The sequence below is a fragment of the Amblyomma mixtum genome, chromosome 10 (genome assembly GCF_055824585.1).
Source record: "Amblyomma mixtum isolate Tamu chromosome 10, ASM5582458v1, whole genome shotgun sequence".
NCBI lineage: Eukaryota > Metazoa > Arthropoda > Arachnida > Ixodida > Ixodidae > Amblyomma > Amblyomma mixtum.
In genome coordinates this window covers 110,808,622-110,880,425 of record NC_143021.1, presented here as the reverse complement: position 1 = coordinate 110,880,425, position 71,804 = coordinate 110,808,622, and the positions used below count along the sequence as shown (strand labels likewise).

General features: G+C 49.3%; 1 protein-coding gene across 1 annotated transcript; it reads left to right on the top strand.

Annotated features, from left to right (window-relative positions):
- The first annotated feature begins 40,561 nt into the window (after positions 1-40,561).
- LOC149326668 (acetylcholinesterase-like) lies at positions 40,562-64,046 on the top strand. The gene is made up of 4 exons (XM_089565081.1): positions 40,562-40,671; positions 47,459-47,733; positions 54,372-55,588; positions 60,901-64,046. Exons 2-4 carry the CDS (start codon positions 47,467-47,469, stop codon positions 61,040-61,042), a joined length of 1,626 nt encoding a protein of 541 aa, XP_089421207.1. The 5' UTR covers positions 40,562-40,671; positions 47,459-47,466; the 3' UTR covers positions 61,043-64,046.
- The last annotated feature ends 7,758 nt before the right edge of the window (positions 64,047-71,804 follow it).

Below are 71,804 nucleotides of genomic sequence, written 5' to 3'. Positions count from 1 at the left end.
GATGAGAGGGACCGTGAGAAAACCGCCTTCATTACACCAGACGGGCTGTATGAATTTCGCGTCCTCCCATTCGGGCTCTGCTGTGCTCCTGCCACGTTCCAAAGAATGATGGACACCGTTCTCACCGGTTTGAAGTGGCAGACCTGTCTTGTTTATCTTGACGATGTCATCATTTTTTCCGCAACGTTCACGGAACATCTGCACCGCCTCAGGACTGTCCTCAAAGCCGTTCGATCCGCCAACCTCTCCCTCAAACCAGAAAAATGCCACTTTGGGTTCACCGAATTGAAGTTCCTCGGGCACGTCATTAGTGCTGACGGAATCCGCGCTGACCCAGAGAAGCTTGCTGCCGTTGCTGCCTTTCCGGTCCCCTTCCACAAAAAAGCAGTCCGACGTTTTCTGGGCCTGTGCTCCTATTATCGCCGCTTCATTAGAAACTTCACCCAGCTCGCCAGCCCTCTGACGCTCCTAACCCGTGATGACACGTCATTTTCCTGGGGCAAGAACAACAGACTGCCTTCGACGAGTTACGACGCCTACTCCAATCACCGCCCATCCTGGCACATTTCGACGAAGATGCCGATACGGAGGTGCACACGGATGCGAGCAACGTCGGTCTTGGCGCCGTTCTAGTTCAGCGGCAAAACGGTGTCGACAAAGTAATTGCCTACGCCAGCCGCGCACTGTCGCGTGCTGAGTTGAACTACTCTACCACGGAAAAAGAATGTTTAGCGGTAGTCTGGGCCGCCGCCAAGTTCCGCCCATACCTCTATGGCAGACCGTTTCGTATCGTCACCGACCACCACTCGCTGTGCTGGCTGAAAAATTTAAAGGACCCTTGCGGCCGCCTAGCACGTTGGGCATTACGCCTGCAGGAATTCGATTTCACCGTCACCTACAAGTCAGGCCGGAAACACACCGACGCTGATACCTTGTCACGCGCTCCCGTCGAACCTCCTCCGCAAGACACCACCGACGATGATAGCTTCCTTGGAGCGGTCAGCACATCTGAGCTCGTTTCCAGACAGCGTGCCGACGCCGAGCTCCGTCTGCTCATCGAACATCTCGAAGGTGGGTGCCCTGAAATACCACGAAACCTAGCTCGTGGACTATCGTCGTTCTGCCTGCGGAGAGGGGTGCTTTATAAAAAGAACTCTACTTCAAGTCCGACTACTTACCTGCTCGTCATACCGTCTGATCTGCGGGATGAAGTCCTCCTTGCCTGCCATGATGAACCGACTTCCGGCCACCTTGGAGTTACCCGCACCTTATCCCGAATCCGGCAGAACTATTACTGGCCCAACCTAACTTCAAGTGTCAAGCATTATGTCCGGACATGCCGGCAATGCCAGCGGCGGAAAAAACCCGCGCTCAAACCTCCTGGACTGCTTCAGTGCATCGAGCCGCCACAAATACCATTCGACAAAGTCGGCATGGACCTTCTGGGTCCATTTCCTCTCTCGTCGTCCGGCCACAAGTGGATCGTAGTCGCCACAGACTACTTGACCCGCTACGCTGAAACGAAGGCCCTTGCGCGAGGTACTGCCGCCGAAGTTGCCCACTTCTTTATGCACGACATCGTGCTTAGACACGGCGCCCCATCGGCCATCATTACTGACCGAGGCAAGGCGTTTACAGCCCGACTCCTACGTGACATCTTAGCGCTTAGCCATACTGCTCATCGACCAACAACAGCTTATCATCCCCAAACCAATGGTCTAACGGAACGGCTCAACAAAACATTGGCGGACATGATCTCGATGTACGTCGACGTTGAACACAAAACCTGGGATGAGGTCTTGCCGTACGTCACCTTCGCATATAATACCGCGACGCAGGAAACCACCCAGTTCACCCCGTTCCGTCTCGTGTATGGCAGAGAGGTCCGCATGATGCTAGACGCCATGCTGCCGTACGGCGACGCAGAGCTTCCCCCTGAAGCTGGCCACTTCGTGGAGCAAGCAGAGCAGGCCCGTCAGCTGGCCCGCTTGCACATCAAGGACCAGCAATCCGCCGATGCCCGACACTATAACCTTCGGCACAGGGACGTGCACTACGAGCCGGGCGACCACGTGTGGGTGTGGACTCCAGTGCGCCACAAGGGATTGTGCGAAAAGCTTTTAAATAGGTATTTTGGCCCGTACAGAGTCCTGCGCCGCCTGAACAGCGTCAACTACGAGGTTGTCCCCCATGGAACTGTGGTCGCCGGCCCTCAGCGTCAACGGCCTGAAATCGTTCATGTAGTGCGCTTAAAGCCGTACTTTTCGCGTGACTGAGCGCTGTGTTCACGCTGTTTCGTACCTTTTCCCCTTACCCCACGTGTGAACTTGACTCTCCCTGCATGTCATCTAGCGCGCACTGTATAGTTCACCTCACCCCCAGTCTTTTTTTTTTGTTCCTCCTCCCCTCACTGTACATACCCCATTCCACATCGAGACGATGTTTGCTTTCGCGGGGGGGAATAATGCCACGCGCCTAACGCGCCGCGCGGCCTCCGCGCTGAGTCGAAGACGACGACGAAGCGGCGGTCGGCTCTCGTGGCGCGCTGTTCTGTTCTGTGTCGTGGAAGCTGGCTCCATAATTAAAAGAAGGCTCCCGGTCTTGGGTTCTTCCCGACGTCTACCTTCACGGCTCCTCTGGTCGTGACAATATTTGGCAGGACCCGCTCAGCCAGGCAGGAACGGGACAGCGTGCCGCCAGCATGCAGTTGAGCAGCCACGAAATCCAGTCTGCACGTGCTTGGCAGGCGTGCTGGGGCTCTCGTCGTCTTCTGCGGCCGAACCACGATGGCACGCTATATGCCCCCCCTTCCTTCTAGCGATGAAGCCAGGAGCGAATTGTGGATGGCAAAAAGCGGGTACTGTTGGCGCAAATCGTACGCGGCGAGGACTGGCACGGTCGGGAGAGGATGCAGCGGCACAGCTTGCGATGACGTCGGAGTCAACGTGAGCAGGTTTAAGGCGGTCAACTGAGATCGTGTCCTCCCGACCGTTGATGAGCAGGAGAAATTAAGCGCTCACTCCGGAGCTCTTGGTACGGACCATCGTGGCCGTAAGGACGGGTAGAGCGTCGTTGCGTACAAAGACGTGAGTGCACCGCTGAAGGTCGAGGGGTACGTGAACACGACGAGAACGCTGGCGTGGTGGAACGACAGTGCTCATAGCGCTACGTAGACGCTAGGCGTAATCTGAGACGTCAGCAGGCGTGGGCGGAATTCGCCAGTGCCAAACGTTAGCTCTGCTGCACAGGTAGTCACTGCGAAGTACGGTGCGAATACCAAGCAGGACGAGAGTTAGGCGCTCAATCCATGGCGAATGAAAAGCGGATGCCATAAGTGAAGCTTTCAACTGCCGGTGAAAACGCTCAGTGACACCGTTGGAGATCGGGTGGTAAGAGGTCGCCTTAACGTGATTGACGCCGAGGAGCCAAGATAGGTTGGAAAATAATGTGAAGTCAAATTGACGACCACGATAAGTCGTAATGGTGCAAGGGACACCGTAGCGGCTGATCCAGAGTGTGATGAGTGCTCTTGCGATCGACTCCACCGTTATGTCCAGAAGGGGCATCGCTTCAGGCCATCTCGTGAACCTGTCGATGCAGGTTAACAGGTAGCGGTGGTTTCGGCAGGGAGCTTCGAAGGGGGCCGACAATGTCGACGTGCAGGTGGCTGAAGCGGGTGTCCGGAGGCGGGAACGTGCTAAGCGGAGTCGCAGTGGGTCGATGTACTTTGCTTTGCTGACAGCTCTGGCACGTGCGCGACCAGCGGCGAACGTCGACATTGATGCGACGCCAGACATAACGAGCCGTGACGAGGCGCTGTGTTGCGCAGATGCCAGGATGGGCCAAAGAATGGATGGTATCAAAGGCGGTTCGTCGGTATGGTGGAGGCACGTAGGGCCGAGGGCGACCGGTCGACGTATCACAAGCGAGGGGAATTAGTCAGGGAGCAAGACGTCCTCCAGCACCATTGAGGTGTCGCGCGAGCGAAATCATTGCATCTCGGCATCGATCGGCTCTTTGAGCAGCAGCCATAGCCGTGAAGTCGGTGACTGGGCGCCGTCCATGGTCCGTCGCATTGACTTCAGCACGACAAAGAGCGTCGGCAACTATGTTGGACTTGCCGCTGACGTGACGAATATCGCAGGTAAATTCGGAAATGTAGGCGCGCGGGGAGTGTCTCGGAGTCTCACATCAACGAAACTTCCACTTACCGAGAAACGGCCAATACGCTCCGTGAGTCGCGGAAACTTTACCCTGCACCGCACGCGGACCTTACCAGACAGCAGGCCAGAAACCTACGTAGAGCCCAAACTGGGACAGTCATGACCCCCATTCTTATGTCTAGAATTACCACACAACCCATCGATCCCAACTGCATGCTTACATTGCGGTAACATGGCAACAGACAAACACATCCTATTGGACTGTAAGGAAAATCCACCTACAAAAGACCTTCTACCAGCTCCCTCCCGGGAGGCCTGGCTTAAGCTCTCGAGGGAGCCTGACAAGAATACGCAATCCAAGCTTGCGGACTGGGTGGGAAAGGTAGCTTTCTGTTGGGGAGCCATTCATCCCACCCCATTGATCTTTTATTTATTTATTTATTTATTTCAAATACCCTCATGGCCCTGCGGGCATTATTGAGGGGAGTGGAACAAGCACAGATAACAAAAAAATTAATACAATCACGGGTTACAGGACTACATATTGTTCACTGCACTGAGTTATTACAAATTTCAACAATTCATGGAAGCCTAGACGGAGAAGAAAAAAAACGAGAAAAGAGAACAAAACCCAACAAAAACAAAACTACAAATCAAGAACACAGAGTTCATGTCGCACTACTAACCGAAGGGCACACATGTCATGAGCAAGAAAAGCAGGCACTCAACTTTTTCTTAAAATGCTCGAGATCGTCGGTGAGTGCCACATCTGCTGGCAAATGATTCCACTCGGATGATGTAGTTGGAATGAAAGAATTTTGGTGAGCAGTAGTGTGACAAGGTGGAACGCCCACTTTGCGTAGATGGTCAATGCGCGATGAAACATACGTGGGTGGAATGAGCAAAGCGTTTTTCAAAACATGATTGAAATTGTAGATCTTAAAAAAAATGGCTGAGGCTTAGCTAAGGTTAAGCCTTGTCAGATGCGAAGCATATTGATGGCTAGGCTTGGTAATACATGGCTATCCTTGGTTGAATACTTGGTCATTTTAATACAACCACTAGAAGCCTTCGTCGTGGGGGAAGACAACGGCATGGCTACAGCGGAACGCCGACTAACCCCGAGACGCGCGTTGGGTGAGCGCCTGGATTGCCACGGAAGCCGCGTCCGCCTGCCCGGTGGAGCGAGCGTTTCACCTACACCGAGTGTGAACGCGCGTTCGAAATGCGCGGGAATGCCGCTCGAGGACATTCCGGCGTCTGTGCGATGGCATCGTTCTCCCTCTCCCAGCGCGTGACGGCGATCTGTCGTGACGTCATCGTGTCTCGTGGTTGGTCGCGTACAGCTCCGAGCGACGGCGCGAGGGGGGGACCTGTTTCTCATCTGTCATGACGTCACCGTGTCACGTGGTGTGACGTCATCGTGTCACGTGGTTGGACGCGTACAGCACGGTGACGGCGTGGGGCATAGCTCTAGCAATGTGTTTCGCATAAAAAGACAGAGTCGTGAAATTTTTCGGCGCAGTGAAAGTAATGGTAGTGACAATGTGCTCTTCATTTGTGTGACACTTGATGTACGGCCATAGTCGTGAAGGATAAAACTAGCGGCACGGTTCTGAACAGCTTCCAAAACAGATATAAGTGACTTAGCATGAGGATCCCATATCGACGCGGCGTATTCAAGCTTCGAACGAACCAGTGTTTTATACAGAAGGAGTTTGACTGAAGTGGGTGCATTAGAAAAGTTTCTTTTTATCTAACCAAGCATGCGGTTAGCGTTTCCGGTAATGCAGGTGATATGCTGGTTCCAGGATAAGTTTGATGTGAGATGTACACCGAGGTATTTATACGAGGTAACCGGAGCTAACGAAGCACTGTTGATGCTGTAAGAGGCTGGCGGCGAGACGCCTTGACGTGAAAAGCGCATGGCTTTGCATTTTGATGTGTTTAAAACCATTTTTTTTTTTGCATGTAAGAGCAGTAGCACCTGCTGTCAACATCGTTGCAGACCGTGTGGTGGACATTATGGGCACGCTATTGTTACCTGTTGTGCCGGCGTCTCGCCGCTCACCTATGCGCCGCGTTCAGTGGGCGCGTTTAGCGTCGACACCTCTCCCAGATCATCTGCGTGACTTTGTCTGGAAATTTGGCTGGGCAGTGCTCCCTACTTGTCGATCCATAACTACAGCGCAAACGACAGGACAGAGATGAAGAAGGGACACCACACAGCGCTGTGTGGTGTCCCTTCTTCATCTCTGTCCTGTCGTTTGCGCTGTAGTTATGGATCATCAAAAACACCAACTCGCCCAACAAATGCTTTTGTCCCTACTTGTGATCGGTTAGAGCGGTGGGGTGTGTTACGCTCCAGTATCTGTCCGAATTGCCCGCTCCCGGAATCTAATCGCCACGCTACAGTCACCTGTGTTGTAGCGCGTGTCTTTTGGCGCGCGGTTCATGCGGGATTTCGCGGGCAGGGCATTTCGTGCTTCGTCTCCCGCGGCCGCTTACCCAGCGGCCGTTTTGCTCGCCTGTTAATAGTTGGAGGTCTTTTTAGTTTATGGCGCAGTCGATGCGCCGCGGTCGCTAGTGGCTTTCGACGCCGCGCTGTGTGGCTAATTCTCGGCCGTCTCCGACGGGAGCTGATCAGTTTTTTGTCCGAGGAACTCTTTTTCTTGGGTGAGGAAGAGTTTCTCCGACAATGGTCATGCCAATTTATTTCTGTTAATAATGGTCGACTTGTCTTGGTTTTTAGGCCAAACTGGCGCTAAGGTCAACTTTTCAATGTTTCAATGTCTAATTATCGACTTTTCGCTGTTCTGTCAATCGGTATATATGCATTCCTATTTTACATTGCCCATTCCTGTTAGTTACTTAGAAATGTTTATGGTGCCTCTTTAATTGGCTTACCTTACATGCTTAGTGTCATGTGTTTTTGTAAATGTGAATGTATCTTGTAACCTTGGCATGTGTACATATGTAAATAAATTTTTTCTAAACACAACCATTTTCCATTTAATGCACCAGTCAGTAATACAGTCAAGATCAGCTTGCAATAAGTTGACATCATTAGTGCTTTTAATTTCACGGTACAGTATGCAATCATCTGCAAAAAGTTTGATCTGCAAAAAGTTCATCTGCCTAGATCAATAAAGTTTCTCCAATCGGCAAGAACGTTCGGTGCGCTATCTGGTATGACGTCATCTAGCCGCCCGGCGTGGGTACGTATATATAGAGGCAGTCATGGCCTGCAACTCGCTAATTAATGACGCAGTAATTCTCTGTCAGCTCGGTGGACACCCGAACCGCACCGTACAGGAAGGGAGGAAGTGGGAGTGAAAGTAGAAAGAGAAAGAGGGGCCGTAATGAAGAAGATAAAAATCGTATTTGAGGAAATTTAAGGAACCTTTACCTCCCGATTCTTGGCCGATCCCTTGCAGTCTGGGTATGTGCCATTCTGTCAAAGGCTACAACAACAACAATTTACGCAGTAACTGTGAACCCACGTCCAGGGACGATGATGAAGAAGGAACGCCCAGAGAAACACAGCGGCGAGAGACTGACTTTACAGTTCGACTCAGAGAGTTCCACGCCATTGCCCGTTCGGCTACGCCTTGCTCGTCGGTAAATTGGTTTTTGAGGTAAGGAAATCTATCTGCCTCGCATATCTCGGTGGACATCTGAACCTCGCCATAACAGGAAGGGAGGAAGATGGGAGTGAACGAAGACACCGTATTCACTAGACGCGCCTTTGTTCATTCCAAACCATCGAGCTGGCATGGCAGAGTGGTTAGCGTGCTCGTCTCGCACTCCGGAGACCCTGGTTCGATTCCCCAATTCGACCACTTTCCTACTCCGTGTTATTTATTTATGTGGTATGACTAGAAAATAGGCTAATTAGAGCTGGGTTGTTTAAGAGTCACTTGACATTCGTACACAAGCTGCGCAGCAGCGTTTCGCACTGCGCGCCAATGCTGCTAATGCCGGCTTCGAAGGCCAGAAGCGACGGACCTAGTGGCGCCGTCTGTCGTAGACAGAGCAAACTGCTCTTGCCGCTGCCGTGCGGCGCGCCGACGGCGCTGCAATCTGGCAGAGCGTGGCTGAAGCAACGGCGCGCCACCTGCTCGGCGCAACGGCTGTTCAAGGTCATCAGCCCCTACCGACCGGGGCTACGCGACGAGGTGAAACCTGCAGTATTGCTAACGCAATAAAACCCGTGTCGAGGTTTGGAATAGAACCATGGCCTGTGACATTTGAAGTGGAGACGCTACCACTCCGTCACGAAGGCTCAGGGTTACAGAATGAATAAAGGCGCATCTAGTGAATGCATGGGTTTCATAAATGAAATAAAAAAATGAAAAGAAACAAAAATTAAGAAAAAATACAAAAAATGAAATATGAAAAATTAGAAAATAAATAAAGAACACTGCGCCAAGAAAGGCTTTCGCCTTGCAGCACTTTAGAGAGCCAAAGTGCCCTCTGAATTTTTTTCTCATTGCTACCTGTGTGTGCGCGTCGAGTGGCCGCTCTTCAGCTTTCCCGAACACGATGTTCCTGAGTTCGTCCAGTTACTACATCCCTGTGCCGCAGCAACCAGGGAGTAATGCAGGAATTCCGTTAGACACCCAGAACAGCAGCTTTGAAAGCTATGTCAGTTTTTTGCGTGGCCGTGTGTACGAGCTGCCGCGGTTGCCGCGACATTGGCGTCTGGCCGAGAGGCTCTACCCACTGGACCTCTACAACGACCACGAATTCTTTGCCCGATATCGCTTTTCCAAACAAGCTGTGTGCTGGCTATTCTGCAAGAGCTGCAGATACATGAGATTTTGTAGCGTGAGCTACATTGGACAGCCTCACCGTTTCGCGTGCTCTCTTGCTCGACCATATTGCGCATGCGCGAGAAGCAAGTGACGTCACTACGCACAGCTGGCGTGCCTTGCCGCGTGCACTCGCCTCTGCCGGCTACTGCCCATGAGCGAGGAGATTGCGCCACGTGTATAAACGTGGATTTGGTTGGTAAACATTTATTAAAACAGTCAAGGGGCTGAAGGCCCAGATCTATGGGTCGGCCAGGACTCCTTGGAATCTGGCAGCCTCTAGAGCGAGACCGATGAGCGCTCGTTGGTCGTCTAGGGTAGAGCTGCGTAGACGAGCCTCCCAGGTATGTTGTGTGGGTGCCTTAGTGACTGCGACATTGCAACTAGCGTGGAAAGCACAAGGACAGCGACAAAAGGAACCGACGGGACAGCACGCTAGCACACATGGGTGTTGGCATGTGTTTTCGTGGACAAGTCCAGACCATATGAAGTAGGTCTGCTGGGATATTGAAGTGTTTACACATCGGCATATACCATTCAGGAAATATATTACGGAATCTTTTGGGATTGGAGAAAGTGTCCGTTTGGAGTTGGCGCCATATGACGCTCTGTCTTTGTAAGTTCTTGGTGCGGACCTGGATAGAGTTGGCGAGAAAGACGATAGTGCTGGAGCAGATCACGTGAAGTGATTTGGTGTCCTTCCTGACCAGGGCGGGAATGTTGGGGGCGGGGTGATAAGCTGCTCGGAAAGTGAGCCCTCGAGCTAGCTCATGTGCTCCCTCATTACCCTTCAGACCCATGTGGGCTGGAGCCGATATCAGGAGGGTCAGGTGTTTAGGAGGATTTGATATGAGTACGCGAAACGCTTCGACTGAAATACGGCCATGAGTAAAATTAAGAATGGCGCGCTGTGAGTCCCTTATGACTACTTCAGCTTTAGAAGTGGAGAGCGCGAGAGCAATAGCTACTTCCTCCGCTGTAGTGATATGTGAAGTGCGTACGGAGCAGGAGGCATGAAGAGTCATGTTCTCATCTGTGCCAACCGCTGTTACAGCAGTCCGAGTAGGATGGTCTGCCGCGTCCGTGTAAAGCACGTCAAGTCGGCCAGCATATCGCTGCAGGAGTGACGCGGCCCGAGCTTCTCTGCGATCTTGATGATGAGTTGGATGCATGTTGCGGGGGAGAGGGAGAGTCTTGATGTTGGCCCTGATGGCAGGTGGGAGATTGACCGCCGAGGATGGCGGACGGAAGGAAGCGATGCGAAGTTGTTCGAGGATAGAGCGACCTGCGGAAGTTAGGGAGAGGCGTGGGCGCTGGGCCAGGAGGGCCGCCTCAATGAGCTCGTCAACCGTGTTGGAGACACCAAGGGCGAGGAGCTTGTCGTTGGGAGTAGAGAGAGGAAGACCAAGGGCTGTTTTGACGCCGCTGCGGATAAGGCAATCCAGGAGGTGCTTCTCCGTGAGCGTGAGACGTAAATATGGAGCAGTGTAAGCAATACATGATCATCATCATCATCAGCCTGACTACACCCACTGCAAGGCAAAGGCCTCTCCCATGTCTCTCCAATTAAACCTGTCCTTTCCCAGTGGCAGCCACTTTATTCCCGCAAACTACTTAATCTCATCCGCCCACCTAACTTTCTGCCGTCCCTTGAAACGTTTGCTTTCTCTTGGAATCCACTCGGTTACCCTTTTAAGGACCAGCGGTTATCTTGCCTTCGCATTACATGCCCTGCCCAAGCCCATTTCTTCCTCTTGATTTCAACTAAGATGTCATTAACCCGCGTTTTTTCCCTCACCCACTCCGCCCTCTTCCGATCTCTTAGCGTTACACCTATCATTTTCCTGTCCATAGCTCGCTGCGTTGTTCTTTCTTTGTTAGCCTCCACGTTTCTGCCCCATAGATGAGTACCGGTAGGATACAGCTGTTGTATACTTTTCTCTTCAGGGATATTGGTCAGCTACCATTCATGATCTGAGAGAACCTGCCATATGCGCTCCACCCCATTCTTATTCTTCTAGTTATTTCCCTCTCATGATCCGGATCTGCGGTCACTACCTGCCCTAAGTAGACATATTCTCTTACTGCTTCCAGCACCTCGCTATCAATTGCGAACTGCTGTTCCCTTGCTGGGCTGTTGAACATTACTTCGGTTTTCTGCATGTTAATTCTTAGCCCCACCGTTCTGCTCTGCATGTCTAACTGATTGATCATGCTTTGCAGTTCTTGTCCTGAGTGGCTTACCAAGGCGATGTCATCAGCGAATCGCAAGTTACTCAGGTATTCTCCATTAACTCTTATCCCCAACTGTTCCCATTCCAGTCCCCGGAATACCTCCTGTAAGCAGGCAGTGAAGAGCATTGGCGCGATTGTGTCTCCCTGCCTGACACCTTTCCGTATTGGAATTTTTTTGCTGGCTTTATGGAGAACAACAGTAGCTGTGCAGTCGTTATAAATATCTTCCAATATTTTCACATAACACTCTTCCACACCCTGACTCCGCAATGCCAGCATGACAGCTGAGATTTCCACTGAGTCAAATGCTTTATCGTAATCAATGAAAACTATATATAGGGGTTGGTTATATTCTGCGCATTTCTCTATCACCTGATTGATAGTGTGAATGTGGTCTATTGTCGAGTATCCTTTACGAAAGCCTGCCTGATCATTTGGTTGACTAAAGTCCAAGGTTGTCCTGACTCCATTAGCGATTACCTTAGTAAATACCTTGTAGGCTACGGACAATAAGCTGATCGGTCTGTAATTCTTCAAGTCCTTGACGTCTCCTTTCTTATGAATTAAGATAATGTTAGCGTTCTTCCAAGCTTCTGGTACTCTCGAGGTCACAAGGCATTGCGTATACAGGGTGGCTAGTTTTTGTAGCAAAATCTTGCCTCCGTCCTTCAACACATCTGCTGTTACCTGATCCTCACCAGCTGCTTTCCCTCCTTGCATTGCTCCTAAGGCTTTCTTTACTTCCTCCTTCGTAAGCAATACGACTTACTACAAATGCTTGAAAGAGATGAAGGAGATTGGCCTCCTTCATGCCTGCCCGCTTGTTGGAAACGCGCCGTATGAGACGGGCTGTCTGCTGTGTGTATCGATGCAAGCGTTGTATTGTGTTGGTATTGGCTCCGTTGGCTTGGAGGTGGAGGCCAAGAATTCGAATGGTGTCGACCGTAGGCACAGGAAGGTTGTTAATAGTGAGGGGGATATTTGGAGATGTGGGGGTTTCGGGGTGGCGGGATAACGCACAAAGAAGAGCTCAGATTTTGCTGCTGAGCACTTAAGTCCTTTGTCCGATAAGTAGTCTTCAACTGTGTTGATCGCAGCCTGGGGAGTCTCTTCAATGTGTCCGTCACTGCCGCCAGTCATCCAGAGGGTGACTTCATCCGCGTAAATGCTATGATGAAGGACTTCGTGGCGGGCGAGTCGAGCCGGAAGGCCCATCATAGTGATGTTGAAAAGCAGCGGAGAGAGGACGGAGCCCTGCGGCGTGCTCTTGTTGCCCAGGGAGATATCCTCGAGGGAGTGGGGACCGGCAACGAGCGTGGCAGCGCGATCCGTAAGGAAAGCACGGATATAGTTGTACAGAGTTTCGCCCACCTGCAGATTCTGGAGGTTGGACAGGATAGCAATGTGTTGAACGTTGTCGAAAGCTTTAGCGACGTCGAGGCCCAGGATGACCTGAGTGTCTCGAGTCTTGTGGTCCAGAAGTTCATGCTTGAGCTGGAGCATAACATCACACGTGGATAGATGGGGCCGAAAGCCGATCATGCTTGGCGGGAAGAGATCACGATCCTCTATATGTCGAGAGCCGCGCCAATATAACGAGCTCCATGGCCTTACCCACGCAAGACGTGAGTGAGATCGGACGGAGGTTGTTGAGGCTTGGGGGCTTACCTGGCTTGGGGATAAGAATGATTTTTGCATGTTTCCATTCCTTTGGGAGAACGCCGGACTCCAAGCATTGCTGCATGTAGGCTGTTAGTGCATGAATAGAGCGATCGTCGAGGTTACGGAGAATCTTGTTATTGATGCGGTCTGGGCCGGCAGCCGAGCCCGGACGTAACTTAGCTAGTGCAGCCCGGACCTCTGCCACTGTGATCGGGGCGCTGAGGGAAGGGTTGTCGAGACTTGCATAGTCTGGGAGCAGAGTAGAGGGCTGCGGATTCATGTATTTGTCCCTCAGCTGGGCGAGTAACTCATCTGGAGAGCCTGGAAACTGATGTAGGAGGCGTTCCAGTTGTTGGGCGTTCTCTGAACGAGTGCTAGAGGGGTCTATGAGGTGACGCAGGAAGCGCCACGCATCTGCTCTTGCAATGTTGCTATCTAGTTCGTTACATGAAGCACCCCAATTTTGGCGATCCAGGGCGAGGACGTAGCGTTTAATCTCTGTTCAGCGCAGCTAGCTGTTTACGTGCATAACGGTCAAGCTTATGCCTGCGCATTTGGAAAGTGAGCTGCTGCTTGCGACGCCAGAGGGCGAGCAGGTGTGGGTCGTAGGGGGTCAGAGGATCTTCCGGGTAGACTGATTCCGTGGCGGCTTGTACGTCTTGAAATAGCTCAGAGGTCCAGAGACCAATATCGTCAATCTTGTGAGGCGCAGAGCGGCCCTCTCGGAAGCGATGCCAGTTAGTGAAGAGTTGGGGGCGAGCAGGGCGACCTGCCTGGCCACCTACGAGAACGAACTCTAGTAGATCGTGATCACTGCCCAGATTTACGTGCGTGTTTGTCCAGGAGGCATCGAGGCCTTCGCTGATGATGGAAAGATCTGGAGTAGTGTCGCGCTGAATGCTGTTGCCGCGACGAGTAGGAAACGAAGGATCATTAAGAATAACGAGACGGTGATCATGGATAGCTTGCCACAGTGTCTTGCCCTTAAGCATATAGCCCCAGGCCGTGTGGTGAGCGTTAAAGTCCCCGACGATGGCAATGGGATTGGAACCGGCCAAGCGTGAGACTTCCGCAGTGAGAGAATGAAAAGCAGGACGCCTCGCCCGGGGGGAATTGTACACGTTCAAGAGGAAGAGGTAGTGCACTGCACGGGCTCGGGCCAGCCCGAAAGCCCGGGCCGGGCCGGGACATGAGTTATTCTGCCGGGCCTGGGCCGGGCCCGGGCCGGGCTCGGGCTTAAAGCTGCGGGCCCGAGCCAGGCTTCATTCAATATTGCAGAGTGAAGTGCAGAACTGCAGCATTGAAGCAGCGACACGTATGAGCTACGAGTTATAGTACGCGCTGAGAAAAAAACTAAGCTTTATTCATTCACTTATTTATTTCTTTATTTCCACGCCGCGGTGCAGTACGAGTAAAATTCAACCGGCCTTAATTGGTCATTGATCATTCGCGTTCCCAAAACATACCTATACACTATTAGAAATGGATTAGGGAAGAACATATTATTTTAGGACGCTTATGGTCTTCAAGCACATACCATGAAATACTCAAGCCTTTTAGTTTTTCGTTTCTGCTGAAAGGTGACCAGTTCGGCTATGAGCTCAACCTGTGAGATCGCGTTCAGTAAAAAAATGTCATCCTACTGCTTGCTAGGCAGCTTTAATATTTATACTTCGCAGGCGGCAGAATATAACTGATTACAATCATGGGGGAACGCAGAGTAGACTAGTACGCGTGTATGCAGCCCTTTTTATTTGGCTCTCAGAACTTCCGAGTTTATGTTTGCCCACCTACACGAGATCAGTCTCCAAAAGACGGGCCTGGCGAGAACTACTATTCATCACCTCCTTCTGGGTTAAAAAGAACCAACTTTCTTTAGGCCAAACTGTGGTTTCAGAACCTTTGTCGGCCAGTTCCTTATCGGTGTAGTACCAGTCTACTTGCTCAGTTACTGTGAAACGGGCAGGGCCGGGCCCGGGCTGGGCTTCGCTCCGGGATTCACGGGCCGGGCCGGGCTCACTAGAGCGATAATTTAGCGGGCCCGGGCTTCAAGCCGCGGGCCTGGGCCGGGCTCGGGCTTCAGGTCGCGGGCCCGGGCCGGGCTCGGGCCTCAAATTCAGGCCCGTGCAGTGCTCTAGGAAGAGGTATAAACGTGGAGGGATACACAGCTACTGCGCGGTACGTGTTCTATGGAGGAAAAACGCCAGCGGCAATGAACACAATGAACGCCGATGGTCTACGGCTTCAGCGCCGCGTTTCACATCTCTCTCTCATCACCCCGTGTACCTGTAAGCGCGATTCAGGCGTCTACTGGACCAGGGAGCCATTATGCGCACTTCCTTTCCTTAAAAATTATCGGGGTGTGAAACGTCATCAACGCCAATTCCAACGAACACAACGAAACGCCGGCGGCCTATGGCTTCACCAACGAGGAGAACAAGAAGAGAAACCATACGAAATAAACACTTCATAATTGATACTACATATTGCCTCGTCTTTAATTTGGTCATAGTTACACGTACCGGACTTTCAAGGTTTAACAGAGGGGAAACCAAGATATACCAATACGTCACGCTACGTATATCGTGGCATAGCAGAGCTAAGCCACTGCCAATTTTTTGCACACGCTCTGGTTTTACGGAAGTGGCGCGATCCAGGCTGTGGTGAGGAACTTGGTGAAAAATTCAGGGGGGTGTTACGACCCATCTTGAGACCCGAGATGAAACGGAGGTGGATTCAACAGTAGCGGCCATTTCGACGGGACGTTTGACCTCAAGATGACCCCACGGCTCGGTGCCAACGACCTTCTAGAAGGTTCTAGAGGGACCGACGACCGGGGAAGATAGGTTGCCCCTCGACTGAAAGAAGCCCGGAACGAATCAGAGGAAGCCGGCCCAGCTGCGTCTGCGACGTCAACAGGCCACACCTGTGTTCGATGGACGCGAGCGGCCGACACAATGCTATAGTGATGCGGACTTAGCACCTTCCTCGCCAGTTCCCACGTGCGGGCTCTCAACAGGTGTCTTAGCCAGCTGCGTCTGCGACGTCAACAGGCCACACCTGTGTTCGATGGACGCGAGCAATCAACTCAAGGCTACCGTGATGCGGACTTACCATCTTCCTCACCAGTTCCCCGCTTGCGGGCTCTCAACAGGTGTCTTAGTCGGCAGCGACGTGTGGTGGCGATCTTTTGTGTCACGATGAATTTCCGCCTAGTGAAAGGGCTCAACGGGTCTTCGTTGGCTGTGCTAATGCCGATCTTTTGTGTCGCGATGAATTGTCGCCTGGTGAAAGGGCAGAGCCTTGGGCTATATAACCTGCAACCAAAGTGAGCACGAACGCTCTGGACTTTCGGTAATAGGTTCATCCAGTGTGGCTCTGAACCTTGGGTAATAGGTTCATCCATTGGCTCTGGGCCCTGGGAAAAAGGCTCATCCAGTCATTCAACGTCATGAACTCTTAAATTTTGATTCCTTGTTCTTCTTTTTGTAAATAAGTGTCTTAGTTTCTTGCCATTAAATCTGCTTGTTTTTGTAATCTCCAACTTCGAAGCTTCAGACTTTCCTCAGCCCGACGACTCAACACGCTACCAAATGGAGCCCGGGTTCGAGCTTTCCTGTGCGCCACAACAACTGGTGGCAGCGATGGGATTCTGCTACCTTGAGTCATAACAACTGGTGAACAGCGGTTTGATCCGAAGCCTTGGGATTCGAGGCCTGGAAGTCCCGACAACTAGTGGATTAGCGATGGGAATCTGAAGCCACAAGCGACAACAACGGTCGGCCAGCGAGAGTGCAGCTGTCTCGGGTCATGATCACGTGTGTGGGTGAGTGCTTGGCTTTTCCTTTGATGTGGACCAGGTTCTAAAAGAGGGTTAAAATTTAGAACTGGTAGACACCTGTGCTTAAATCCTAGAGGTTGGTATTTTTGCATAGTTGTTTTGGAAATAGCTGAGACTCATGGCTATCATGGACCTACGGGAACTGCAGGAGCCGGACCTGTTGCTGTTATGTGAGGAATTGCGGATTGAGACAAGGGGTTTGGCACGAAAACCCGTGATAATTCAGGCCATTACTGATTTGGGGGCAGATGATGAGGAGCTCATTGAAGCGTGGAGTCTCATCGAACAAAAAAAGGAAGAGCAGCTCAGACAGCAAAAAGAGCAGCAAAAAGAGCAGCTCAGACAAGACAGCAGGAAGAGAGAGAAAGAGAGGAAAAGTGGCGTCAGCGCGAACGTGAGAATGAAGCAAAATTACTGAAGCTAAAGGCTGAGCTCAGTAATTTAGAAATGGAGTTGAGCAAGAGGTCGGGCGGTGGCCCCCAACAAGCGGTACCTCTTCTCAGCAAGGAGACAGGGCTCAAGATGTCTAATCACATGCAGCCATATGAGGTATCAAGGGATATCGGTCTGTATCTTGCAAATTTTGAACGAACCTGCGAGGACCTCGCCTACAGTCAAGAAACTTGGTATCAAAGGTTACTGACGGTTCTGCCCTGCGAGGCAGCGGAGGTTGTCGCGCGGCTCAGCAGGGATGACGCGCACAACTACGAGAAGGTCAAGGCTTGCCTTCTACGAAAGTATAGACTTAGCGCCGAGGCGTTCAGGCAAATATTTCGGGGAGCTGAGAAGTCGAGGGACGAGAGCTATCCCGATTTCTTATACAATTTGAAAGTGAACTTGGTTGAGTGGCTAAAGAGTACGGAGTCATATAGTGACCGGTACGCTGTAGTTGGGAGAATTTTGTTGGAACAGTTTTACAACTGCCTCCCTGAAGAGGAGATAAATTGGCTAAGGGACCGGGACAACGTAGCGTCGGCGACGAAAGCTGCCGAACTCGTTGAGGTGTACGCTTCGCGCCGGCAGTTTAGCAACACCACTAGAGTTGATAGGCCCCGTAATTTCGGAAGGAGTGCGAATTAGCGTCCCGAGAGGCAATTTGCGAGTTCCACAGTCGAGAAGAAAGAAAGGAAGGTTCCTTACGAGAAACCTCAAAAACAGGACGACAGTGCGAAGGGTGCAAAAGTGGCCAAAGCACAGAAAGAAAAAGCCGCGTTTGAGGCTAGGAGGCCGCTCATTTGTTACAGATGCAATGAGCCGGGTCACATAGCAGTGAACTGCCGAAAAGAAAAGGTGGCGTTCTCGTATGTCAGTGACTGCGATGAAAACATGAAGCTGCTGAAACCTTACATGCATGACCTGGTAGTGAACGGGAAGCCATGCAAGGAAGATGAGATGGGAGAAACGCTTACTGTTAGCCCTGAGGCAGTTGGCGCGTTGGCAGATAAGGCAGAGGTCATGCGCCAGAAAGAATGCAGTGAGGTTCGGTGTGAAAGAAATGACAGAGCCAGAGAAGAGACACCGCTGGTGCAGCTGGCGAGCACTGGTAGTCAGGAAGTTGAGGCGGTACTAAGGGGCGCAAAGAGTGAACGGGAATTGCCTGACGGCAACAGTGAAGCGCCAGGCAGGAGCGCAGCGCTCGCCGGAAAGTGCCGTACAGACGAGATTGTTTCTGTTGCCCGGAATGAGGAGGATGCTGCTCCGATAGTAAAACAGAAGGAAAATGAGCTTTGCAGCTCAGACGAAACTACCGGAGTAGACGATTCGTCAGTTAATCCGTCGCCTAGCACTCAGAGTAAAGCACGAGTAGCGTCGCTACCCAAGAAACATCGCGAACGCGACAAGCGACTGAGAAAGGCTAGGGCAGGTGTTAATGCTGATGCGAGGGCCGGCAAATTAACGCGGGACAGCACCGCGAGAACTGTTGAGGGAAAGGGAAAACCCACAGTGTCATTTTCCCGAAGGCGGATGGGCACGATGAAAGCCCAGGTGACTGCCCTTGCGGGCCGAAAGAGCGACAGACGGCGTGGTCGTTGGACACGAGACGCATGCTTTGCGTTACGAAGAATAGGGCTCGACAGCCACACAAAAGGTCGCCGCAGAGAGCGCGTGAGTCGGAGGGGGTCGCGGCAGCCAGGGACAAAGAAATAGAGGAGGCACCCTTTCCGCAGTAGGTTGCGCGGAGGCGGAACCAATCAACCCCGCAGTTTTCTTGAAGCACCTGCTTGTGGACCGGCCATCCGACCACGACCGCGCAGGGCGCGGCTGAAGAATGTCCAATTCGGGGAATAAGTGTTTGCCTTTTTTTTGTGCATTGACTCACTGTAAAAAACGAGACAGGGGTGAAGGCAAACGAGTTTCCAGTTTTTAGTGGTAAAGCTGAGTGGTCTTTGTAAAGTTTGTGATTTTCACTCAGTTATGCAGCTTTTGGAGCTGTTTACTTTTTTTAAGTACATGCAGGAAGGGACGCGGACTTCTTAGCTGTTCTTTCTAAGCGGTCCGGAATGCTCTTTAAAGACCAAAATTGCTACTAATAGTTTTTTCGTGCGTTTTTGAAAGTGAAGGTGTACAGTAGCAGGTTCGGTTTTTCTCAGCTTGCGTGGGTCCTGGGAGGTTTCAGTGTGAGCTTTTCTACAACGACTATGCTACCGAAATTGAATCCCTCTTTTGGAACTGGTTTGCTCGGAGGGAAGTTGAGTGCTTGCTTGCGCATGTGGTTGAGGTTTCAGAGACGCCTCAAATATTTTGGCCGACGTAATAGAAGACCACGTTGCGAGCGGCAGAGGGCTTCTGACATACTGCAGCGAGCAATTAGCCCAAGTCGTCTCTGCGTGCAGCAGCGATGACTGCTACTCGCCGAGACTCGTCTGGCGGGGGAGGTAGCTGTTACGACCCATCTTGAGACCCGAGATGAAACGGAGGTGGATTCAACAGTAGCGGCCATTTCGACACGACGTTTGACCCCAAGATGACCCCACGGCTCGGTGCCAACGACCTTCTAGAAGGTTCTAGAGGGACCGACGACCGGGGAAGATAGGTTGCCCCTCGACTGAAAGAAGCCCGGAACGAATCAGAGGAAGCCGGCCCAGCTGCGTCTGCGACGTCAACAGGCCACACCTGTGTTCGATGGACGCGAGCGGCCGACACAATGCTATAGTGATGCGGACTTAGCATCTTCCTCGCCAGTTCCCACGTGCGGGCTCTCAGCAGGTGTCTTAGCCAGCTGCGTCTGCGACGTCAACAGGCCACACCTGTGTTCGATGGACGCGAGCAATCAACTCAAGGCTACCGTGATGCGGACTTAGCATCTTCCTCGCCAGTTCCCACGTGCGGGCTCTCAACAGGTGTCTTAGTTGGCAGTGACGTGTGGTGGCGATCTTTTGTGTCACGATGAATTGCCGCCTAGTGAAAGGGCTCAACGGGTCTTCGTTGGCTGTGCTAGTGCCGATCTTTTGTGTCCCGATGAATTGTCGCCTGGTGAAAGGGAAAACCCACAGCCTTGGGCTATATAACCTGCGACCAAAGTGAGCACGAACGCTCTGGACCTTCGGTAATAGGTTCATCAAGTGTGGCTCTGAACCTTGGGTAATAGGTTCATCCAGTCATTCGACGTCATGAACTCTGAAATTTTGATTCCTTGTTCTTCTTTTTGTAAATAAGTGTCTTAGTTTCTTGCCATTAAATCTGCTTGTTTTTGTAATCTCCAACTTCGAAGCTTCAGACTTTCCTCAGCCCGACGACTCAAAACGCTACCAAATGGAGCCCGGATTCGAGCTTTCCTGTGCGCGACAACAACTGGTGGCAGCGGTGGGATTCTGCTACCTCTAGTCATAACAGGGGCACTTTGTTCACCAAAAATGCGGTTCACCAGAAGGCTCGGCTCAGCGTAGCAAGCTCAGCGGAGACCAGCTACCAAGTAACAAGAGTGCATGAATTGCTCTATGCGTTGTTTTCTATTTTGGTGCCTGAATGTATTTATACGCGCAGCGTGCCAAATAAATGTCAGTTGCTAGTTCAGCGCTGTGTTGTCCTTTTCCTCCTTTCCTCTGCTCTCTTTTTTTGGCCTTCGGCCTTGCGCTGTTTCAATCATATCAAGTAACAAGAGGTTTTACGAGGTTGACTACGAGGGTCGGAGCCGAGCTTCGCGTATGCCGTATGTCGCGGCCGAGTGACGTCACGCGCAGCGTGCGACGCAGGTAAACCTACACTAGAACATATCACATGGACCTGCCCTAAGGCAGGCTTAGAGCCAAGAATAAACAACCCGAGTGTGATGCAGTGGGAGCACTTGCTGGCCAGCGAGGACGAGGAAGCGCAACGATTCCTTGTGCGCCGATCCACGATGGCAGCAGTCAAGTGCGGCATCCTGGACCAAGGATCGACCACGGCGCCCAGTGACCCATAAGGGTCAAGAACACCAATTTATTGACAATTAAGTTTTTTCCATCCATGCATCCGACGCAGCCGCGCGCTACTGCGCATGTGCGCCGGCCGGCCGCCTTCTCACCGCCGCTTCCACTGCGCGCTCGCCTGCTCGCCACCGTTTGACCTTTAGTTGCAGCGCGTGTTGCCCGCGACCCCCCTCTCCGCATTCCTGCGGGCAGTTTTAACCGCGCCGATTTCCGTCTGCTCCTCCGCCTTTGTACAGGCAGTGTGTGGATGGCCAAACGCCTCCACCGTTATCGTGGTGCTCCCAGTGCATTGTGCGCGAACTGCGACAGCCATGACGTCAAACCAAGCGTAACTGAAGCTTTTAGCTTGTATATCCAGGCTCAACCCCACATAAGCCACTGCCACGGCCGCTAGATACAAAGCGCAAAGCTCGCTTTGCGCTTTGCATCAAGCGGCCGTGCCACTGCCTATCTTTTTGGTAGTTTTTGCCCAGCTTTCGCCGGTCGCAAACCAGAGAATGGGTCGGAGCCAAAGGTTGAAAAACAAAACAAACTTTATACAGCAATGAGACGATACAGAGGATTTCACAATCACTAGTAAATGCACATAAAAAGTGATTAAGAAAACAATGCAACTAGTACAAAGTTAAACTCAAGAGACAAAAGAGCTACTACTGGGGCTAGTTGGAAATACATACTTGAAGGAATTGGCGCTTCGTCCTGTGTGTTCGTCCTTTTCCCGTGGTTTTTAGCGCTCACCAATTCCTTCAAGTGAACTCGAGAGAGATTACAATACACAGGAATAATTGCACCTAAAGTGCACTAACACAGTGCCAGTCCTGCCTACTTCTTCGTTTGTCCTTGTCTTTTCGCGCTGCATTCTTTAACCATGATAAACAAACACAATTGGTTCACCGGGCACTGAGACAGTCCGACAACCAGGGGTTCACGACGATGCCGTCCCGCAGACTGGCTGGCGCGCGCTGCCTCGTTTAACCGCGATTCGGCGAGTAGTGCGGTTCCGGGAGTCGAGCGGGCGCGCTTCACTGAAGCTTAAACAGCGGCTCGGACTCACCGACAGATTAATTGGTTGGTTGCGACTGAGAGAAGGATGAAAAGGAAAGTGCACGGGCCTGCCGACTAGCTCAAGCCGAGCCCCCACCTCTGCCACGTGCAGATAGAAGAGAGTTGAAAGATAAGAGGAAAGAGAAAAAAAGATAGAAAAGACGCGCGCCACAACACCCGCGTCCACCGGAGCGGACGCTGGCTGAAAAAAAAAACAGATAAGCGGCCGTAGCCGCCCTGATTCAAGCTCACTCACCGACAGTTGTTGTTGTCGCGACTGAGAGAAGGATGAAAAGGAAAGTGCGCGGGCCTGCCGACTGGCTCAGGCCGAGCCACCACCACTGCCACGTGCAGATAGAGGAGAGTTGAACGATAAGAAAAGGAAGAAAAGGAAAGAAAACGCGCGTCGCAACAACCGCGTCCGCTGGAGCGGACGCTGGCTGAAAAAAAAAAACAGATAAGCGGCCGTAGCCCTCACCGACAGCGGTCAACGCCATTCGTATATAGGCCAGCTCCGCGTCTGTGTTCTTCGCGCCAAGGCAGGCGCGCACATACACAATATCGGCTGTGCAATCTCCTTCCCCTTCTCGCGTCGAGCTCGCGTCCCCATTGGTCAAAAGCCCTGACAGGCTTCGAGTAGCATGTTGGAAAATTTCTAGCGCGCACAGGACAGGGACAAAGAAGAGAACACCACAGTAGCTTCCAGGGCTTTCTGGGCTGGCGCCGCCCGCCGACGTATGAGTGAGAAGGGGGAGGGCATTAGCACACACAAGGCTGCGCCCTCTCCGTTGGCTTCGAGCAGAAATGTCTCCGACACTGCAGAACATTCGACGTCATGGCTGACGCAATCCCTCGGCGCGTCGCGTCGGCGAGCGGTGGTGGAAGGGGGAGATCAATTTTGAGGCATGAAGTGACGAATCGCATTTTTACAAACGTTTCAGCGTTAAAAAAAATGTGCGGCTGCCGCCGCTGCCCATCTCCCTCTTTACAGATGGAACCTTCTTTTACCAGTTGTAGCAGAATACATATATTTAGGAATGCCTTTCTTTGGCAGCTTGCTCAGAAGGCTCAATCATATCTCCTGGCGTGGAAGGCTACATCTGAATCTGGTGCAGGTTAATCTGAAAGTAACTTTACATATTCGAAATGCCCTTCCCATCTTCGAGTCTACTTACAGCGCCTGGGACATCGCAACGAAGTAAAACAGAGATCGGGATCTCATACAAGTTAAGTAATGCAGCGTCAGCGTCGTGTCCCTCTCTCTGCTTCGTCCCCGTTTGCGCTGTTTTTTATCCTGAGATCATGCACCAACCAGCCCAAATTTCCACCCTTTTGAAGTAATGCATATTTTTTATAGGTGAGGATTCTGGAAAAGATTCCACGTCATTTCTAAATATCTGGGGCAGCCTCTCCACGATGAAATTTTCGGCTCTTGTCGTAGCTTTATAATGTCTTCAATTCTTGCACAGGCAGAGATAAAGAAGGACATCTAAAACAGCCAACCCTGGTGCAATCTAGAAGAGTGCGGTGAGGGGCTAGTTGGTACGACATTATGAGAACAAAAAGTAACTACGCAAAAGGACGGGACTAGAGTCCCGTCCCGTCCTTTTGCGCAGTTACTTTTTGTTCTCATAATCCTGGTGCACCGATCAACCTTCAACATCTGTGAATACAGCATCCGGATTTGGGCATGTGCCATTGTATGAGGATAACAAGAACAACAGCAGGATTAGCATATTTATGTGCCCTTTCATCCCCAAGGATGATATGTCAATGGAATGGCTCACCGGAGTAGACTGCCACTGGGCCTCTTCATCTTAAAGGTGCACTGAAGAGGAATCTGAACTTGTCTTTTTGCCGCGGGAACTCGATCTACACGTTCCGAGCATTCTTAGAAACTGCGACTTATTGCCCTGTATGGCCGATTTCCCAAATTAAATCGAATTAACGGCCGGCTCCCGCCCTTTTTTTTGAATTCTGCCTCGTACGGTGGGCGGAGTCGACCAACGCGTGGAGTGCCTTTCACCCAGTCCCGTGGCGGCTTGCCGATCTGTCATCGGCGGAGTAATACGTAGTAGTCCGTAGTCGCAAATAGTCCGCGCGTATTTTTATTTCTGCGGGCTTATTTTGCGGCTATATTATCTGCGAATGAAACTATTTATTCATGAAAACCTAAAAAACAAAATAAAGCGAAAGCAAAGCCTCCACGGAGCTGGCTGAAAGGAACTTCACGCGTTGGTCGACTCCGCCCATCGTACGAGGCAGAATTCAAAAAAAAAGGGCGGGAGCCGGACGTTAATTCGATTTAATTAGGGAAATCGGCCATACAGGGCAATAAGTTGCAGTTTCTAAGAATGCTAGGAACGTGTAGATCGAGTTCCCGCGGCAAAAAGACAAGTTCAGAATCCTCTTCAGTGCACCTTTAAAGCACAGACTTGAGAAATTTTGCGATAGAGTATTTTTTGGTTTTAAGCTTTGCTTCATGTTGTCCCCAGTATTGTGCGATTGAACGGTACAGATGTTCTATGTGAACTCGTGTATGCCGCTAACCTTTTCGTCGTCAACGCTCTACCATGGAGATGTCGCCAGTGCTCTAATAATTCTTCATTCACTCCCGTAGTATAACTCCCGGAGGGGCAGACATCTATGTAGTTGGGAGTAAAAAATGTATCAGAGCGGACTAACGCACGTGTCATGCCTCCCTGTCAGAAGTCAACTGCTTGAATACAATACACTTAAAATGCCTGAGTTTATTGGAGCGGCATTCTGAAGATAGGTGCTAATCGGCACACAATACGTTTTCGCAGGCGTTCTTGAAAGTATACCTTGTTTCTCGCCCTGTAAAATTTTCTCCTGGGTCAAAGAATATCCTTAAACCATATGGCATACCAGAAAACTTGAAACAAAAAAAATTGACCCGGGAGAAATTTATATACAAAATTTATGGCAACTCGGGACTGCGGTGTTTAACAAAGCTTGTTTCGCAACAAACAGAAAAGCAAAGGAGAGCATTGGGATATACCTACTTAAGCGTTCTCCTTTTTTAGAGTTTTGCAAGCAAAAATCAGTACGGTACATGGTGTTAGATGTTTCGCTATTTATTCGCCTGTGTGCATGACAGATACTCGGCGAATCAGCGCGGAGATGCAGAACTTCCTCAACGCGCTTTTTCTTCCTCGTTACTTTGGCGTCTGCAGGAAGCATGTAGCAATTCTCACTTCGCAGGCCAAGCCACCTTGAAGGGTTGATCGGGGTCCCGAGGGTGAAATCGCTTCATCCGAGTGACATATGCGACCTTGGATTTGTTAGATCGGACACCTCCTGCGAGCTTTGACTGCTTAGAACTCAGTTAAATTTCTTTGGCGGACTCTTACTGATAAGCCATTGTAGAACTAATATCCAAATTTGAATTAAAGGTATGCCGATCCGCGGGCGAAATGCCTGAACCCAGAATACTTTTGCCAAGCGATGAACCTAGGCGACGGAATCGTCCGCCTGGCCCCAATGGCAGCCATTACTCGCCGCAGGACTGAAATGAGTCCAAAACCGCGCAGCTCGTTTTATCACTTCCTGTTATTCGAATGAAACCGGTGTCAAAGCCCCCAAAGTGCCTGCCATCTCTCAACGCTCGAGCCACGCTGTGTCATCTCCCGCCTGAACGTATCCCATACATTTTGCCACAACGCAGAGCCCACTACTAAACGCCCCACTAAGAATGTCCTCCCTGCGGCCTCGTTACCGCAAACACGATAGCACGCATAAGCAGCTGCGCGTTAGCTTTTACAAACCAGTCTTGCTATAACGCACTAATACAGCCCCGCTGCGCTGGCTCAGTGGTTATGGCGCTCGGCTGCTGACCCGAAGATGCGGGTTCGATCCCGGCCGCGGCGGTTGAATTTCTTTGGAGGAGAAATTCTAGAGGCCCGTGTGCTGTGCGATGTCAGTGCACGTTAAAGAACCCCAGGTGGTCGAAATTTCCGGAGCCGGCGTCTCTCGTATTTCCGGCGTCTCTCATAGCCTGAGTTGCTTTGGGAGGTTAAACCCCAATAAACCAAACCAAGCACTAATACTCTGGAATAGTCACTGATGACAGCGTTTCATGCACGGGTCGTGAAGATTTTGCGAGAAACTGAAACCACAAGCTCATTTTCTGTAATTCTGACCCCGTTTACTTTCCTGTATCAAGTTTCATTTTATTTTTTTTATTTTTGGTTTTTGTTATTTGCCAACGCCAAATTTTCCGTAAGTCTCCTGTTATAACTTGCGAGTATGCTTTTGTAGGCTAGTTGGTGCCTAAGCATTCTGTTTTTTTTTTTACGCAAAAGACACGACACAAAAAAAACGAGGTAGACAGGACAAGCGCTTACTAACACTCAATAAACACCTCAGTTGTTAGTAAGCGCTTGTCCTGTCTACCTCGTTTCTTTTGTATCGTGTCTTTTGCGCAAAAAAAAAAAACCAAAAGAGAGAGAGAGCGAGGGAAAGGCAGGGATGTTAACCAGAAAGGATTCCGGTTGGCTACCCTACCCAAAAGTCTCCTGTTATGTCTGGTGCCTTTTCTGCTTTGTTGTTCTCAGGACACAGCACCTGTGTCCTGTTCTTTCTGATGTGGTTGCATGCTTTAGCGCTGCTATTTTTCTTAGGTTGAAAATGCATCACCTAGCCCAAAAAGATGTTTTGACGAAGTATTTTTCTCATCCGCCGTTTCCTTTCTGAAACCAATCTTTCCGTCCTTTTGTAGCCTCTTCGGACCATCAGGGATTGAGTGAATGGAATGGAAATACTGCTTTCTGCGCTGTTGTGCTCAGCGTGGACCGCTTATGTGTAGCGTCGAGTAGAGAAGCAGCGCCGCTTTCGCCACGAAGAAAGCGGTGCATAATGCGTTGAACCCTGCGCTCAGTGAAGACTTGATTGAGAAGTAAAACTCGATTCGGAAACAACAAAAGACAATTGTGTATAATATTAGGCAGATATAAAAAGAAAGAAAATGGAATACACAGATTCTCCGAGAGACAATTTAACAGCGCCAGAATGGGCCGTTTTTCACCTCTATTGTACGCTTCAAAATCTCGTAGCAAAAATGGTTATAGGAAAACAAGGCTTGTCATATGGCCAGTTCCCAACGTTCACCACTAAGTTGCTTTGATGGGCATCAGAAAACAGAATGAGGCTAACGATTTGAAAGTTGCGCGGCGTCAACTCGGGAATGGACGGAAACACATGTGAGCGAATAGCAAGGTAACAAAGCAACTGCGATCGAATCCGTCTTCTCAGGGCACCGTGTTTCAGAGTATCCTGCAGGGACCTCTGGTTCAAACGGCGTCAGAGTGGTGTACACTGACTCTGCCGATCCGGTGAGTGTTTCCTATGTCAACAAAAATAGCGCAAGAACAGAACAAGGACAAGCAAGGACACACACGAGCGCTAAGCACGCAAGCGTTGTAGCGCTTGTGTGTGTCCTTGCGTGTCCTTGTTCTGTTCCTGCGCTATTTTTGTTGACATGTGTTACCAACAAGCCCAAGCTGCCACCTTAATAGTGTTTCCTAGTTTGCTGAGGTTTGTCATTCGGTATGGAGTGGCCGCCCCACTAAGAGTAAAGGTGGCCTAGGCTCGGCCCTACCTACTCTGAATGGCCGATATAGGCCCTGCTGGAGACACCTGAACTGCCGTCACAGGCACGCAATGGGTGGGAGCGGGAAACGATCTTCCCAGACCAAGACGCCTAACAACGAGACCTGGCCGGGTGACATTCCCAGGACCAAGGTCTTAAAAAAAGCCCGCCTCAACAGCAACTACGACAAGCGACGGCAGGAAACAAAAACGACTTACCTACACGGTGCGAAATTAGGCAGAACGAACATAAGTTCTCTAAACCAAACCAACGAGAGCATGAAACGACCTCCGCTGCCTCATCTCCCGATCGAAGACTGCAAAGTAGTCATTATACCGAGAGACAGCCTCAACTTGGGAGCGTGGTGTGGAACAAGATTTCCAATGCGGTCAGCAAAGCAGCGAAACTAAGACCGAATGAGCGCAATTAATTCCACTCCCTAACGCCAAAGGAACAGAACCTGACTGTGGTAAGCAAGCCAGATTTGGAAACGGCCAACAGATTGCAAGCGACGACTTCATTAACTTTGGATTGCAAGCAATATGCAGTTACCTCATATATTGACATACCAGACAACTCATTCAAGGGGGTCATCACCGGAATCGACGACGGATCAACAGTAGAAGAGCTCATCGGAAAGCTGAGCTCACCTAACATATGAATCGTATGCGCCAGAATGATGGGAAAATTCATGACTCCTGTGATCGCTTTTGAAAGGCTACGGGTACTAAATTAAGTTTAATAGTGCGGCTGCGAGTGTCGCTGCACAATTAGTATAGACCGCGACAGCAAGTCTGCGTAGCCTCCCTCGTTCTCGGCCATAGGGTAGACGTGTGTCCACACCCTGGACAAGCGCAGTGCGTGAACTACGACAAAACTGAAGCTTGCGACGAGCACAAGTGCCAACTGCATCGCATCAATGGCGGCGCTGAAGACCCAACTGCAGCCCCGATGCTCTGAACTCCAGCCAAGCCGTATTACAATCATCACATCAAAACTCGAAACAGCTGCACCAGAACAAACAACAAGAGGACTTAAACATGAGCGTCCACTCCTGGCCTGCAGTCGAAGAGCCTGCACCCCCCTTCCACCTGCCGGAAAAAGAGAACAACGATGACTCTAGCAGCAACCACTGCTTCAGGTGTCAGTCGTGGCACACGAGGAGGGGGCCCAAACAGGGGGACAAGCCAAGGCCAGTTGCGCAGCCGGAGCCAGGGTGGACTCAGTGACCGTGGCCGAGCGAACGGGAGAGTCAGCGATGCTAGCAACAGCAGCAGGAGCCCTTGGAACCAACCCTATGCGTCGCAGGCCCAAGCATTGGCAACCAAGCTAGGTGGGCAGGGCAGCTTTGCACTCACCCTCCGCTTACACCTGTTCTGTTTCTACCCCCCCCCCCCCTAACTCTCTTTGTGTGTTCCCGTCACACCTGTCTCCACTTAGGCCATGCCCAGATGCAGTGCGTCGTTCTGCGAAAGTGGTCTTCAGGCACGCGCTCCCGTGCAACCTCATAACAGGTGGAAACGAACACGAGGGACGTATTCAACTCCTGGATTCCTGGTACCACCACTTCTGCATAGCTGCCATGACTTGTCTTCCAGAGTTCCCCTTAAACGTCACCCAAGGCACCCAAGTATTGACCCTGCTACTTTGTGTGTGCATCTGTCAGGGTAACAATGACTCAAACGCCAGCTGCCACCTGTGGAGACGAGCGTCTGCCAAGCGCCTGCCATTCAACCGGTCCTCGCTCTTTTGTCAACCGCGGGGTGACGCCGCGGCAGGTGTTCGCCTTTGGGGCATTTCCTTGGAACAAGATATGAAATTCACCTGGCTGGAAACGACTAGCCCGTCAACATGCTCTTCTGGACATTTCCGAGTATCCAAGGGCCTCAGCGGATGAAGCGAGTTGACGACACTTTAGGTGTTCGCCCTTGACGTTTCCTTGGAACAAAGCAATGGAATCCACCTGGCCGGAAACGACTAGCCCGTCAACACGCTTTCTGGACATTTCCAAGTATCCAGGGGCCTCAGCCGAGGAAGACGACGAAGCGGGGAACGACCTTGGAGCACCCGGACGAAGTCCCTACGATTGGTTGAAAAAGGCGGGAAGATAACGGGAGGGTCTATTTAAAGCGCTCGAGCCGTTCATCGAGAAGCGATTCCCGGAGCGACTCCCTGAGCGATACGCTCAACGTTTCCCTGAGACTTCTCAGCTTTTACCTTGTTTGTCATTTTTGTAAATAATCATGTAAAAATGTACATACAGTTTTTCCTTCACTTCCCCTACTCCCCGTCTCCGGCCCACGCTCCTTCCTCCTTCGGCACGGCGGTGGTGCTCCTGGACCCGATGCCTGGTGGGACACGCTACTAGTACGGCAAAACTTATCAACTGGTTGGCAGCGGTGGGATCTTCCACGCTTGGTCCTGGCTTCAGCAGTGGTGAGCGCTTGACTTTCTTTAAGAATCATCCAGGCTTGATAACTCTGGAAATTTATCACTACCTGTAGATTGTTTTTCTGCACGTGCTCGCTTAAGCATTTCACGTAGCAGCTTATTTTTGAAAGTCCTCGTTCGAGAATTGCCATGGATTTGAGCAAGCTAAAGAAGCCAGAGTTGATGTTGCTGTGTGAAAAGCTGTGTATTGATGCCAGGAAAAGTCACAGAAAGCCGCAGCTGATTGAGGCTATTAAGGAATGTGGTGCTAAGGAGGAGGGAGACAAAATTTTGGAGACCTGGGAAGTCATTCAAGAGGGAATCAGGAACGCTAAGGAGGAGGCCGACAGGGTTGAAAAAGAACGCCTTTACCGCAAGGAAGCCGCTAAGGAGGAGGCCGACAGGGTTGAAAAGGAACGCAAGGAGAAGGCCGACAGGGTTGAAAAAGAATGGCAGGAGCAATGCCGTAAGAGACGCGCTGAGCTCGAGGAACTACGTGAACGAGAGCAGCAGGAGCTCACACGTAAGACTCAGTTTCTCAGACGGCGAAGGGCGCGAGATCGGTTGCGGACTTTTCAGAGAGGCGAGAGCTTCAGAACTTTCCTCGCGCATTTTGAACACATATGTACGGAGGAGGAGCTAGATCAGGGCGAATGGTCAATGATGTTGCTGGCCATCCTTCCTTGCGATGTCAGCGCCGTATTAGCGCGACTGTCCGATGAGGATGCCAGCAACTACGACAAAGCGAAAAGTGCCCTCTTCCGATACTTCGGAATTCGTGTACAGACCGAGTCTAAAAGCCGAAGTGATAGCAGCGGGCAGCGCTCCCATCAGTGCGTCAGTGACCAGCCAAAGAGCCTCGCTTGGTCAGCTACGCACAACGTAGTTGCTCAGAAGAACAGTGACAGGGCAGGGTCAATCCCAGAAAGAACTGCCAGTTCAGCAGAAACAGCGGCACAATCTGTTGATTTAAAGGCAGAGGTACCGCGCCAGGAAGGCTGCAATGAGGTTTTACGTCAGCGAAATGACGAAACCAGAGGAGGTCCTTCGCTGGTGCAGGTAGAGAACAGTGGCAGTCGGGAAGTTGACGCGATCATCTGCGGCACAGAGCGTCGTTGTCAGTCACCTGACAGCGACTGTGGCGCTCCAAGCAAGAGCGCAGCGTTAGCTGAAAAGCGGGATGCCGCAGAGATTGCCCTTGCAACCCAGAAAGGTGTAGGCGCAGCGCCGAGATGTAGTCCTCCAGAAAGCAGTCGCGCGCTGAAAGCGACAGATGAGAGTTCTACTGTAAGCGAGGAATGCGCCTCATCGCTGCCTGGAAACAAAGATCAGTTCAGCGATAAGGGAACGACAGCCGCTCGCGACCGACCACCTGAAAACGAGTTATGCTCCAATGAAACTAGTGTGTCTTTGCCCATTGCCCGCGTCGCGATCGAGAGCCCGCTCGAGGTGCGTGTGACCGAGGCAGCCGTCTCCCAAAACCTGCCTAGGCAGCATCCCTCGATTTTCTCAAATCGCTTGGATATGCTGCCCAAAGAAAAAGGCCTTTGTTTTGGAGATAACGCTGCGCAGGTCCTTACCATTTCGAAGGCTCGTGAGGTCGCAGCGCCAGCAGAGCACGTAGTTGAAGAGGGCAAACCTGAACCTCTAAGCCTGATAAATTCTCACGGTGATGAGCTAGAGCAGGCTTTATTGCAAACTGTCATGAGGCGAACGCCGGTGACTTAACCCGTGACGGCTCCGCGTTACCAAATGTCGAGCCAGCCCAGGACTTACTCACTTGTAGCACAGGGGTAAAGAGTACCGACAGTAGTGCAGGCTATAGTGAGTCTTCCGAAGCAGGCGCAAGTGATGAGCTGGGGCTAGGTGAGGAACTAAAAACGAATCTAGTGTTGCCCCACTCAGATGGCTTTCTTTAACTCCTTCGTGTGGACAGCGAAACGTTCACCGCTGAGCAAGAGAAAGACCAATCTCTACGCAACTTGAGTCACCAAAGTGACATAGGTGTGTCACGGAAGAACATACTTTTCCAGCTCCATTCTGGCTTGCTGTACCGCCAGTATAAGGATAGGAAAGGTATCCAACACGACCAACTTACTGTCCGCGTCGCGATCGAGAGCCCGCTCGAGCTGCGTCTCACCGAGGCAGCCGTCTCCCAAAACCTGCCTATGCAGCATCCCTCGATTTTCGCAAATCGTTTGGATATGCTGCAGAAAGAAAAGGGCCTTAGTTTTGGAGATAACGCTGCGCAGGTCCTCACCAGTTCGAAGGCTCCAGAATTCGCAGCGCCAGCAGAGCACGCGGGTGAAGAGGGCAAACGTGGCCCTGTAACCCTTATAAACTCTCACGGTAGTGAGCCAGAGCAGGCTGGATCACAAACTGACAATGAGGCGAACGCCGACGACTTAACCTGTGACGATTCCGCGATGGCTAGTGACGCGCCCCGCAAACCAACAGCGAGGGTTTCCACGGAGCGGCAGCGCACAGAGGTGGCCAAACGGGAAGAGTTAATTAAGGGGAAAGTGCGGCTCTTGTTGACTGCTCGACTGAAATCCGAACCGCGTAGCCGCCCCAATTTGACACCTCGGTGCTCAAGAGTTCGCACCCGTCCCGTGGGAACACAAGCCAAGAGAACGCAACGCGTGAACCCGATTCGAGAGAGACGGATTCGCTGGCACGGCATTCTCACTCGTTCGCTCCCTTCTCGCGTTCTGCTTTCTGAGCGTCAGCTAAACTTCAGAACCGCGAGACTTGGACGAAGAACAGTGCAGGGTCCCAAGCTGAAGTTCCTAGCCTTGTGTCATTTTGCACCTGCTAGAGTAGCTGTCGGACCGCGGCCGTGCAGGGGGCGGCTGAAAGATAGGAGCCAGTAAATTCCCTGAGTCGCAACGCTGTTTCTGGACGGTTTCGAGGAATAATCCTATTCAGTTTATTGCTTGTTTCTTTTTGTTCATTTAACTCTCCTGTACACAAATGCAAGCTGAAATTCCTAGCATTATGCAATGTCTCATCTGCTAAGGCAGCTGTCGGACCGCGGCCGCGCAAGGGGCGGATATGACGCATAATCTCATATTGAGTTTAATGCTTGTTTTTTGTCTTTTGTTCATTACGCTCTCCTATGCGAAATGAGAGCGAAATTTTGGAGCTTGGCATTGCGGGACTCAGTTTACATGCGTTGCAGAAAATTTCGAGGTAATGGCAACGCTGATGGCCTCAGCCGAAGCTTTCCCGTGTAATGCCCTTTCCTGACTCCCCGGATGTTAATCCGCTAGGCAAATTTGTATTTTTTTTTTGCTTTAGCGGGAATCATTTTTTGTCTGTTTTGTATGTGTGTTCAGCAGCTCCACCTTCCCTTTGTGCTCTCACGGGAGGTGGCTTTCTGTGACACAAACCGTGCTACGGCACCCCCCCCCCCCCCAAAATTTTAGAAAATTTTCCTCCCTTTTGGCTAAACAAGCTCTGTGTATTCTGGTTTGGTCAAACTTGTCAACTTGCGGAGGAGGATGTAATTTTCACGCGACAACTCATTTACTCGAAAGAGTCTTTGTTGACCGAAAACAGCTTGGCAGTTCTTAAAGTCGGTTTGGCGCTTTCTGCTTGTTGGACTTTGTACCTTGCTGGTTGAGACCGTTACAGTTGTCAACGAAGCAAGAAGAACCTTTGGGCCCAGCTGTGACCAAAAGCCGAACGGACACAACTCCAGGTCTCTGCGCGCAGCAGCGTTGGCTGCAACCACTACGAGACCTCTTCGGGCGGCGGACGTGCTGTTGTGTTTCTACCCCCCCCCCCCCCCCCCTAACTCTCTTTGTGTGTTCCCGTCACACCTGTCTCCAATTAGGCCATGCCCAGATGCAGTGCGTCGTTCTGCGAAAGTGGTCTTCAGGCACGCGCTCCCGTGCAACCTCATAACAGGTGGAAACGAACACGAGGGACGTATTCAACTCCTGGATTCCTGTTACCACCACTTCTGCATAGCTGCCACGACTTGTCTTCCAGAGTTCCCCTTAAACGTCACCCAAGGCACCCATGTATTGACCCTGCGACTTTGTGTGTGCATCTGTCAGGGTAACAATGACTCAAACGTCAGCTGCCACCTATGGAGACGAGCGTCTGCCAAGCGCCTGCCATTCAACCGGTCCTCACTCTTTTGTCAACCGCGGGGTGACGCCGCGGCAGGTGTTCGCCTTTGAGGCATTTCCTTGGAACAAGATATGAAATCCACCTGGCCGGAAACGACTAGCCCGTCAACATGCCCTTCTGGACATTTCCGAGTATCCAAGGGCCTCAGCGGATGAAGCGAGTTGACGACGCTGTAGGTGTTCGCCCTTGACGTTTCCTTGGAACAAAGATATGGAATCCACCTGGCCGGAAACGACTAGCCCGTCAACACGCTTTCTGGACATTTCCAAGTATCCAGGGGCCTCAGCCGAGGAAGACGACGAAGCGGTGAACGACCTTGGAGCACCCGGACGAAGTCCCTACGATTGGTTGAAAAAGGCGGGAAGATCTCGGGAGGGTCTATTTAAAGCTCTCGAGCCGTTCATCGAGAAGCGATTCCCGGAGCGACTCCCTGAGCGATACGCTCAACGTTTCCCTGAGACTTCTCAGCTTTTACCTTGTTTGTCATTTTTGTAAATAATCATGTAAAAATGTACATACAGTTTTTCCTTCACTTCCCCTACTCCCCGTCTCCGGCCCACGCTCCTTCCTCCTTCGGCACGGCGGTGGTGCTCCTGGACCCGATGCCTGGTGGAACACGCTACTAGTACGGCAAAACTTATCACTCCCCATGACTCCATCGCAAACGCAACAACTCGCAGCGCACCTAAACCGAAAATCCCGCAACAGCAGCAGCACACTTTTCGACGTGCCACGGCGATTAGACGTACCATGCTCGCGGTCTATTTTGCTTGTGCTCTTGCCCAGAATCTTGCTCAAATACATCAAGATTCTGGGCAAGAGCAAAAGCAAAATAGCCCGCGAACTTTTAGAAGCTTTCCACATCAGAGAAAAAGGCGGAAATTGTATTAGCGATACCTCGGTCACCTTATATGATAGGGAAAGAAATTTTATCCGTAGCTTTCGCTTACCTATGCAGGCCTGACTTGCTATCCCCTTCCCCCCAGTCCTTCTTTTTTCCCTCTCCCTATTCTGTTTTGCACGTGTGTATGCTGCATATATATTCTGTTGCGAAAGCAATAAATCTAGTTGATAGTTTGCGCTCTTTCTGTCTTCTGCCTCTTCTTGTGTATGTTTGTTCGTGTGCGCAACGCCATCCCAGAAATCTTCTTAATAGACTACGGTACCGTGCAGCAAACACCCCCTTACCCCAAGAAACCTTAATACTGTGTCACCCAACTTCGCGCACTTTAGCGTGCGTTCGACACCCTTAGAGCGTGTGGGGGTAGCGGTCTCGGACTCAAAGAAGATGCCCTCGATTCAGCGTGGCGAGCTCAGCGGCTACCAAGTGACAAGAGGTTTTTGGTCGTTTGGTGCCCAGCTTTCGCCGGTCGCAAGCCAGAGAATGGGTCGGAGCCAAAGGTTCACGAACAAAACAAAGTTTATACAGCAATGAGACGGTACGGAGGATTTCACAATCACTAGTACAAACACATACAAAGTGATTAACAAAACAATGCAACTCGTGCAAAGTTAAACTCGAGAGAGATTACAAACACAAGAATTATTGCACTTAAAGTGCACGGACAAAAGAGAGAGAGGCAAACACACAAAACACAATTCGTTCACCGGGCCTGCGACAGTCCGACGATTATAAGTACACGACGGTGCCGTCCCCAGACTGGCGCGCGCTGCCTCGTTGGTCCGTGGCTGGGGAGAGTGGTGCTGTCCCGGGAGTCGAGCGGGCGCGCTTCTCGGAAGCTTAAACGGCGGCTCAGGCTAGCCGACAGCGGTCAACGCCCTTCTTATATAGGCTTCCTCCATGTCTGTTTGTTCTTCGCGCCACTGCTGGCGCGCACATACACACAGTATCGGCTGCGCAGTCTCCTCCTCCTTCTAGCGCCAGGCGCGCGTCGCCCATTGGGCCGGCGCTATGACTGATTTCGAGGAGCATCGCGAACTTTCTGTCGTGGCGCCGCCGCCGATGCGCGAGTGAAGAGGGAGAGGCCATCTCTTAGCACACGCAGTCTAGAACATTCGACATCATGGCTGACGCAATCCCCCAGTGCGCCGTGTCGGAGAGCGGTGGTGGAGGGGCAGCCACACACACAAGGCTCTCCGGGGTTTCCTTCTCCCCAGTTTTACGACGCGCGCCGGCGAGAGGCGTCCGCGCGGCGCTGTTTTTTGTTTCTTCTTTTCAAAATTGCGGTGAATTTTGCGATACACTGGCACCACCAATCCGGGCCAGAATGCAAGTGGCTCCATCTCCAAAAAAACATGCCCCCGGAACACATGCCCAGGCGTCGCTCGCCATTCCAAGCCCTCACCCAGGAAGTCGGCGTGAACCCTCACGTCTTGTATACAGACATGGCCATATACCCGACACAGACAGAACCCACGAGCATCGTTACCACGGACGAAACAGGAATAATTCGAATAACCGGCTCCACAGTGATGTCAGCTCAATCAAGAGGGCTAAAGAGGCTGCCATTGTACTCGCGATACAACACCTATACGCCGCAAGTGCGCGACTGAAGCTGAGAAAGAAATAGGCGATGAATCCGACGGCACACAAACATTCATCACCGACTCGCATATGCCGAGCATGCATCCTATCCGCACAGGCAAGACACATTCCACAACACTGCCACGCCAGCCAGCTCCCCCTTATTCGCATTGCTTGGACCTCACGGGTCATGTCTCTCTGCCTGGCAATGAGCGCGCACACGCGCTTGCCCGAGACCTGACCCTCTGGGCACCAGCGGACGAAGATGCTAGAACGCCAAGCCTAGCCCCAACTGCAGAGAAAAACCATCAGGATGCACAAGACCCTCCGGCGGGGCCCCCAATACCCCACAAAACTCTCAACAGGGCCGACACCATCGCCTGGCGCCAGCTCCAGACTGTAACGTACCCTAACATTTTACAGAAGCAACCTTTATTCCGTACGCAGTTCGGAATACTGTCCGCTGGGCTACAGTCCAAACCCATCACTCTGTCTTGAAGTGCCCGAGCCGACCAGGAAACCACTCATCTCCCACCCTATACAATCTCCTCCTGAGAGGCTGCCATGTCTGCTCGCACCCAACCGACGAGCAATCATGACTGATGGAGGCGGGCGCGCCAGATCGCCTCAGCCATTGGTGTCCCGGACTGAGGACTCCGCCCATCGCGGACAGCTATAACTAACATTAAACAAATGTTTTTGCCACGGCCAACACATGTCAGAGGCACGAAGGAGAACGCTACGGTTGTCCTTCGTCTCCCCTCACATCTCTTTCTGACCGTAACCGAGCTGTCGCCAGGCAAGCTTTGGGCCAAACGGCTCATATCCAACCAATCTTGCATGCATTGTACGTGACGCTCAAAGCGCGCCGCCTACTTGTAGCCTGTTAGCTCTTATAGTGGCCATTCCCCGCATTCAGCCGTTGTGTGTTCTTCCGTCCGTCCGTCCGTCCGTCCGTCCGTCCGTCTGTCTGTCTGTCTGTCTGTCTGTCTGTCTGTCTGTCTGTCTGTCTGTCTGTCTGTCTGTCTGTCTGTCTGTCTGTCTGTCTGTCCGTCCGTCCGTCCGTCCGTCCGTCCGTCCGTCCGTCCGTCCGTCTGTCTGTCTGTCTGTCTGTCTGTCTGTCTGTCTGTCTGTCTGTCTGTCTGTCTGTCTGTCTGTCTGTCTGTCTGTCTGTCCGTCCGTCCGTCCGTCCGTCTGTCTGTCTGTCTGTCTGTCTGTCTGTCTGTCTGTCTGTCTGTCTGTCTGTCTGTCTGTCTGTCTGTCCGTCCGTCCGTCCGTCCGTCCGTCTGTCCGTCCGTCCGTCCGTCCGTCCGTCTGTCTGTCTGTCTGTCTGTCTGTCTGTCTGTCTGTCTGTCTGTCTGAAGCCTGTTTTGTGGCAGGCGCTTCAGGCGGCAGCTAAATTAGTCGTGAGAGGCTGCTTAGGAACACCAACTTCGATCGCGACCAACCCAAGCAAACGAAGCCCCCGCATAGCAGCACCGGCCATAGGAGGGCGGCGGCGCATCGTGAAAACCTAACTGCGCTAGCGCACATAATTCGCATTTGGCCTAAATAAGCAAATCGACCATTATATTTTATCGTTCTCTTGCATTTCATTGGTATGCATTATTGAAACGTTTCGTGTCATTATTATTACTGGTCCTAATATTAAGTTCATCTTTATGTATGTTTGATTAATCAAAACTTTATTATGAAGAGTCCAGTAGTCTGCCATTCAATTCACATAAAGAATCAAAAAGTGCGCTTTCAAAATTATTTCAAATTAATCGAATATGCTGAAAAATTTTTTGAATAGTTATGGAATGATTGACGAAAACTTTGAATAAGGCTGGGGGAAATTTTATTTTCCGGCTATTTAAAAAACAGGGCTCATTCTTACACCGCACAGAATGCTATACCTCACGATGCGTTCGTGCGGCGGCGTTAAAATGGTCAAACATGGCCTCCAAGACTGGGTGATGCGGCATGACTCTGGCAAGTATAGCAAACCATGCCTTGCTGCCCAATCACGGAATCCGGGACTTGAACATTCTTTCGCCTTTCTCATCGATAGAGGGGTGTGCTTCCTTATTCGCTGTCGTCAACGGTAGGGAAAAGTAATTTTTTCGTACTTAGACATGACAGTCTTGGAGTTATATACCGACATCGTGCTGCGTACCCCCCGTGGAGATAAGTTTTGCGTTTTTTGTTATCCAAAGTTAAAGCTCCATAAGTCGCCGTACCATTAGGCTGCTGACAGCGGTTAGGAGTACGGCATGGTTATTCGCTTTGTAGCAACACTCGCGCAAGTGACGAAAATTCTTAAAGATAACGAGTTAGCATCGGATTCGGTAATTTACAAGTCGATTTCAAGGCACAATATACGTACTCTACTAGGGCTTGAAAAGTATTATTCGCTAACCCCTTGTTATCTTAACAAGTGTTGCAGTCAGTACCTTTCAAGTACTGTCACGTGCTTGTTCACAAGGGCGGGCATTAAGTGTTTTGCAGCGCGTTCTGCCTGCACTTTCTTATTTTGCAGGCATACTGCAATTCATCATGAAGGTAAATAGGAAAAACTACGAGGGGCACTTAAGGACCTAGCATGACAGTAATGTGAAAGCATTGCAGTTATGTTCGTATTTTATTTCAATTTCATTCTAATTAAACTCCAGTTCTATTCAATTCTGTCTCAATTTTATTCCCTTCATTTGCTTATGTTGCGGTTGTAAGTACTAGAAATGGCAATTACTGCTGGAAAAAAAAACAGCCCTGATACGAGGGACAAAGAAGAGGACAACAGGACGGGCGCTGACTATCAACTGAAAGTTGAAAGAAAAACAAAAAAAGGTTGTCAGTTTAAGCATGACCTGAGGTTTGTTCCTTGTGCTGAAGGGGTTGTGTACGAAGTGCCGTTTACGTGCGGGGAGACCTATATAGGTCAAACAGGAAGGTGCTTGAACACCCGCCTAAGAGACCACAACACTTCATTAAAAGGGGCTCCGTCGTTAAACTTGGCCTAGCATTACAGGAACTGTCCCCGGAATAACCAACCTGATTCTTCTGAAAAATCATGTACCCCCATTTTTAATCAAACTAAGGTCCTGTACAAGCACAATGATAAACTAACAAGGGAAATCAGTGAAGCGTTTCATATCCAAAAAAAACAGTGACTCGTGCGTGAGCATCCCCTCTGTAACAGTTCATGACTGTGAACTAAGGTGTCTTGATCCAGGTGATTGATGTATCACTGTAGCTTTTGGTGTTGCCATGCGCTCTTGGTTGTCGATGGAGTATATATTGCGTGTTTTTTCTAATAAAGCTTTCAGTTGATAGTCAGCGCCTGTCCTGTTGTCCTCTTCTTTGTCCCTCGTATCAGCGCTGTTTTTTCCCCAGCAGTATGTACCAACTAGCTCAACTCTCCGTTTTATTGATGGCAATTACTGGTTAACCATTCGTATTTTCCCGCCTTCGATGACGTCACACTGTTTCTACTAATTGTGAGTCTTGTAACGCCGCCACTTGTTGAGCGGCGCCGGCTTCTCGTGTCGGAGAGCTGCCTGATGCTTTCACATTAAAGGTGAAGAGAAACACCTTATGCTTAAAGTCGCGCAATTCCTTTCTTTTTGTTTGTTTCGCCGAACAGGCACTGACTGCAGGGCTCCCGCCCTGTCGCGCTGTTGTCGATCGCGTCTGTGCCGGTGAAGTCAACCTTGACTCGTGTGTCGAACCCGGGCGGAAGTCGTGCTTGGTTTACTACCCTGCGCGTGCGAACAGCGTAGCCAGAGCGGCAGCGGCAGTCGAGTGGAGCGGCACAGCCCCGGAGTCTTGCTTTGCGTGTCACTCATTTCAGCGCCGGTGAGTGGGCTCTCTCGCAGCTTACGCTTAAACCGAAAATAATTTGCCGTCATCATTCAAATCACCAGTGCTATTGTATAGGCTGAAGAGAATATTACAGCATGAAATGTTGAATTCCCAAAACATTCAGCTTTGCTTTCCTTTTCAGCAATTTCATTTCGCAACCTATTGCAGCTTCATTCATCACCGACAGCTCAAAAACTAGAACGCGAAAGCGTTACTCCCAAAACAAGAACAAAAGATACTAGCTGCGGGGGAAAAAAATACACGCAGGACCTATCGGCAGACTCAACACTGCGGTCTACGGGCCATAAAAGCGAAGATCAGGTGCGTTCAGATAGTTTACACCCTTTTTTACTTTATAACTTTGGTATAAATCTATTATTTTAGAGCGAATCAAAGATATCGCTACGTTTCTTAATGTCTTAAGTTGACGTAGTGGAGTAGTGCCCGCCGACGGCGTCACATGGTCGTTTTATGAGCCCAGAAAAGCAAGGATTTCAAATGGGTTTTTATTAAAGCAGACTCAATATTGCGCTGAAATATTTCAGAAACTGCGTGTCTAATCTTTATCGAAGCATAAAAAATTACAACCCGGCGCCTTCATTTTCTTGTCAAAACTCCTTTAATGGGTCTTTCTGGATCTCTCAGGGTGCACTCCTGGCACAGTGGTTAAGCGATGCGCCACTGCTTCGAAAGGTGGCTGTTCGGTAAGGCTTGCTCAACCTAGGTTGCTCTTCCCGAGCAAGCATAACCAGGATTGGTCGAAAAGGTCCTGACATCCCGACGCGAACTCGTGCGGATAATTCGAACACATTCAAACACAGCGATCACATAGCACAGCAATGATGACGTCACTGCACAATTCCTCATTGGTCTACAGGGTTGTGACGTCAATTAACCACCATTTCGTAGTGCGTCTGAAGAAACACAAGCAGTAGCGCTGAAATGAAAAATTGGGTAGAGCCGGGACTCCAGTCGTTGACTTTTGGGTCGTGAGCCGAGCGCACTGCACCTCGACTACTGCGGAAAATTCGCTTGGCTTGCTCATAGGGAGGATTTGTGTGCCTTGAAATAAATAAAAAAAATTAAATTGAACAGTGTTCGATGTCTTCGAAGTGATGTGCAAACGGGACCCCAGGCAGGTACAGCACTCAATAATGCCATCGCGCCGTACCTGTAAGGCGGAGCTTAAGTGTCCGCGAATCCAGTGCTTTGCCCTTATCTGCGGCCAACTAACGTGTAAAAAGCGACTGGGAGCGGTGCCAGAAGCAGGCAAGACGGCAGAACCCCTCTCGACAAGCATCGCCACAAGTTGGGTTTAAGGCCACGCGCTCCCGTTCCGTCTCACTGCACCCTCAGTGTGCGGATTTCCAGGTGCATGTGAGAGCCCCGCAGTGGATTTATGCTCATGCTTTTCGAGCGAGGTCTCCAGGAGCGTTTCTGTTTCGTTCTGCTAACGTCTGTTCCGAGCAGTCGACGCGAGTCCCCCTTGATGAAACGTGTCGATCGGTTGAGTAGCGCTTGCAAAAGTCAACTTCTGTGTTGTATGGCATATTGACGGGCTAGTTTGTTTTGCATCTTGAAACTTGGAAAAAATCACCTAGGCGCAAATATTTTCCAAGGACAAAAAGAGACGAGGAGACATGCCACCTGTCCGTTGTCTCCTCGTCTCTTTTTGTCCTTGTGAAATTATTTGCGCCTATGTGGTTTTTTCCAAGTTTCTGTGTTTATAGCTTGAATTTTTTGTAATGAGTTTTTAGGGGCGCTCATTTGTTCTTCACTAGTCCCTGTGCTTTTTACTTAAGGATAGTTCTAAGTAAGACGACAAAGCAGACCTCCTTAAGGGTGTGCAGTACACAGAGCTTGCTACATTGTAAATATCTGCACAAAAGACACGGCAAGAGATGGACGGTAATAGTGATAGTTCAATACAGCCAGCCGTCAATATATGAACAAAAAGGGAACAGGAGACGTAAGACACACGAGGCTCAAAACGCGCACTGCCCCGCCACTCCCAGCTGGCAGCGACCTGAGCAGCCAGACGATAATAATGCCTCGATTTCTGCACTTCCGCAGGATGCGCGCGTTGCGAAACGCAGGTGTTGAGCCGCGAGGGCTGCAATGGCCGGCTATGCCGCTGCTAGTGCCGCTACTCAGCTCTATAGGTTACGAAGCTCAGGTTTACGGTGAGCGGGACAGCGCCTACGCCTTTTGGCGCAAGAAGCCTCATCGATGTCTTGAGGTCGCTGTCCGGGGCGTGGAAGAAAAGCCACAGAGACCCATTTGTTTTACGAGAAGCAGACGGGAGGGAGAAATACTTCATTTTTTATTCAGAGATACCCCGCTTTGCCCATGGTCGTGTAAGCAGGGGTGGCTACACCTTCGAAAAAAACAACAACAAACAAACAAAGCTTCATATAGTGCAGCACAGCTGGTTACAAGACAATCGGTTCCACTCTGTTGTGGTTCTTCAAAAGAATGAATTAGCATAAAGGCTCGTTCCAGTCTGGTAATCTTGTATTTTGAAGTCACGGTAAGTTCCTTTGGATATACAGTGCGGCTGTTTAAAATAAATATAGTTGTTAATTCTGGAATTGTCATAGATTCGAAATAACAATTTCAAGCGCAACCTGCCATCGCAGGGCAGTGGCGCATCGCTTAACCGCTGCAACACTGCGGCAGGAAAGAGAGAGGGTTGACGAGTCAGCATGAGGCACGTTGTAGGATGGGAGGACGTACAGCGCTCCGTCGCAGTAACGGTCTGGGTACGAAGGACGCCTACGCAGCCATACGTGTTTTCGCCGGATGGTCGCACTATGCCGGCAGCAGTTGGGGAGACAGGCGCACTCTGTGGCTGGCGGTTAAACGGTTCGTCAGAAGGCTAGGGCCTTTACTTTTGCTCATGGAAAGCGACCATCTAGCCTACAGCGTCCCTTCAGGAAACCGCCAGCGACAGCGGACGACGTTCCGTGCACCGAAAAAGTCGCGACGAGGCCATCGTGCCCCTCCGGGCGCCAGAGAGACCCCGTTCCTGAAAGGCAGGTAGATGCTCTCTACTGCATCGCTTGCGTCTGCGTCTCGGCCACCGAGGTCTCGGCACAACGCGAGCTTACGGCAGAAATAGACTCCGTGGGTGCGAAAGAAACCACGTGAAGTCATCGAGGGCAGCCGCAGACTGCAGCCCAAACTGCTGATCGTGCTCACGCATACATCGGCGACCACGACACAAGAGTGTGGAGCCTTCTGTGGTGTCGTAATAGATTTGTGCATCCCAGCTTCGAGAGATCCTAAAAACCATGCGTGCAACGGTTGCGCTCTAATGTTCTTCATTCAACACCACATCTGAGTGAAAAATTCTACGCGCATTTCTTATCAAGCAGAGCACTGCGCTGTCGATTATTGCGTGTTTGTTGACGAACACGCGATAAGCGTGTTCGCAAACATCCGTTGTGATAAACTCTGCTGCGTTCGTGGCGATTTCTGCGTTCGTGTATTGCTTTCGGTGCGTTCTAAGCTGAACCAGATCGGCGTTGAAATTCGGGCTTGTTGCTTCATACTTCAGAGCAATAGCGCAAACAGGACAAGGGACCAAGAACGAGTAGACACACACAGCGCTAACTCTTCAACATATTTTACAAACATATGCGGCAGTGAATAGTACAGGTCCTTAATATCTGCAGAAGAAGCGCGAAGGTTATCCCATTTAGCCGACTGCATAAAATTAAGAGCTTCACTAGAATTTCTTACTTTAGTAAAAGTTGAGTAAAAAATTCTAGCGAAGTTCCTGATTTTATGCAGTCGGGTAAATGCGCGCTTTTTCTGCAGATCAGGGTACTGCGACAACCGACAATAGCTGTCGACCGGGAATGCGAGCAAAAACTTGACGCATCAGCTGGTTGAACATTTTCTCTCAGAAAACCTGCCTTGGGAGCCAGAACTTCACTTACTGCATGCATGATGACCTACGCTGGGAACAAGGGAGACAGACGAAACTTGAGTTTTTTTTTAATGTCGGACGAATCAAGTGGGCGGACTCATTAGGAGTGTAAAACTCTCTTCTGTGATGAGCCGAGTTAGAGGTTATGATGCAGCCATGTGGTGCTTCTAGAGGTATTTGCCAACATATCTGAAAGCATATTCGCATCTCCGTTGCGTTGAAAGCATCGAAGACCACCAGCTCGCATGGCGCTTCAAGAAATGTCGATGGGCATGCACCCAGGAGGGTGCATGAGCACCCGCTAAAAAAAAAAAAAACTATACAAACACTTTGCAACTCAACTCTGCAGTCTGTACTCCTCAATCCTTGGCCGATCCCCATGTGTGGGCATGTGCCATTGTATGAGGATAACAACAGCGACAACTCCTGCAGCCTGCACAAAGTAGCCGATCCGAAGGCTGGAGTCTGAAGGAAGCCGCTTCACTGTTCAAGAAGAACAGAGCGAAATAGACAAGGACTAAAGGAAGATACGCACAGGCAGGAGCTGACTTGCAACTAAAGGTTTGTTGCTCGGAACGTGGAAATAAACAGATCAGACTCCAAACAACAAAAAGAAAACATAGGGGTGATGCACACTTGTCCATGCACACAAGAAACCAAAATGATGCAGCAGCATTACTTCCCTGGGGATAGAAATTCTAATTCTTTTGCTGACAACGATAGGGAGGGACTACTGGCACATGAGTCCTTTAGCCAGGCGATTTCAGCGGCTTCAGTAATCTCTCGAGTCAGCGTATTGGGGAGTCTACTCAACACTTTTGTTTGTTGGAAGTATGGCTGGCAAGTTTTGCTTTCACAATCTCGGCAGTGGATGCCGAGATGCCCTTTAACCGTAATATGAACATTGCTATTGTGCTCTCTCAGGCGCTCGTTCAGGCATCTGCTCGTCTGGCCAACGTACTGTTTTCCGCACGAAAGTAGAATAGAGTAGATGACACCTTCTTGGCATGCAACAAACTGATTTTCATGCTTTATGGAGCACTTTTGTGGTGCGAAAATTTACTTGTTTGCACAGTTTTCCAAGCTTTTCGGGAGCCGAAAAAAAAAAAAACTCTTACGTGAGCTCGGTTGCCTATCTTCTTTAGATTATGGGAAAATTTATGAATGTAAAGAACAACTGTTATCTTTTCTTTTACCTTGGCGGACTCTGTCAGTTCGTTCTTTTTGTTTTTGCTTAAACTTACGAGCATCGATTCAGATACGGACACGAGCAGTTGCTTCACTGGCCGCCTTGCAAGCCCAACGGAGCGTGAATAGCGCTGTGAGCTTGCGGTCCTGAAGTTGCTGCGTACAACGGCCAGACGCAGCCTGAGTGCACAAAACACGAAGCGAAAGATTCAGCGCTCGTGTTTGCGACAAGCCTTTCTAGTTTAGTTTAGTTTTATGGTGTTTAACGTCCCAGCAGGACTCAGGTTATTCGAGACGCCCTAGTGTAGGGCTGCGGATGATTTCGACCACCTGGATTTCTTTACGTCCGACGGCCGTGTGGCTTGGATCAAACCCGCATCTTTCGGGTGGGCAGCCTAGCCCCACTGCCACTTAGCCACCGCGGTGCCACTAGCGTTTCGCTCCGTCATGTGTTATGCGCGTTCATCCTGAAAATGCGTAGATACGTCACCTTTCATAGCTGTACAAATTGCAGTTTTTTTTGTCTCCCATTAAAGCTTTGTTTTCGGTTAAACTGACATTTGTTATCACGAGGCACTTACCATTCAGTCAAGTTTGACTGAGAATTTCCTTTTCGTTTCCCTTCAGTTACCTTTTCTACACCTTCCCACCCTCCTCCTCAGTCTGTTTTTTTCACGTATCTTCCAGGTCCGAAGTCCTGATGGAGGTCCTGCGTATCTAGTTTTGCGCCTGATTTCCCGTAGGAGTAAATTATCAAAAAAAAATAGTGCTCTTCCGATAGTAACGTATTGTGACTGGCATTCTTTTTTTACAATTATTCCTTCGTTCTGCTTAATCCTTCCTGCATGAAGACATTTTGTCTTTTTTGTCTTTTGTTTTGTAGTCTACTTTGCTCTACTTATTTGATAGCCTCCTGTCTTGATTTTTGTGTTGTTTTTATTCATGTTACCACCTTTAGCGCATCCGTCCTTTTTCTTTCTTGCGCCCTTATATGCTACCTGTAGCATCCCATCTTCCTGTTCTGTATCGTGTATGTGTCCCTTTTCTTGACCGTGCGTTCTATTCGTCTCAACTTTTATTTTTACACGTCTCGATCTCACTGCCTTCTTGATTTTCCGGCTGTACTTCTTTGTAGATTGCTTGTTGTATATATGCAATGACGTTCTTGTAAGTAACTTTTTCCTTCTCTTACCTTCGTCCTATTAGTATACGGTTCTGTGCGAACTCCCTGGCCTGTCTTTTTTTTTTTATTATTAAACATTCTGGATGCTCCAACCCGGCCTTCTAATATCTGCCCACTTTGTCTGCGGTTCTCTGTCCTCGTTACTGCATCTTCGAGATTTATTTTTTCTTGCTGCATCTATAACTTGGCGGTCTTGACTAGGGACATGAATGTTGTTTTGCTTGCTTTTATTCTGACAACAATGTTGTTCCTTAAAATTCTTTGGAGTGTCCGGCTCGTTTTCCTTTAGCTTCAGTTGGCTCTAAGCCCGGCAAAGCCCTGTTGTACCAGGCTGGCTCTCTCTTTAATTCGAATCTCTTACTTAATATTTGAAAGGACCAGTAAAAATGGAACAACAGGGTGACGGGCACTGGGCAAGAAGGTTTCGGTCGACCGTATAGAGAAGATGCGTTTGACAGCCGAGACGGTTTCTGCAGAGGCAGCCATGGTGGGAAGAGGTGCGGCGGCGGCCCTGCTGCTGTCTCTGCTGGGTGCGGCGGCCGCGGGCGACTCGTACGTGGAGCGGGAGACCACCAGGGGCCGAGTGCGAGGCACGGTGCTGCACGTGGTCGGCCGGGGCGTCGAGCAGTACCTGGGCATCCCGTTCGCCGAGCCGCCGGTCGGCGAGCTCCGCTTCCGACCTCCGCGGCCAAAGGGCCGCTGGACGGGGACCCTGGACACCACCTCGGTCGCAGCCACGGCTTGTCCCCAGGTGGGTCGACTACCTGGCCATCTTCGGGTGCCGGCTCATGCCTGTACCGCACTGCCAGAGTTCGCCATCCGCAGATGCACTTGGAAGCGATTGTCTTCCGCCAACAAGCGCTTCCGCTTGGAGCTGGTTGGCACACCATATTCCACAGAGGTCAAAGATAGCAGAAAGGCCGAAACTCGCGATGGTGCTGCAAAAGTTCAGAATTTTAGGACATAAATTTCGATTATGGGGAAAGTGTGGAATATTCGCCGATATTATTGTGAAAATATTAAAAGGTAGTGGTCCATTCTCCCGAAACGTAACGAGGTCTTTGATTTAAAAAGTCCATATAGCTCTCTTCAAGCAGCTAAACGGCCGCAGAAAACCAATGGAAAGCGTTTTTTAGGATAGCAAAAACATAAAAAAATGCAATCCTGTCGAGGCGCCATTTCCGGATACAGTCATTTTTATAGTCAAATTTTACGGCATATAAAAAAATTGAGTTCATAAGCAACTTCGCGTCGAAAAGTGCGCTTGTCCAGAAGTTTTGTTCGTTAGTGAGTGTGTCTTTATTTTTTTCGTATAAACGTACATATAAGTATGTATGAATATATATTTTTCCTAGTACATTTTGATGAAGTAATGACCCAGGAGATTTTGTAGCGTAGCTGTGTGCCATCACTTTGTTTCTCATTTTCGTCCTCTCATGGGCGCTTCCCACGGAGCTCAATGTCCATATGTTTTAAATTATTATGAAGTTGCTCTCTTTTTGTAAGCAATGGGTGGAGTGCGAGGTGCACGTAACGCCACCAAGACTGTTAAAATGGCAGATATCTGCGGCCACAGCTGTGGATTGAAACACTATCAGCTTTAAATGCATATCACAGTAGCGCCATCGGCCGCTTGGCAAGGTTTTTAAGAGATATAGATACCGGTACGGTTTCGTTTCTCGATCTTCACCGATACACCCCAGGTGAACCAACCAAGCTCTCGAGAAGGACATCGGTCGCGCAAGCCAAAAAACTCTCGGCAGTCTATCTTTTAATCGACGTTTGCAGAAATTTGGCCCAGCTATCAGGCTGTACAGGGAATCATCACAATGTATCACACCACCAACCCATCACGTTGCCACCGTGGAAACAATTGATAGCGCTAACAAAGAACATGAACAAAGTTGGAGGACCTCGTACCGTGTTCTCATTTCGTTGCAGTCTTCGGTTTGCGCTTTGTAATTCCTTTAATATGTACCAACAATCCCAGTAGCAAGCACTACCCGGTAATAATTGAGAATTTGGAAGAAAACTGTGCGTCCACCCCGTTCATCGCTTTACTGATGGCGGTGGCAGTCCACCTGCAGTCACGACTGTGCTCCTTGCGTTCGTCCTGTGGCCAATCTTTAGTGCATACAGTTGTGCGTGCGTCCACAGCGAATATTTGCAAAGTGGCACCAGTGTGTGAGTCGTCCCTTCTGCTGTCATCTTCTGCGCGCTTACTGCAAGGAAATGTTTCACGGTGGCGAATTGTGAGGAGCCACTTGGTGTGAAATGGCCTGAGTGATGTCCTTCAGAGCTAGAGCACAGAAAACGAGAGCAAATTCAACTCAGCTTCGTGGAGTAGCGCCATCTGATGCTCTTGCATGGTGGGCTTGGCGGGACGCCACAGGCTCGAGCGTTCTTCCCGCTGAATCTATAGTTGTTGCCCGGTGCACATCAGAAAAAAAAGTTCAGTTTATTGTCCGTAAAGATCCCTGCCCAGAAGCATTATAAAAAATGTGGATAGATATATTATAATGCATGGATAAAAGTGTTATCCCTCTCATTTTCTTTTCCATGGCTGGCTGCCCCGTTATTAATTTAATTGCGCGCCATTTCTTTCACCTTCATGTCTTTCCCCGGCAGGTGAGCACTGGGGCGATGCTGGTAAGTTCAGTTGTGAGTACCAGTTCATGAGCAGCGAGCTCTTTCGAGCCTCAACTAGGCGGGGAAAAAATTGACTGTGGTTTAGCTCTGGTTAAACCGGGTAAATGCGCGTTCTTCTGGCGATTCTTCAGCGCGTTGTCTTCGCCTGGTAGCACTGAGGTGTTCCTGAGCAGCCAGGTATTGAGATTCATCGGTGACCGATGACGTGGAACCACTCTGCGAGGTAGAACGTTGTCGCCGAGCTGCATCCTTAGCATGACGCTTTGCAAGAAGTTCTTCACGCTGTACTGGCGTATCTTGTGCACGTTGTCGCTTTCTCGCTTCTTCCTGTCGCTGTCACTTCTCCTTAGAGGACTGCATAGCAAAGCATTCACGCCAAGGCAAGCGCGCATTTATAGACGCTTAACAGCGCGGGAGCATGGGTGCCGCCATATTTGGTCACGTGACCATTCCGCCACGCTGCCAGGGAGTCCTGCCAGGGAGTCCTGTCCGTTGTGTTTTTTGCGCTGGCTCGTTCAGAAGGAAGTCCACAGAACGCCATTGCCCGTTCGGTTGTACGCCTTGCTCGTCGGTAAATTGGTTTTTGAGGAAAGGAAATGTATCTGTCTCGCATATTTCGATGGACACCTGTACCTCGCCGTAACGGGAAGGGAGGAATGGGAGTGAACGAAGACACCGTATTCAATAGACGCGTCTTTGTTCATTGCGAACCATCGACCTGGCATGGCGGAGTGTTGCGTGCTCGTCACTCACTCCGGAGACCCTGGTTCGATTCCCTTACTCTACCAATTTCCTACTCGGTGTTATTTTCTATTTATGTGGTCTGACTAGAAGTGAGGCTAATGGCTTAACCGGTATCATTCGAATGCCATCGATGCACAGCGCACCAATGCTGCTAACGCCGGCTTCGAACACGGGCTTCGAAGACCAGAAGTGGCGGACCGTCTGGTGGCGCTATCTGTCGTGGACGGAGCAAACTGCTCGCCGCCGCTAACGCGCCGACGGCGCTGTCATCTGGCGGAGTGCGGCAGAAGCAAATTGTTGTGAAGGCCGTTTACAGAGAGCAGTTTTCTTTTTACTGGACAGATGGCGGCACTAGGAGTTCCACCGCTTCTGGCCTTCGAAGCCGGCGTTAGCAGCACCGGTGCGCAGTGCGAAACGCTGCTGCGCAGCTTGTGTACGAACGTGAAGTGACTCTTAAACAACCCAGCTGTGATACGAATGTCATGCGTATTATTGAATTGATTTACCTGTGAATGAAATTTGCTGTTCGTTGAATTATTATCTAGAGCTAATATCCCTGTGGTGCAGTGTCGGAAAAATAGACGCGCTTGTTACATAAAGGAAACCGCTACACAATTGGCGCCGTTCTTGGATTAGCTGTCTTGCGAGTTCATGTTGCTTCCAAGCAGAACAGAACGGTAATGTGTTGTTCCACGGAAAAATAAACATATCACAAACGCCGCGAGCCAGTTTATTTCAGCGCCAGCGTTAGCTGCGGGAATAGCAGGACATCAGTACATTCCTATCACGTTTCTCACCGTTGACAAACACTGATCCAATACATCGAATGATCGGTGCTTCCTTGGCGTCGGCACAGTGCTCACTAAACTGTCATCCGTACTTAACGCTAGCACGGTGGAAGCGGCAACTGAGCTTTTGTAGAAGTCCTCAAAGAAGGCGCTTTGATATGCAATTCTGTCGCCCAGTGCAAACCTCTACAGAAGTGCGCTAATGCATGGGACAGCGGTGAAATTTATCATGACAAGACATTGCATATTTCCGCTCATTTCGGCTGGCTACATCTGCAGGGTGAACTCCGGAGCAGTTTTCAGTTTTACTTTACGAGAGAACATGGTCGAAGGTCGCCGGGCTTCTGAAAGAGTTTAAGAGAACTTCTTGCTGGGCTAGTTGGTAATTCATTGTAAACTAAAGGCGCCAGAAACCCCCCCCCAACACACACACGCACGCACGCACGCACGCACGCGCGCGCGCACACACACACACACACACACACACACACACACACACACACACACACACACACACACACACACACACACACACACACACACACACACACGCACACGCACACGCACACGCACACGCACACACACACACACACGCACACACACACACACACACACACACACACACACACACACACACAGCCGCCGCGGTGGCTCAGTGGCTATGGTGCTCGGCTGCTGTCCCGAAAGACGCGGGTTCGATCCCGGCCGTGGCGGCTGAATTTCTTTGGAGGAGAAATTCGAGGCCCGTGTGCTGTGCGATGTCAGTGCACGTTAAAGAACTCCAGGTGGTCGAAATTTCCGGAGCGCTCGTCTACGGCGTCTCTCATAGCCTTAGTCGCTTTGGGACGTTAAACCCCATAAACCAAACCAAACACACACACACACACACACAAGACAAGAGAACGGGACAGAGCGCCACTCACAACTAGTTTATTTTGCAGACCACAGATACATATACCGGGTGTTTTTTTTAGAAGGTCCAAAATTAAAAAAAAGGTAAATTGCTATAGATTTATTTTAACACTGGGGCTATACTGGAGGCTACGGCGGGCGCCAGGCAAGAGGAAAACTGCTTTAATTAGTTCGCTGATTAACTAAATATGCTAATAAACTTTTCTAATTTTTAATTTTAAACGGTCACACAAAGACATTCTGCCGTCTGCCACACAAAGCCGTTTGGGTTTGGTCAGCCTTGCTAAAGAAATTGATCAAAGCAAAAATAAAGCGCTGAAAGTGTTCTTTAGGGCAAAGACGAACAAGCAAGGCTTGCCATTCAGAACGATAGTAACAGAAAAGGGTTCGTGGCAGAAGCAGATTAGTCTTTACCTGTTGAAGCACTTGAACAAAGTAGATGTAGGAGATTCTTAAGAGAAATTCGTTTTTAGGAGATTTGTTCTTAACTAAAAGATCCGACGAAGTTTGTGAATTTTTGAAAACTGAAGTTGTTGTTGGCCGTGCCTTTTCCGTGAATGTTGTTGACCTGTTTTAGTCTGTGCATCATGATGCCCTATTTACTGCTGTCAGAGAATGCATTGAAAGAAATGATCCGATTTCCTTTCAGAACTCTGCCGGTATTTGTGTTGATAATTTTTTAACCCTTTTAAAGTTTTACCTGGAGTCCACTTTTATAACATTTGACCAGCGGTATTTTCTGCAGAAAGCGGGCATTTTGTATTGGTTCGTGTGTCGCTCCGGTTTGTGTCGCTCCCCCCCCCCCTCCGCTGGAACTCGCAACTGCTCGCTGCTCGTGAGCAGGTAATCTCAGGTGATACACAGGAGCTTACCAGTTTCTCTCGGGGAAAAAAAGCACACAACTGTACCTTTCAGTGCTCACCTACCGGGGAATGACAAGGAAGTTAACGAAATAGCTTGTAATTAAATTGAGAGCAAGCCATGAAAAAGAAAATGAGACTGATAACTCTAACAAGCAAGAACAACGCAGAATAAATTAGGGAACAAACACGACTTAAAGATGTTTTTTTATATAAGAAGGCGTGTCTGAAGGAAGTGCGTGGGCGACGAGGCCTGCGCTCTCGGAAGGGCACCCTAAAAATATCTCGAGAGCAGACGATGGAAAATTAGACACCGCTGGCATGCAGGCCTTCCATTTCACATGGTCTATCCTCTTTTGAGCACTGTCGTGCAGTCACGGACTAAGGGTCGCGGGATGTAGATTCAGGGAAAAAAATTAATTTCCCGTTGCCTCACTACCCAGCCATTTGATATATTTCTTATAAAACGGAGCACGCATGTCCCTTCGAGATTTCTTAGTATCATTCACTAGCTTTGCTAGATCGCACAGAAATTTTTTTTTTTCCGCTAACACGCATCTGGTAAACTTTTGCCAATGACTGCACTTGGGCAAAACATGTAATGTGGAGAATAGACAAACGATGGTCTTTCAGGGTAAATGAGTGGATTCTCAAAGGAAAGCAAACACATTGAGCAGGGGCGACGAGAGTGAGGTGGGCGGAAGTTGAGATGTTTGTGAGCTACAAGTCAGATTAGCATTGCAAGTATTCTGCTCGCAAGTCCTCTACCATAGCCGCATTTAAATAATAACTAAAAGCTTCAGTTGGCGGTTCCCTAGCGTAGCCGAATTTAAATAATAATTAAAGGCTTCAGTTTGAAGCACATATTGACCAACAGAGCTCGGTCTCCACACACGCAAGAACTAACAATAATCAACTGCCGCCTTCACCTTTCGGAGTCCAGTTCAATATCGGGAACAATATTTAGAACAAGGCCAAAAACTTCCCTTCTAATTTCCGGTTCCTACGCCGGTACATCAAGTCTTGCCCGGAACCACGCGGCCCACCTGCCCGCTTGTGTGAAGCGAGCAGGACGCGCCTCTACGCGTGGTGACATGGGGAGCCCGTAAGAAAATGGTAAAAATCAGCGCCAACACCAGATGAGCGACCCAGCGGAGGCAATGCTAGACCTATCTAGTGCATTCACGCTTCAGTTCGCGCAGAACCAGTATGAATGTAATATAGTATAGTGGTTCCAGGCCTCTTTAGCCCCATTGTTCACACAGGGTTGGTTGTGGGGACAGTAAAGAGATTTAAAGTTTTTTATCCTTGTTCCTCTGAAGAATCAATTACTACCTTAAGAGGCTTTCCTTGATGGCTTCCTCGAGGGACTTCTTTATGGACATAGAAGTTGCGTATTTTTCATTGCATTGCTTCATATCTCTGCTGCCATTCAGGTGGAAATGGCCGAGCTCGGGATGCACAATGTCAGCTACACCGAGGACTGCCTGCTGCTGAACGTGTGGGTCCCCCAGCGCGCCATGCAGCCCGGCTCCAGTCAGTCGGTGCTCGTCTGGATCCACGGGGGAGGCTTCAACTTCGGCAGCGCCTCTCAGGCAGACTACAGCGGCGCCACGATTGCCGCCATGGAGGATGTCGTGGTCGTCTCGATGAACTACCGCCTCGGCATACTTGGCTTCATGAACGCGGATTCTCCCGAGTGTCCGGGCAACGTGGGCCTCTTGGACCAGGTGATGGCTCTCCAGTGGGTGCGGCGCAACATTGACGCCTTCGGAGGCGACCCGCAGCGAGTCACCCTGTGGGGCGGAAGTGCGGGCGCAGTGAGCGCGCACGCGCACGTCCTGTCTCCGATGAGCAAGGGCTTCTTCCGCAGAGCGGTGCTGATGAGCGGAAGCATGTACAGCCTGGACGCGTGGGACATGGTCCACGAAAGCATGGCCAAGGGTAACAGGGTGGCCGACATCGTCGGCTGCTCCGAAGGAGGACGTATCGACCTCTCATCCAACGTGGACGAAGTCCTGACCTGCTTGAGGGGCAAGTCTGCCGACGAGCTGGTTAGGGCTGCGGCCGAAAGCGCGGCGCCGAAGGTCACCGCGTTCCATCCTACCTATCACGACTCATTCATGCCCAAGATGCCACTGGCAGCACTGAAGCGGGGTTTCTTTGGGCCCGTAGACATCCTGGCGGGCGTCACTTCGGACGAAGCAGCTTTGATGTTCCTCTCTTCGGCAAAGCCAGAGCTTCTGGCCGATGAGCTCGAGTCGTCGGAAGGACTCGCCGAAGCTCTGAGCGCCGTCACATCGGCGTGGCTGAAAGTGGAGGCACCGGACATAGCCGACGAGTACGCCGCCGACGCCCCAGAGGGCGACGCCAAGGCTCTCAGGAGGCAGTACATCGACTACATGTCGGACCGGATGTTGAACTGCCCTCTGCGGTTCCTCGCAGAGAAGCACAGCGAGAGGGGAAGCAACGTCTTCACGTACGTGTTCGGCCACAAGTCGAAGACAGCGCCCTTGCCGAGCTGGACGGGCGCGCCCCATGCATCCGACGTAGCGTTCGCCTTCGGCCACGTCTACGCCCAGCGGCCCAACACACCCGATGGCCGCATGAGCGACGCCTTTGTCAGGATGCTGGCCACCTTCGCCGACACAGGGTGCGTGGCTGCCATTTTTTTTCCAGCTTTTAGCTTTCATTCTCTGCAGGTGTCGTCCAGAAAACGCGACAAACCTCAGGCCTCGTCAAAAAACTTGTTTAAGCTGGTACTTTGCACTAGTTGGTGCGGCACAGCGAACAGAAACAGCCTGGGAGATACACTGTGCTTTTCCGTCTCTTCCGTTCCGCGCTTTGCTTACTCTAAAATACTCAAACGTTTCCATCATAATGATCGGCAGTCAGGCACTCAGTCACAACTTTTTTTTTTGTGTGTGTGTGTGTGGGGGGGGGGGGGACTGAAAAATTAGTCGTTCGTTGTGCAGGCAACTTGTGTGACTGCAATTCAGATTTTGCCCTCTCCAGCCTAACCATTTCTATTCCCAATAGCATCGAGTTTGCAGACTCATCCGCGTACCAAGTAGTCTCGCTCGTTTCTATAATAGGGGTATGCTTCCTTTTTGATCCGATTACTTTCCCTTTTGCCCTCGTTAGCATGAAACAATAAAACTATAGAGAATCGTTGTTCGCTCGTCACACTGTTTTGTGGTGTCACAGCTGGGGTCCATCTGGCGCACAACGTTAGGAAATCTGGCTTTTCAAGATACTCTCGCAATAATTTGAAATCTATTTCAATACCCCGTCCGAGCCACAACAGAAATCTGAGTCTCGAGTCCGATACATTAAGTCTGCCACGTGGAACACTTTTTTTTTTCAAGTCCTACAATCAGCTGGCTTTATTCGGTGTGTCTCCTCGAAGCTGCGATGATTCTATCGGCGCTTATTGTCGTCTTCGTCCGTTAACTTCATCACTGCCTGCTCCTCCATCTTCGACTCTGGGTGCTAAACGCGGCCATCTTCTGTCATTTAATTTTAGTCCTCTCCTTCCGACTTTTTTGTCTTATTCCCGGCTTTCGCTCTTCTTTGTGGCGCCTGCGCAATTGCTTCTTGCCATTTCACCGGGGCGGCGCTTTCTCACCTTTAGTACGCGGCTGCCGCTGCGTCTTCAGACGCATCGCAATGGAGAGGTTCTCCACGTCTCGATCCTGTCGCCTGCACCAGATCTTATTACTTCGCTGTCTGTTTTATGGAAAATTTATGATGACTGTCAAATAATTACTACCCCTCTATTTCACTTCACTTCAATTCACTTTAATACCTTAAAGACCCTCGTTAGAGGGTATTACATAAGGGGTGGGGCACACAGACATGAAAAACAGAATAAGCAACAGATAAGTTATACAAATATAAGATTTTCACTGAGCACGTACACGCGTGATTCTTTCGAGGAACAAAGATGGGCATGTGATAGCAGCAAGTTCTCGTGGAAGGCCGTTCCAGTCGTTCGCAGTCCGGGCGAAGAATGATGAAGAAAATGTAATGGTGCGGGTGCGAGGTCGTGACACTTGCTGCTGATGGCCGGTGCGGAGGGAGATGCGTGGTGGTGGTGCGCAGATGAAGGGTTCCTGTCGTAGCTCAGAGTAAAAAAAAAGTTGTGAAACAAACATAAACTAGCAATGTAGCGGTGATGAGCAAGGGTAGGTAGGCTGGACTGTGATTTGAGAGATGATATGCTGATATCAAAAGAATACTATGAATGAATGAATCTAGTTGCTCGGTTTTGAACTGCTTAAATTGAATTACAGAGATATGCTTGTTTCGGAGACCAGATGGGAGATGCGTATTCTAATTTTGATCTGACTAATGATTTGTATGCGAGGAGCTTGTCATGCTGAGGTGCAGAGCGTAGGTGAAAGTGAAAAAAAAAAAACAGCCAGTGGCCGTGTTCTACAATGATCCACTCCATTTTGCATTTCGTTTCGGTGTGACGTCACTGTGACGAAAGCAACAGCAGGTAGGAAAGAAAATAGGCAGTCACAGACCAAGCCAGTCTAGTCACGGAACCTCCGCCTGACCCGCCGCGGTGGCTGAGTGGTTAGAGCGATCGGCTGCTAAGGCGGAGAGGGTTCGACCTCAGCCGGCGAAACGCAAAAGGCGCCCGTATACTGTGCGATATCACTGCACGTTAAAGATATCGTCCTAAAGCAAACCTCAATCACATCCTATTCGAGTGCGTAGAGGAGCAACCACCTCTGATCCTCCAAATCTGAAACCAAAGTCAGTGGGCGACAGCGTTGCTCAGCACTGAGCCGGAGGCACAATTCTGGATATAGCGTTGGGCCCTGGAGGTCGCCAAGAAGCATGCACTTCAAGTCACCTAGCGCCATAGCCAGGGCCCACGCGCTTCATCATCAGTCTGACTACACCTACTGCTGGGCAAAGGCCTCTCCCATGTCTCTCCAATTAACCCTGTCCTTTCCCAGTGGCAGCCACTTTATCCCCGCAAACTACTTAATCTCATCCGCCCACCTAACTTTCTGCCGTCCCTTGATACGTTTGCTTTCTCTTGGAATCCACTCGGTTACCCTTAAGGACCAGCGGTTATCTTGCCTTCGCATTACATGTCTTGCCCAAGCCCATTTCTTCCTCTTGACTTCAACTAAGATGTCATTAACCCGCGTTTTTTCCCTCACCCACTCCGCCCGCTTTCGATCTCTTAACGTTACACCTATCATTTCCCTTTCCATAGCTCGCTGCGTTGTTCTTAACTTAAGCTGAACCCTCTTTGTTAGCCTCCACGTTTCTGCCCCATAGGTGAGTACCGGTAAGATACAGCTGTTGTATACTTTTCTCTTCAGGGATATTGGTAAGCTACCATTCATGATCTTAGAAAACCTGCCATATGCGCTCCACCCCATCCTTATTCTTCTAGTTATTTCCCTCTCATGATCCGGATCTGCGGTCACTACCTGCCCTAAGTAGACATATTCTCTTACTACTTCCAGCACCTCGCTACCAATGGCGAACTGCTGTTCCCTTGCTAGGCTGTTGAACATTACTTTGGTTTTCTGCATGTTAATTCTTAGCCCCACCGTTCTGCCCTGCCTGTCTAACTGATTTATCATGCTTTGCAGTTCTTGTCCTGAGTGGCTTAGCAAGGCAATGTCATCAGCGAATCGCAAATTACTCAGGTATTCTCCATTAACTCTTATCCCCAACTGTTCCCATTCCAGACCCCGGAATACCTCCTGTAAGCAGGCAGTGAAGAGCATTGGCGAGATCATGTCTCCCTGCCTGACACCTTTCCGTATTGGAATTTTATTGCTGACTTTATGGGGAACTATAGTAGCTGTGCAATCGTTATAAATATCTTCCAATATTTTCACATAGCACTCTTCTACGCCCTGATTCCGCAATGCCTGCATGACAGCTGAGGTTTGCACTGAGTCAAATGCTTTCTCGGAATCAATGAAGGCTATATATAGGGGTTGGTTATATTGTGCACATTTCTCTATCACCTGATTGATAGTGTGAATGTGATCTATTGTCGAGTATCCTTTAAGAAAGCCTGCCTGATCATTTGGTTGACTAAAGTACAAGGTTGTCCTGACTCTATTAGCGATTACCTTAGTAAATACCTTGTAGGCAACGGACAATAAGCTGATTGGTCTGTAATTGTTCAAGTCCTTGACGTCTCCTTTCTTATGAATTAAGATAATGTTAGCGTTCTTCCAAGCTTCTGGTACTCTCGAGGTCACAAGGCATTGCGTATACAGGGTGGCTAGTTTTTGTAGTACAATCTCTCCTCCGTCCTTCAACAAATCTGCTGTTACCTGATCCTCACCAGCTGCTTTCCCTCTTTGCATTGCTCCTAAGGCTTTCTTTACTTCCTCCTTCGTTACTAGCAGGATGTCCCATTGCTGTGCTCGACTGCCTCCCTCAGTAACGATGATTAGATTCGCGACTGTATAGGTTCTTGTAGAACTATTCGGCTAATTCAACTATATTATCCATATTGCTGAAGACATTGCCCTGTTTGTCTTTTAGCGCATACATCTGGTTTTTACCTATGCCCAGTTTTCTCCTCACTGATTTTAGGCTACCTCCGTTTTTTAGAGCATGCTCGATTTTCTCCATGTTAAACTTTCTTATGTCGGCTACCTTGCGCTTATTTATTAACTTCGATAGCTCTGCAAGTTCTATCCTGTCTATCCACGCGCTTGCCTGAACCTTATTCCTTGCCCCTACCCTCTTTGACATAAAAACACATATAAAAGCTTGCCCCTCCGCCTTCCCCTGGTCGGCGAAGCTAAACAGGAGCACTCCACTGCGCCACCTCTTTCTGCTTTCACTCCCACCTTCATTCCCTTCCCTTACGGCGCGGTTGAGGTGCCCGTCCACCGAGAAAGGAGACAGTTACTGAGCCGATGACTTTTTCTCAAAAATCTCTAAAATCCGGCGCTCCCAGTTCAGCCGAGCCGCACGGACCATGCTGACCCCATTCGTCGCACTAATGACGCCCAGTTCCTTTGCGGAGACCGCATCAGCGGCGAAAAAGGTCTCTGTGAGGCGTGCGAAATGCGTCTTCGTGCAGCGCCGTTTTGTGGGCATCTGCGCCTGTGCGCCAGTGATACTTCGGCGCGGGACGCGTTTATGCAAATACATTTCATCACGGGCACGTTGCTTTCACAACCAGCGTGACGTCTTCTCTCGAGCCCTACCTTACTGGCACGAGCACCATTGGCAGATGACCAAATGGAATGGAAAAGCAAAGTGAAATTAAAATGAAAGATTTTCACCTCTCTAACTGACACTCAATTTTTTTTTTGCTTGTTTACCACATGGAATCTCGGGAACCAGTTGGAATGCCCAACTGTAATCTTGATGTGATCTATCCATTGTGTTCGATGGGTAAATCGTCAGTGCACCTGGGCATGCCCACATCCCATCTGTGCATTACACGTTCACATACTCACCCCGACCTCCTGGGAGATCGCCCTTCTGGCGGCACGTGAACAGCGCAAGGTCATTGGCCGGTCTAGGCTGGAGGGGAAGGCCAGAGGACTCTTGGACTGAGGAGCCCTCCCGGGAAGGATTTTTTATTTCTTACTAAGTGAAGTTCATCCTCCTCCTCCTCCGTGATTTCTGCCCTCGAACATAATACTTCATCAGAAAAAGAGAGTATACTGACAGCAGTTGCTCCGTTAAAATCTATTGCGCAATTGACAAAACAGTTGATTGTTATTCAGTTGTGTTACTAACCGTAAGCAGTAAAAATCTAGAGAGACACCCGTACTGTAGTAGCACGACGCGGAGCCCAAAGTGCATATCGGTATTGCTGATCATACGATCCAGTAAAAAAAAAAGTGCAAACTGACTGATTTAACCATGCGTGCCTATGAGGAAACCTCTCACAGGCCCACTCTATCGGGGCGCGTTTTCCAGCGCAACTAATGCGAGATGCTTTTTCCGCAGGTTCCCTGAACTTCCGAGCGGCAAGAAGTGGCCGAAGTACACGAAGAGCTCCCCCGCCGTCATCGTAATGGACCACGGGAAGTTCAATGAGACGCGAGACTTCCGCGAGAGTCAGTGTGAACGCTGGAGGACTGTGTTCTAAGAAGTCAAAAGCTTTTTACTCTGTTTTTGGTGGTTATGGTGCCTTATAACTTTTGGCATAGATAGCACTGATAGCACAGCACTGATACCTTTTTTTACCTTTTACTGTTGCTGGTCGCGAAGTAATCTACTTAAAACACAAAATTCCAACAAATTATGCCCCTTTCCAGACTACTGTCGAAGGAATAATGCGCAAAACAGATTGATAAAAGAAAACTGAAAAGAAGTAATGCAACATTTTTGTAGTCAGACCCTGGGAAATTTTGTCAAAGAATTCCCCCGCCAGTCCTAGCGTTACAAAACAACCCTCCTCCAAGAGGAAAAATGAAACACTTATTATACACGTGCTACTGAAGATGTTCAGCACTCTAAGTGGTTATTTTGGAATGCTGGCATCTGCTTTGAACGCTGCTGCCACGAGCATGGGTGTGTGGCGATTGTGTTTGAATGCGATGCGTCAATGACCGGGACGAAATAAGCTGTTTGGTCGAGAGAGGTCACCTGACCTGCGACGTCATCACAACCTGTCACGTTGTTGTGAGCAACGTAGTTTCTAGGCGGCATATTAGAGAATCGAAATGAAAAATGAGAAAAAAAAAATAATGTAAAAATGTGATATAGTCGAGCCCTCTTAGAACGACTTGACGGTCGCGCCGATAGCGTTGGTTCTATCCGAAGTTCGCAGAAAGTGGAATTTTCATTTTTCAGTCAGAAATACGTAGTCCGAGGAAGCGCTTGTTTCTTAGCAAAGTTCGTTAAGCCCGTGGGCTGCATTGAAGGAGACCGTATCGCGGCGCTCTCCAAGCTCTGCAGAGTGGTTATAAGAAAGTTGTTCGCCGAGACCAAGCTGCTTTAAGAACACGATCTATCCAATCGCGTTTAAATCGTTCACGGCAACCGGTGGCAGGTCGGTCTCCTTGTCGTCATATTCTTGGCATTAGAGGAGTGTTCCTACTTCGCATAGAATGACTTCATCATAGCGTCACTTTGCAGAGCTGGCGTCATGATCCGCACCTTACAAGAGTCGTCCGAGGAGAAATAATGTCAGGCCATGTGTGCATCACCAACCCGTTGTTACAATTCTACATGTGTCTGATCATGCGGATATTCAACAGCGCCTTCAGTTGTTTCTTGGCCCATAAACCATGCTCTAGGGAAGCAATTTCTGATGCACTGTCCCACCCACATAGCCTTACTCATTTCCACAGCGGCGTACGAAGATATCCGAACTGCAACGTCGCCACCTTCTGTGTCAGTTGTGATCGGCATGCGCTGTATCTGGCACCGAAGCTGAGCGCGTGAATGACACACACGTCCAGTGGCTGAGTATTATACTTTTCATTCGGTTGCGAGAAGAGCATTGCCACCTCACCCAGAGAAGGCAGCACGTGATGAGTCGCTAAACTGTCAAGGATGAGCAGGAGATCGGATTTTTTTCGCTGTTCCACGGTTGAATTCTCAACAAGCTACTCGACGAGAAAATCGCGCATCGCCCTTATGAAACATGCGTAGTTGCAGGTTCCTAGAACAACAAAAAAGAAAGTGTCTCATTTTGCAAATGTTTGTTTTCGGCCTGTAGCGGACGAAAGCGTAGCTTCCAAAATATCACAGCGCGCTAGACTAACCGAACAAAGAACAGCCACCGGTAGCAGCCATTCATCCTAGTGCACAGAAGCAGGTTGGCGCGAAAGTTTGTGACCAGAGCAGGAGTCGCCTTTTTTTTAACGGCAGCAGTTATAGTAAAAGGGTGCCCCTTTGTCGGCAGCCTCCTCGCCTTTCCTCTTGAATTTTTAGGTCACCACATTTCTGCTATGTCACCGCGGTGCTCGGCTGCTGACGCGAAAGAAGCTGGTTCGAACCCAGCCGCGGCGGTGCAGTTTCGATGGAGGAGAAATTCTAGAGGCCCGTGTACTGTGCGATGTCAGTGCACGTTAAGGAACCCCAGGTGGTCGAAATTTCCGGAGCCCTCCACCACGGCGTCTCTCATAGCCTAAGTCGCTTTGGGACGTTAAACCCCATGAAACCTAAACCAAACATTTTTTTCAGAGGACGGATGTCACGGGGCTTGGACGCATTCTTCGCGGCAGCGCGGGTTTTTCGATTACGGCATCGAATTAATGACGCCTCACGGTTTTGACAGTTCGCCTGTACGATTAACCCTTTCATACGGCTCTTTGGCGTTGATTACGTTTTGCATCAAACAACTTCTAACAACAATGATACTATATCACTCCAATCCAATCTTGACAAAATATCGTGGTGCCAAACTTGGTCCATGTGACTGAACGCTTCCAAATGGAAGTCAATGAGACATCGCTTCATTCTGATAATTCCTTCAATTATGCTTATTCTGCCAATAACATGAAATTAACGTTAGTCGATTAGTATAAGTGTCTCAGAAATAATTTAACGCGTGATCTCGAATGAAACAACTACCGTATTTTCCGGTGTATAAGACGCGGCTTTTTTTCGAAAATTTTGCTGGTGCGTCCTATACAAGGGTGCGTCTTATATGCGAATTTTTCATCTTTTTTTGCGCGTTCATCGATTACTCCAGTTCATGCTCAAGCTTTTTTCACCTAAAAAATATCACTACCAATAACGCGGTTGTAACACGGTTAATACTTCAATACCGGGACCGCCGTGCGCGACATTCTAGGTGATCTATATTATGAAACGGCGGGGATGACGACTTCCGGGATCACAAACGCGCGGCTGTTTCGGAGGCCCCAAGCAAAAGTAATGAGAAGCGCCAAAAGATGGTGACAATCGCGCTTCTCGCCATTGTCAAGACAAGCCGGCGTTCTTTTTTAGTCACCCTTTGCAACTTTTTTTTGCTCCGTGTACGTAGTGCATGTTTCAGCCGAGTTGCTTCCAGAAATGGGTGAACCTTTTGATAGCGCATCTGAAGATGAAGACTTCGAAGGTTTCAAGTAGAATAAAATGTTATGGACATATGGGGAGCTGTATCGTTTTTCCGTTCTTTTTTGCTAGAACGTGGACGAGTATGGCATGAGTGTTGCCTTTTTCGATCACTTAGCGTTGCTTAAGAATTGCTCACAGGTACGGTGCATTTCGCGATAGTCGCGCAAGCGTATTTAATTAAGCCTCACTGGCCTAACTGGGTAGACTGGGGTGCGTCTTATACACGGGTGCGTCTTATATACGAACTTTTCCAGTGACAGCATGCATATATGGCAAGTGCGTCTTATACAAGGGTGCGTCTTATACACCGGAAAATACGGTATATTCATTTCGTGTCGAAAAATGCTACCGAAGACTAGGCTATCTGCGCCGCGATTTTTCACCTCCTCCCACTCCTCTCATTCTCGCACATTATAAATCTGTGGTTCGACCTAAACTTGAATATCTATACACACAATCTAGGATATCCATACCGAATTACTAACACAGGCTCTCGAGCCGATCCAAAATCGTGCAGCTCGTTTCTTCTTTTAAAATTACTCTCGTTACTCAAGCATTTCAGCAAGGAAACAATATCTCGGTTTGCCTGATTGGCTTCTCGTCGCAAGTGCCTGAGGCTGTATCTTTTCCATGCACACACATCACACATAGCTTCTTATTAACAAAAAAAGACAAACCTGTGTGTGAAATGTGTGGTGAGGAGCTCACGGTAAATCACATTTTAATTTCTTGTTCGCATCTCGAAGAACTTAGAAAAAAATTTTTACGGTATTTTACACTGAACACATTCCATTTCATCCTGCATTGCTTTTAGGCGAGCAAACACTTGTCGAGTTTTCACTTGTTTGTAAGTTTCTAAAGAAAGCCAATGTTTTAAACCTATTATGATGTAACCTCTATACACTTAACATAACATCATCTAACCTTGTGTTCGGCGCATGATATGCGCCATAAAACCCCATATAACTAACTAACTAAGTATCTTTTCCATAAAATTTTTCGCACAAATCCAAGTCGGAAACACAGTTATTGCTTCTTTTTTTCTTTTGCTTCATCCACAATGCATTTTGTCACGTAATGATCATATGTTTAGAGTTGGTGTTCCGTCATGTCGTACTAATATGCACTCCAATTACTGCCTCCATCGCTGCAATCATTGATGACGTCGCCTTCAAGAAAGCTGTGACAATGGTTTGTTTTAATAAAAATTTGTTCTGCTTACCCACTCCTCTGTGTAATGCCCCCGGGTCTTCAGAGGGGGGAAAAAACACTTTCTTCAGGCACACTTCGTGATAGAGCACTTTCGGTGCTTATGGTAACCGTACACGAACCACACGATCGCTGATAAACGAGTAATTTTATCTTAACATATGGCCCTGCATGCCCATGCCTTGCAAACTGTTCAGAATTGAGCTCTGAAGCACGTTGTCATAAGCTTTTGCAACGTCAAGAAAAATGGCTAAGGTGGAAAGGCCGAAAGCTTTTTGGTGTTCAATGTGACTCACGAAGTCTAAGACGCTATCTTGGGCACTAAGACCTAGGCGGAATCCTGTCATACATGAAGGCAGTGCCTTGCTGTCCCCAAGCCACTACGATAAGCGTTCATTTGCCAGCTTCTTCATCAACTTAGCTACACAGGAGGTCAATGACACAGGGCGATACGAGGCAAGGACCGCAATGTCTTTGCCAGGCTTCAGAATTGGAACTACATATGCCACGTTCTATGACGGAGGAACATCGTCAGTCTCCCAAACTCGATTCATGATGTTTAGGAGCTCCTTCCTGAGTTCCAGGGACATTATGCAGAAGTTGGTCGGTGATACCGTCGGGACCTGCTGCACACCTGCGCCGCAGGTCTGAAGCTCCCTAAGCGTGAACGGGACGTCCATGATAGACATGGAGGAAGCAAGTGGTGTTTATATATCATTCCAGAATTAGCACGTACAAGTGCTTAAGTACACACGCCTTTTTAGAGCGCTTGAGCGGCGCACCGAGGAGTCAACTTGCGTCATCTACGACTGGCCCAGGGCTCGAAACAAGACCGTAATCGCGCATCCACATTCGCTTGGGTCGTGTTTGACTGCACAACACAGCGTGCCGTTCGAGCTGCCTGCACAAGTGTGTGGACTGTACAGGTTTCTTTTTTGTTTACGCAGTGTGAGCCGAGCGCTGCCCGCACATGACTCAGAGTCGAGTTAATTCAAAAAATGTTTCCTCGCTCAAAGGCACGGCTTGCACAAGCCACAAATGTGAACATGGACGTCTCGCATATAGTTAACCCTTTCCGATAAGTTAAATTTGTCCAATGTAAAATATTGACATATTGATTTTAGGGGGATAATGGAACAAGATAAGAAAATTACAGTTCTGACGGTTCTTGCATGATTCCAAATGGAATCACCGGTAATGATCAAATTCGAGTAGGAGACGCGCACTGGTTCTTGTGAAAGGTGGCACGCAAGAAGCCGCGCCACTATGTTCCCAGTAACCTACAGCCTCGAGCTCCCAGCATCGCTTTACACCGACTACAAATTTATAACGCTAATTCTCAGATTGAGTTGGTGCAGAAAGTTTTGAAATATTCATACAGTGAGAGTACTGCTTACAGTGGGTGTTTGTATCATTGAATTCTGCCTTGTTGAACTTTACTATGCGGCATGCATAATATGGATTTTCCCACGATGACTTTTTTGGATGCAAAGCTCAAATAAAAATCGCCTGTTTTCCCCGCTTATCGGACTGCAAAGTATTGTTGAGAAGCCGCGATCAGATTGAACGGGAACTGGTGGAAGCCTATTACATTAGAAAAAAAAAGGAGATAACTGCATCAGTGATTCATCTGTGATACTTCGCCGATCTGAAATGGTTTTCTTAGATAGATTTCTGTAATCGCCTGCCTTCGGAATTCTTTTGGTGTTCTCTGGAACTCACGTGTTTGTGATTCGCTTAGTGGCGCTTGGGTAAAGCGAAGGTATATTAACGGTCTACGTCGAATGAAGCCTGTTGATAGTAAGCGCTCGTCCCTGTCTACTTCTCTGTCCGTGTCTTTTATTGCGCCCCTGTGTCCTCCTGAAAATTTATGAACCAAAACGCCCAAATACAAGTACTTCTCAAATAACTGGTCGCGTTTGCTGGCTTTTCGAAGATAAAACGCTAGATGGCTTTCAACCTTCGGCATACTTGCAATACCAATTAGCGTGCCATCAATTTACCTGCATATTTTTTTTTGTGCGCATCCTTGCTAGTACATTTTCAAGAGCGATGCCTCTTTTATTGCAGTATTTTTTGTACGGTGACGGTTATTTTAATTACATGCATTACAGCCTTCTCAAGCACACGAGATTCCTAGAACAAATCTTGGAAAGCTTGGCTTAGTGACAAGCCTACAATTGGCGAAGTAAAGGCAGGCTAAGCATAGGAAACAAATGGCCTTGGATTATTTAAGTGCTGATGGTGAAAAGCCCCTGAAGTCAGCACTTTTTAAACGTGCAGTCTAGGCAGTTCCTGGCTCGTGCTGGCAAACGGTGAATTTAGAATGAATAATATAGGCGTCACGCCAATTTCTTTCCCTGTGTAAGTCCGCAGGGAAGTTTATTCGTGTACCACACACCTCACTGGCACCGGGCCAAAAACTGGACAGGAACTGAGTGAGCAAAGCGGAAGTGAGAGAGTAAGAAAACTTTATTTTTCATCTCAAAAGAAATAAACCATAATGTTAGGCCTTCAGGGAACGATACAATAACAAGCAACAGATCCAGGGCAATGCACATTGCATTTGGAAGAGTAAATTTTACCGTCACTCAAGGTTTCCATGCTCTTCACAAAAAAAAGTAACACATTAGGGAATAGCACATGAAGACTAAGGTAACGTTGACTCGTCATGTGTAACACTGTGTGTCACATCAATGTTAAAAATTGTCTCCAAAGCACGGGATGACAGAGGCGCATACTTCCAAGAGACCACAATGGTTCCTCTTCAAGCTCACATGAAAATATTGTCCACTGCTCAAGTTTTTATTAGTTGCGACTGACTGTGTGATAAGCAGTGTCAAAACGGATTACAAGGCCAAGACAGGCAACCTGTGATCCAAAATTAGAAGTCCGCTGTCAGGGCTTGCATGTGTTGTTGCCTACAGCCCATCCTCTGATTGAGACAATGATATTGTGCACCAACACAGTGAAATAAAGATTTAACTGTGCGAAAGGGTTAGGACACAAGTCAGACACCTAACCCTTTCGCGCAGTCAAATCTTTATTTCAGAAATGAATCAACTAGCCCGGCAAATCCTTTTGAAACACAATCACCATCATAGTGTGCAGATATAGTCCAAATATATGAATGTTAAAGGTATCGGATTAATAAAAGACAAACTGGACTGCTGGATATGCTAGTCCTTATGGGTGAAGTGTAACATCGTTTGTGCCGCATCAATGCTAAAAATTGGAACTCATCAAACAGGCACTTCACAGAACGAGAGAATGAACTCTCCTTGTTCTTCTCCATGCTGTGAATGCTTTTCAGCAGTCAGTAACGTTTACCAAAGAATATTTCTCACGTCTACCAACATGTGAAAATGCGTCCACATCACCACTGATTTTCCGAACTAAGCAGGCATGCAATGACTAAAACCATAGGATAAATGAAAAGGAGCTCCAGGCAAAAGCATGTAGTGCAGAAACAGCACGCCATCCCTATTAATGAAGCATAACTTGTCTCAGTAGCTAAGAGCCAAATTTGTCACAGAATTGTGTTTGGAAGAGAGACAATTTACAAAACTCATCCGAACACGCGAAATTCGTCTGTGAAAGGTACAACAGCACACTGTGCTGCATCTAGTCCATAACAGAGAGAGGGCGGGCAGATGGTTTCTTGACACACACAAAGTGAACAACGGAGGGGAAAGGGTGCTTGCCAGCGTTTCGCAAGAGGACTCGTCTTCGTCTGGGCAAAGCGTTCATCACTGCCGGGGTTTAAATAGGGCCTTCACTCTGAGGAGGAAGACCCCGGGTGGGGGAGGAGGGGTGAAGATGGGGAGGGTGAATCTTGTCCAGGCATGATGGCTGTTGAAGATGATTAACCGGTTGACCTGCAAAACTGAAAAGAAAAGGGCTAGCGCAGCAGAAAGGAATCCGGGGGTGTGGAGAGATGGCGAACGTCGGGTTCCAAGGCTCTGTGTCCAGCTGCGAGACGTTGCTTGGTATGACTGGCTGTGTTGACCCGAAACACTCAGATAAAGTAATAGGGCAGCATGGCAGAACGCAATATAGAGAGGGGGGGGGGCAGGGGCAAAAAGAAATAAACTTGAAGGAAACGGCGAAAATGGGGCAAGTTCAGAGAAAGTGCCTTCTCCTCAGACAACTACAAGAATTGAGGCACTGTGGAACTAGCAGCTTGGTGCCATAACGGCCTTCATGGCGGTTGCCTGCCGCCTTTCGGTATGCGGCCTCCACACTGATCAGTAGTGAGCATCAGCCGCCTTTTTGTGGCGCCTGCAATGCTTAGTGGCAGGGTTTCGAAAATGCTGCGCATTGCACCTACAACAAAAAACGTGAAAGGGAAGTTTTAGATAAAGATAACAGCTCGTCACTGAAAAATTGTAATTTGGATTGTAAATTGTGCACTTTCAGCGTAGTGTGGTGACCGCGGTCTGTAGTGACTGCCTTGGCCCGCCCACAAGCGCTTGCGCTTCTGCGGGCAGACGCTATGTACTGTGTATATATATCTTGCAGTGAAATTCCTGTATGTATGTATGTATGTATGTATGTATGTATGTATGTATGTATGTATGTATGTATGTATGTATGTATGTATGTATGTATGTATGTATGTATGTATGTATGTATGTATGTATGTATGTATGTATGTATGTATGTATGTATGTATGTATGTATGTATGTATGTATGTATGTATGTATGTATGTATGTATGTATGTATGTATGTATGTATGTATGTATGTATGTATGTATGTACGTATGTATGTAACTCCATCAGATTTCAGTTTTTAGCAAAGTCTTAGATTCAGACTTGCTATGGCTATGCTGGCGTCTGCTCGAAAGCAACGACATTTATTTCTGAGAAATTTTGAATCGGAATAGTTTTCCCATCACTCTTGAGTACCACCTCTGCATTTGTTACATTGTTGAACCCTTGTCTGCTAATCATCATCATCATCATCATTTATTGACCCTTAAAGGCCCCTGGGTGGTGGGGCATTACATAAGGGGGAGGCGTTACATAACAAAAATACACCAGGTCACAATCAGTGCTATATACATGTACTGGCAGGATATCAAGAAAAAATGTACATGAACCCATCACAGAGAGTGGCCAAACATTTATGAAACGGTAGTTAAACACAAAAAGAATAATCAACATCAGGTTTTTAAGTGCGACAGCAGCAATATGCGGAACCTACACGGATCTCGTTCGATGACAATGCACTCGGGTAATGAATTCCATTCTTCGATGGCAACGGGTAGAAGAGACTTGTTAAATGCGTTAGTGGAGCCGTGCACGCGTAGAATGCTCATGGAGCTAAAGAGACGGCGCGAAGTTCTGAGGGGCGGAAGCTAAATGGAGTCCCGAAGTGATGGAAAACAATGGTAAAGTTTGTGGAACAATGACAAACAGGCAATATTCCGCCTGTGCACCAGAGGCTCTATGTCGAAAGACAATTTTATATTTGTAACGCTAGAGTGGGTGTGATAGTCGGATGAAATAAAGCGGGCTGCACGGTTATGAATACCTTCTAGGGTGTCGATTAAGTAAGCTTGGTGTGGGTTCCAAATAGGAGAGGCATATTCTAGTTTAGTGCGTACGAGAGTATTGTAGGCTAGTTTTCGGATAGAAGGTGGGGAAGAACCAAGGTGCCGTCTGATAAACCCGAGTGATTTCGAAGCATTAGCTGCCAGTTTCGTAATGTGCTCGGACCACGTGAGGTTGTTGGTGATATGAATTCCTAGATACCGGTATGAAACGACTTTGGAAAGGGTGGTTGAGTTCAATGAATATGCGTAGTTGTCAGTGGTGCGCTTGCGTGTTACCTGCATGTACTTACACTTGGAAACGTTGAGCTGCATTAGCCATGTGGAACACCAATCTCCAATTCTGCTTAAGTCATTTTGAAGGATTAGCTGGTCTTTTTTAGTGGTTATGCGACGGTACAAGACGGAGTCGTCTGCGAAAAGATGAATGGTCGATGAGATGCCTGCAGGAAGGTCATTTATGAAAATTAAAAATAGAAGTGGACCGAGCACCGAGCCCTGGGGGACACCGGACGAAATCTCAGTTGCAGGCGACTGATCATCATCGATAATGGTGTATTGACAACGAGCAGTTAGAAAACAGCGCAGCCATGTTAAAACCAGAGGATCAAGGCATAAGCATGAAAGTTTGGCTAGAAGGCGCTGATGGGGTACACGATCAAAAGCTTTCGAGAAGTCCAGGTATATGACATCAGTCTGCAATGACGAATGTAAATTTAGGCTGAGATCGGTAGTGAAATGCAAAAGTTGGGTTTCGCATGAATAACCGGATCTGAAACCATGCTGATGGGGGGAAAAGAAGCTGTTGTAATCTAGATGAGAGGCCATGTGCGAATATATAATGTGCTCAAGTAGCTTGCAGGCAATGCATGTTAGAGAAATCGGACGGTGGTTAGAAGGACCGGACCGCTTACCTGCTTTAAAAACCGGAACTACTCGACTCATCTTCCAGTCATCTGGAATTGAACCTGTAGGAATCGATTGCTCGAATATTATTTGCAAAAACTGGCTTGAGATATCCTTAGTGCATTTCAGTATCTTTGAAGGTATATTATCAGGTCCTGGGGCGCTT

Bases quoted from the DNA above. Each gene is read 5' to 3' on its own strand.
- LOC149326668 (XM_089565081.1), top strand. From the start codon at position 47,467: ATGGTGGGAAGAGGTGCGGCGGCGGCCCTGCTGCTGTCTCTGCTGGGT. The intron at 47,734-54,371 runs GTGGGTCGACTA...GCTGCCATTCAG, and splicing joins CAGCCACGGCTTGTCCCCAG to GTGGAAATGGCCGAGCTCGG. The intron at 55,589-60,900 runs GTGCGTGGCTGC...CTTTTTCCGCAG, and splicing joins GCCACCTTCGCCGACACAGG to GTTCCCTGAACTTCCGAGCG.